Consider the following 67,214-nt stretch of genomic DNA (forward strand, 5'->3'; position numbering starts at 1 on the left):
ACAAATCATGTTGTTCTTGATCTGTTTAAATTTATTCAGGGACCTGGTTGTACGAAACAAATACTTTATTTGAGTTAAGTAGAAAGTAATCATAGACTGTAGGTTAAAAACGTCGTTCAGCCAATATCATTAAAAATGATTAAGTACGATCGACTGTGATATTGATTTATTAGTTTAGTAGCTGCAATAGGAAACTGATCAGTCAGTTATATAGAACAAAAGACCTCGTTTGAATCCAACTTACCACAAATTATCTCGTTACAGCGAAATTACGTTGTAATGAAATTGAAAAGACGACGTGGAAAAAGTACAAGGATAATTGTAATTACAACACAATGGTTGTGATTATCTTATTACTAGTGAAGACAATATGGATTGATACTATGTGTTGACCCATCATCAATGTTCATTTCAGTTTTATTGCCTAATTCTGTTATATCTAAACTTGTTGAATCCCCATGTTGTACACCTCATAGAATATTTAATTCAGCATTCAATGTTACTGCTAGATGATAATTTTAAATTTAACACTAAATGCGTGTACTGGTGTTCAGTAATTTCGTTTTATGAAACCAACTTACAGAAATCCAATTAAATTATTATAGTAACCACGGACTTCATCAAATAAACCGTCACCTCATCGACCTTGTATAAAATCGAAACCAGAACCATTAAATCTTGTGGCAAGCACTAAAACCTAATTATTCAAGTGTTTTCCCTCCCCATAGGATTTTATTTATCATTCTTATTCATTATCGTATTCGATTAACTTTGTGTAAACTATACAATTTCGGTTATTGATCTCAGTCACGAATGTGATCACTTACAATTTGAATAGTTCATTTTGAAAATTTCCAACTTTAGAACTGTGTAAAATATAGATTCTCTTCAAATTGTTTGTATCAGTAAACTTAAGTTCATTGACTCAAATAGATTGTTTCCAATCATTAAACATAGAACGATGTGTACTTTTAAGTGTCAAATAATTAAATTCAATGATCACATTTCAACTTGATTGATAGAACTTTATTATTACTAATAACTTGATAATTTAACATTAGTTGTAACATGAAATAATCTAGAATTTCGAACGAGACTATAATTTATGGACGAACCAATCAGACATTAAATAACAGGTCTTGGATTTTGGCGCGAAATTCTCTCATCCATTTGGCTAAATAGAGTTTTGTTATTATAGCTGATGTCAGTTCGTGATGAAAACCCTAAATCTAATTCCTAACTCTAACCATCAACTGTAAATCATAATTTGAATTCCTCGAACTGGTTTATAACTCTCATTTGGTTCTAGTTATCAGGGAAACACTCTCAAGGTTACTTTAGAGTCACTCATAGGTCGTCCATAAATTATAATCTCATCGAAATTTTTTCGCAATCATGAAATATCTTAGTAACATTTTAATGTTTATTTGTATTTGCAATCTGAGCTTCGATCATCAACTCGTGAATTCAACTTGTTTTTTTGTTTTGTATTTCATGAAACGTGTCATTCGATTATTTTCAATCATACTAACTGATTCATTTATTTATTATGAATAATATCACATTTCCTTATGAGTCACTATTCATGAGTAGTTCATCATAATGGATGTATAACCAGTTGATACTGGATTCGTTTGTTTATTTTTATTAATAAAGTCACATACAAAAATAATTAAAAACCACTAATTAAAATTGTTGTATCTTAGCGACGAATAAGTTACGGCTAACTTCTGAGAACTATTAATGGATTAATATTATACATATATTCTTATTGTATAACTGTCCAGCAACTAGATTATGTATAGTTATATTCCTTCTCATTATAAGCTTCATTTTGACCCATAGATTATTATAATACGATTTACTGTTCTTAAGTTATGTTCAGTTTATTGATTACGGTCTCACACGTTCACAGCCACTTTTTGGCTTGATCTTGTATAAATGTTATTTCCTATTTTATGGTATGATGCAATCTGTTTTACTGGTATTTAAACCAAATATGTTTGTAATAAATAATTCTCATAGTAGAAGCTGTTATTGGTGTTCTGAACTCAAATGGCAGGATTAGGCCAACAAAGGACTAATAAAGATGCAAGGCTGCTCATACCGGTCGAAAGTCACTAGTTTAGTACAGTACAAGAGTGAATAAGTCGTATTTCAATTGACGAATATATCACGTGATAATTAGCCAGGCTTAAAGTCACAACAAAAAATTTTCAAACACACTTATACAAGAATATTTTCAATTCTCGAAAGTATTCACAACAATATAAGTCAATAATTAATTTTATTTAAATATTTATAAAATTAAAATAGTACATTGTTTAATAGTTGGATTCATGAGTCAGTTAAAGCTAGACTACCATGGAAAAACTTGGAAGCACTGGATCGCCTTTACATCCTAGTATGGGGCTCCTCAACAGTGAGCATCCATGAATTCCAACCTAGGATCTATCGGTTTCGCACTCGAACGCTTAATCTGTAAACCATTAAGTTGACATCTAATGGTGTTAATGTCTAACTTCAACCGAGTATTGTACAATATTTAATGGTATATTCAATAATGGTTATACTCTCTTGAAAATTCAACAGTCAAAAGTACATACAAACTATTGATTATCGATGTACCTGTTTATATATGCAATCAATTATAATCATATAAAACTTTATGAAACTCTCCAGTTATTAGTTTTCAATTCAAGGTAATTTTTGCATAATACTGTTATGTTATTTTACTAAAAGAATTAAAATTTATTCTGTTCTATATGGATTTTATTTAAAAAATGGACAAAACTAACAAATCAAATAAGAGACTAGGAAATTAATGAAAGTTGATTGTTATAGGATTTATCAAAGAAGTCACAATTAGTGGGGCTAATCCGTATCGGGTAGATATAGGTATCTACCTCAGTACAATGGAAGATGGTCGCACAATTACGTGAATTGGTTGGATTTAGACATTAACACCGTTGGATGCCGGCTTGGTGGTCTAGAGATTAAGTGTTCGGGCGCGAGATCGATAAGTCCTGGGTTCGAATACCGCTGGCGTGATCGTGAGTGAGCACTGCTAAGGAGTCCCGCAATAAGACGCAACAGCCGTCCAGTGCTTCCAGGTTTTCAATAGTGGTCTAACATCAATCGATATATGATCTCAATCAAAAATATAACAATCTCCACAACCCCATATTAATAAAGTTCTAATTGTCTGGATTATACAGTCGAAGATTAATATACGAAATTCTTTATCGTTATATATCGTTATGAAGTTTACATTAAAATTAGATATCTGGTACTGTAATGTTTGATTAGTGAAAGTTTTGGATGTAGACCGAGAATAAGTTTTATATTGAGGAAATTAATAGAGAAACTGTAATATTTAAAAATCTGAATGAAAAAAAGTACAACAGTAAACATGAACTTACAACTAAGTAAATATAGAACATGTACATACATTTACGAATGAAATCAATCGATATTTGTTCACAGTAATACAGGTTTGAAATCAGGGGAATCTGGTAAATAAAACTCGGAGTAATATTTAAAATAGGTAATCAAATTAACTAGTAGTAAACAATAAACGTTGATTTCAAGTTTTTTTTTTTCAGTTATATCCTGATGAGAATAATGAATGGTAACTGTTGGGATCTATTTATGGTCTAATACTATACATATATGTTTACTGTATAATTGTTAAATAACTAAACTATTCATATTCGTGTTCCTCTTATCATAAGCTTTATCATAGCCTATAGACTATTGTTATACGATTTACCGTTCTTGAGTTATACCCAGTTTATCGATTACTATCTACCACATTCACGGCCACTTTTGGCTAAATCTTGTACAAATGTTATTTTATATTTTATGGCACGATGTGGTCTGTTTGATTTGTATATAAACCCAGTATATTTGAAATAAATGATTCATATCGCAGAGGCTGAGATTGGTGTTCTGTACATAACAGGCAGGACTAGGCGGAAAGCAAGACCGATAAGGACTCTAAACTGCTCGTACTTATTTTATGCGTCATTGGTCCGGCCGACAATTCATTGTTCTCTAATTAGCGGTATCATTACGTTATACATTGATAGGGCAAAAGACCACAAGTTATAATATCTTCATACTTCCTTCTTCATTTAATCTCCTCAATCGGTGTTTTATGAATCGATATATTGACTTACCTAAAGTAAATCTATAGATAAAAGTCAGATAAATTGAACAACTTGAGAATTGAATATCATCTGGTTTAATTAAATACAAATATTAACACATTTACAATAAGACATTACTATAAAAACATGAAATCTCACTCTAACCATTATTTACTACATTACGAAAAACTGGAACGTTTAGAAAGAAAATGAACGTTTGTTTTGGAATTCAATATAAAATCATGAAAATTTTAAACGCGATGGCGTTTGAAGCGAATGGTACTGGGTTCAAGTCCCAGAGTGAACATCAACTCAAATGCAGATACATCCAGTTGACGAGTCGCAAACAGGACGAAACGCGCGTCCTGGATTCCACGGCTAGCCACTATCCATCATTGCTTACAAAAAGCTTGTGAATTAAGGCAATATCGAGGCATACTCACAGTATGCACATATGCCGATAACAGACTGATCAATTGCAGTCTTAAACCTCAATGGGAAGATACAAGCCAAATAATACCAAATGAATCAAAAATACATATTCCTACATTTTTTTAAATCTTTAAATGAGTGTAAACATTAGTTAGTCATGTACATTTAAGTTACAAAACATACTGGCCTATTTATGACGATCATTAATCTCTAATAGACTAAGCATACTCTCACATTTATCAGAAACTTGTTTTATTTATTCGGTATATTATAGTATATAACTTAACCATAAAAATTTTTAACCGTAGTGATTGATACACCGGTACTTACTAAGACAAAATATCATAAATAATTCAGTACCAAACTACCATAAATTTGTACTAATATATTAAGTAGTTAGAGACAATTATCAGGAAATCATACTTAACCTTGGTTTTGCAATTGATGACACTTGTTAACAAGGTGTGCCTTCAAACTTGTGAGAAATGATGCCATTTGTGATATTTTTAACCCTAGTAACTCAACTACACTGAGACGTTAACATGGAACTTTTTGAACTTCAACCGGCCGCCTGTAGAAATTAGATATATACACTTATCGATCACTGATGAACGACTATTCCATCATCAGAAGAATCCAATTAGCACTGAAAGAGTAAACAACCGTGACAGTAACTATTTCTTAGTGATCAATTGATTTTATTTGTATGAATATATTCCGACAGCATATTAACTTAATTTTGTACCTTACTACTTGTAAATGTAATAAGTAGTTTAAGCCATATAAACACATTTTCCATGAAATTAATTAACAGCTTAATATAAAATAAATGACTCATTTCATGAATGTTATGATTATTGTAATTTAATAGATACATGAAAAATGTGCATGTAAAATGAGTTACTCAATCAGTGAGTCATTTATATTCGGACTTATAGGAATACTCAAAAAGTCATATTGATATTTTATAAAAATTTAAATGATCCCAGTAATCTTCATTTCAATATGAAAAGTGACAGGTCAGAGTTATTTACGTAAGAAAATAGTTTATATTTTATGATAAGTGAACTATTTCTGACCATTGTACTCAATTTCCCATGTATCTCGTAAATAATAAGGTAGGTAAACAATAAATAATGGGTAGTTGGTAGAGATCTATAGAAAACTCTGTATTTATGATTCAGTCCAGTTGACACTCTTCAAGAAGGACCTTGAGGAGGCCGATATTGTTAGCAAGAATCGGATCTACGTTGTCCGATATCACATCATGGCTTTAATTTGGGTCGATTATGACTTTCTCTTATGCCAAGATATTCACATTGGTTAGTCAATGACCGATAGTTAATGTCGTGTCTGTCTTCATAGTATACTAAGTCAGGTTGCTTAGACTAATTTTCACATTCCAACTTAATGGATAGAATCTGATGAACATCAAGGACTAGATAGATATTGCATTCTTTACTACTTAGAGATTAATCAGTGGAATATCTAAACTGTGAGTATTAGATCATTTGCCTTCATCATATGATGAAAATATTCAGTAATAGACCAGCAATTGGTTGTCAGACGTCTATTCCTTGTTTGCAAGAAACACAAAATAATTAAAAATATACAAGCAAAAATGGGTGTACTGAGCCACCAAAGTAGTTCCTTCATTCCACACTAACTACTCAATTGAAATGCAGTCTCCCATTATACTAAATCAGTTTACATATACGTTGCAAACAACACATAGTTTTAAAAATAAAACGGAGGATTATTGAAGTAATTTACAAGCAAACTCTACAAAAATGGAGAATAAAGGAAAAACACATTTCCAATAGTGGAGTGGCCATTAATTGATCGACATAATGTTGATATGTTCAAATATTTCAAAATGACCATCAATCAGACAAGTTAAATCTTCTAAGCTTTCTTAGTTCATCATTATCGTAAGAATTGAAATAAATTATAAAAGATATTGTGAATTTCCTTTATATTCCATATCCTTATCGTATACTTACTTCACCCCGTCTTGTGTAATAATTTATACTATATATTGATACTATGCAACCAGTTGCATTACTAATAACGTGTGAGCATATAATGCAATGGATATTTATTTTAGAATATTATTGTGCACTTATTTAAACTAATAATATTCAACAGGGTCTGTTGTGAGATTGTAACTCACTGATGACAATGGTGGATGTGTCGTTTAATCTCGTGGATTAGTTGAAGTCACACATTAACACCGTCGGATGCCAACTCTAGAGGTTAAGCGTTCGAGCACGAGACCGATAGGTCCTGAGTTTGAATCTCGTGAGGTGGGGTCGTAAATGCGCACTGTTGAGGATTCCCATACTAGGATGAAACGGCCATCCAGTACTTTCAGGTTTTACATGGTGGTCTAGCTTCAAATGACTCATGATCTCAACTATTGAAATTACTATAATATCCACAAAAACCTTTTTGATAATAATATTCAGTCTAATTATGATTGTGATTGCATCTTCTCAATATTTGCAACAGACGTTTATGACTTTAATGTATTTGTTGGACATTTGCTTTATTGTAACTGTTTACCTATTTTGGTTTTCTTTTCATACCGGCATTGTATTCCAACATAATTTCAACACAGCTATTACCAATCATATATCTTACCGTACTTTGTTACAGTAAACTCTATATATCAATTTAGGGAATAAATTTCCTCTGGTTGTACACGCTCTCAATAAATACTAGATGAGGTTTGTAATCCATTTCCTATATAATTTCGTAATAATAGTACCGTCTTGTACATAATCTTGCATTTTGGTTTGTAGAATTAGATGCTTTAATCGATCGGACGGCCAAAGCTTGATGAGGAATCAACAGACACCACCTTGATCTTACATTACCATAATGAACTTTGTCTCTAATACTGAATTGTTTTATATCTCATTTCACGAAATCCAATAAATATTTTTTTCTTACCTTTTATCCAAGTTACTATAGGTTATTGTGGAGATTATTAAATTTGACGCTTTACACTATCGACTGACTTTATTTAGACGATCACTGAAAATCAGGAATGACTGAACAGCTATTTTGTCTTAGTATTGGACTTCTCAACAATGCTTATTCACAAACTGATCTAATATCGAAACCATTACTCTGAATTCTGACTACATTCGTTTACCCTTCAGATAACTCAGTTAATATAGTGAAAATTCCCATTTTGCCATTTGGTAAATCCAACTGTTTACATTTCTAACTTTATTCAATTCATGATGTTAAGCGAACACAAATTAATGCTAATGGCAATATTTGTCTTACTTCAAATATCTTATCTCATTTCTGTATATTTCAACCTTCTAGTTAATCTCCTTCTTTAATAGTTGGAATGACTTAATCTGTGGAATTATTTTCCTTTCATCTTCATTGTACCTCTTGTCTGAATTCATTCCTTATTCTTTTATGATTCAGAATATTCACTTATCTATTCTATAAGGAATCAACCTTTTGAATGATTGTTACAATTCTTTAATATATCATTCAATTAGTTCCCTTTATGAATTTAAATAAAGCCAGAACGAACATTGATGCAGAATAATATAAATTCATTATATTTTGTGATTTATCATCAGCTTCTTACAACCAAATATGCATATGTGGATGCGCACTGCTGAGGAGTCCCATACTAGGACGAAACGGTCGTCCAGTGCTTCCAGGTTTTCCATGGTGGTCTAGCTTCAACTGGCTCATGATTTCAACCTGTGAAATTTCTAAAACTCTCCACAAAACCCATTCTGACAAAAGAATGTATTTGAGCACAAAATTACAGAGCATCTCAATAAAATTCATCATATCAAACTTGACTGTTCCTGTTGCAAACATCGATCCATTGTCTCACATTTCATTGTTCATGCGTTTTCATACCGATTGCGTTCCGTTTCCGTTCTTTCCTCATCGACCTTCTACTGAAATGCATTCTACCGTTATATACTACTTGTATAGATATAAGTAACCCACACCACAACAACACCAAATAATCTCTAACCTGTTCTTGCATATATATAGTTATCATTGATAACCTTTGTCATCCCAATTCCTTACATTCACTTATGTCAATTATTCCACACTATTTCTTATCTCAATGTAAAATTCTAATACATATTTGGTTGTAAGCAGCTGATGAGAAACCATGAAATATGATGAATTCATATTATTCTTTAATATCTATCTGGTTCTTATTTCATATTCTATAAATACACTAAAAAGTATTTACATTCATTATTTTTTTGATAAATGGAATCATTGTATTAGGTTGTAAGGAGTCACAAAGTACTAAATGTAACAAATTAATTCATATCAAAGAGAGCAAAAAATGAAGATTAGTGCAGAATAATATGAGTTCATTTCATTTTGTTAAGTCCTCATCAGGTGCATAACCCCTTAATGCCCTGGTACGGCCGAGAGTAGGGAGAGTCAGCTATCTCTCTCTCTTGAGATGCTCTCACATGGTCACGTGCATACAACCACTCCAGGGAAGTTCTACTCACTGCCTTCTCGCGGCACTACTGCTGTTTACGAAATTGAGAGGACGAGAAGCGAATATCTGGCGCTCCAACTGGGTTGGTAGACACGAAGAGTCCTCCTAGGAGAGTTTAAAAAAACCCACATTCCAAACTAATGGTGCACACGGGCTCCAGTATTCTGAAGGAACAAATGGCGTATGAACCAATCGTTAGTTACCGGTTACCATGGGACTGTATCCCCTGATGTTGCTCCACTGCCTTATGGTCGAAGGCTCCGGGTTTGGCCTCCTAAGAAAACCACCTGCCTCGGCTCGGGAATCCGGGCAGTATCTCAGCCCTCACATAAATCGAATGCTTTTTGTGGCGTATATCTATTTGGTGCCTCCTTGTACCAATGTTTATGTGTTTAAATAAATAAATAAATAACATTTTAAATATCAAGGTTATTAGAGACATTAGCATACTGATAAATATGAAGGTGATTAGAGATATGTGTATCATGATGTATCGAATATTTCAGTTGAGTTAATAAGATCATGAAGATTTTTTTGTTTTGGATAAATAAATAAAGTTTGAGAGGGAGAGTTCCAGAACATTGGACTAGTGTCAACAAACATTAGATGATTATGTAATAAATTAAGTGAAAACAGATTGATGGTGAAAAGAAACATTTAAGTTGAAATCAGTCAATTATAAGTTGAAGAAAAATGACAGTGATGTAATCAAAACTTTAGAAAGAGTTGGATGATGCAATAGAAAGGATTTAATGCTACTGTGGCAAAGAAAAATTTACTACTGCTTCTTTTTGGACACATAGATCTGGCTTTAGACGTTTGATCGCCATAGCTTCAGAAAATTTCAGAAGATTGGAGTTCCATTGTTCATTAATCACCTTGAAAGACTTCAATTTATCTAACTGATATCCTATACCAAGGAGGTGTCTCGAGATGGCACTGCTGAACGTTTTTAGTCCAGTTGACCTTAGACTTTTCGGAATTTGTTCTTTGAATCGGACGTAGGTTCTTCTTTCTGTTCTATCAATGTAACTGCTTTGGCAGATACATGTAAATTTGTTTACACAGTTGGTGGTAACATGAAAGGGATACCTATAGACCTTTGAGTGTGTTCAAGAACATGTTGTTTTGAATAGGACAATCAGCTTAGCTACAGGATAAGTTCTTCCCAATACAGTTTTTAGTCTCATATCGATTGACCCTCTGACATCATCACCTCTGAATAAAAATAGGCTTTTTGTTTGTTGTAGTTTCTTTGGCTTTTTTTCATGTTTTGCATATTCCTCAATAAATTTTAATGAGTACACATCGTTCTTTAAACAGCTTTTCATATTCATTAGTTCCTCTTCTTGTGCATCAACAGTACGTATTCTTTCTGTTCTATGAAATAGTGTTTTAAAAAGTGGCTTTTTGTAACTGATTGAACAAAAACTATTAAAATTGAGATAAATCCTATTCCATAAGCATCCGAGACCAAACCTGGGATCAAACCCAAGACTTTTATAACTTAAAGTTGTTTTGAATGTTAAGCGCTCATCGATTTTCAATTGTTATCTAAGTAAGGACAGTTCATTTCGTAAACTATGAACTATGAGTGCACTACAAAATAAACACGTATTACATATACATATAAAACTAACCAAATGCTAATGTGCTAGTTAATGTAAGTTATTGAAATTGGTATTATGTAATTGGTTATAACAATAATAATTGTAATGTTAACGATATGAAATATTATCAAATTAATAACAGATATAATAAAAACATACTGTTAGTTTTGTTACATGAAAGTGAATAAAATAAACTGTAAATAATAGGCACTGACATGGTACATGATCTATCAGTCATTCAACATTAATTGTAAACCAAAGTAAATATTACCTTGTCAAAAGTAATTGTTTTAAATTATCAGCTTATGAAATGATATCTGAATCCCTGATTGTAGAGATTCACAAAGACAAAATCGCTAAGCAAGTGAAAGATGTTAAAGACATGAACTAGTATTTAAATACAAAAATATTTTTGATTGAGATCATGAACCGATGAATACTAGACTACCATTGAAAACCTGGAAGTACTGGACGGCCGTTTCGTCTTAGTGAGGGACTCTTCAGCAGTGTGCATCCACGATCTTACTTGAGGGATTCAAACCCATGGCATTCGGTCTCGTAAGCGAACGTTTAACCTCTAGATCACTGAGTTGGCATTCAACAGTGTTAATGTCTAACCTCAACCAATTTCCATAACCCTATACTGACAAAAATATTTAACAAAACTGGTTTGACTTATGAGATGATATACATGTGATCAAATATGTGAACGTAATAATGAGAAGACGATCAATGATATTTTATTTCTACTCATAATATTATAAATATTCAGCTTTCTGTAGTTAATATCTATAGCTTTCATGATATCAAGATATTTAGTTGGCGAGGTTCCGTTGAGATTGGTCTAATGATTTGATTACGTATGTTACTGAATAATCACTGTTTGAACAATAAATGAACCACTTTCGTCGATACACACTGTTGAGGAGTCCTGTACTAGGACAAAACAGTCATCCCGTGCTTCCAGGTTTTCCATGATGATCTAGCTTTAATTGACTCATGAACTCCACTATTAAAATTACTAAAATCTCCACAAAGACCTTTCTGATAATAAACTCATTTTCATTCATTTTTTAACTTTCAGTATAATCAAAAGTCTTTGTATCATAGTTAAGTATACCAATTTTTTAATGTGAAATACTTAGTTAAACAAAAACGAAAAATAAACATGAAAAAGAGAACCTTTGTAATATCTTAGCAAACATTACGGACATATATATATAATTACCACTGAGTGATTCAAATCTAACATCATGTATAAAATTGTACAAAGTTAAATGAGCTCTTTCCTGATTTTCGTTTTATTCAATTAAAATATAATTACTTACTTACTTACTTTCGCCTGATACTCCTAATGGAACATAGGCCGCAGACCAGCATTCTCCAACCCACTCTGTCCTCCGCCTTCTTTTCTAGTTCCTTCCAATTCTTGTTCATTTCTCTCATGTCTATTTCCATTTCTCGGCGTAATGTGTTCTTTGGTCTTCCTCTTCTCCTTTGGCCTTGAGGATTCCATGTGAGGGCTTGTCTTGTGACGCAGTTGGGTGCCTTCCTCAATGTGTGTCTTATCCACTTCCAGCGCTTCTTCCTGACTTCTTCCTCCGCTGGGATCTGGTTTGTTCTCTCCCATAGTAGGTTGTTGCTAATAATGTCTGGCCAACGGATCCGAAGTATTTTGCGTAGACAACTGTTAATAAACACCTGTATTTTCTGGATGATGGCTTTCGTAGTTCTCCAGGTTTCTGTCCCATACAGTACAATTGTCTTGACATTTGTATTGAAAATCCTGACCTTTGTGTTGGTTGACAGTTGCTTTGAGTTCCAGATGTTCTTCAGTTGTAGATATGCTGCTCTTGCTTTACCGATCCGCTCCTTCACATCTGCATCAGATCCACCCTGTTCATCAATGATACTGCCCAGATATGTAAAGGTTTTTACATCTTCCAAATCTTCTCCGTCAATTGTGATTGGGTTGGTGCATGCTGTGTTGTATCGGAGAATCTTGCTTTTCCCTTTGTGTATATTGAAACCTACTGTTGCTGAGGCTGCTGCCACACTGTTCGTCTTCTCCTGTATTTGTTGTTGCGTTTGGGATAGAAGGACCAGATCGTCTGCGAAGTCTGGATCGTTCAGTTGCATCTTAGATGTCCATTGTATCCCGTGCTTCCCTTCAGATGTTGACGTCTTCATGATCCAGTCGATCACCAGGAGAAAGAGAAAGGGTGAGAGTAAGCAACCTTGCCTAACACCGGTCTTCACTTCGAACGACTTTGTCAACTGTCCTCCATGCACGATTTTGCAGTGTAATCCATCATATGAATTCTGTATGATATTGACTATCTTCTGAGGCACGCCGTAGTGTCGAAGAAGTTTCCATAGTGTTGTTCTGTCCACGCTATCAAATGCCTTTTCGTAGTCAATGAAGTTGATGTAGAGTGATGAATTCCATTCAATTGATTGTTCCACAATGATCCGTAGAGTTGCGAGTTGGTCTATACACAATCTGTCCTTACGAAATCCTACCTGTTGATCTCGAAGTTGGGCGTCTACGCAGTCCTTCATCCTGTTTAACAATACCCTGTTGAAGACTTTTCCCGGTATTGAGAGAAGAGTGATGCCCCTGTAGTTATCACACTTGCTGAGATCGCCTTTCTTCGGTATTTTGATCAGAAGTCCTTCCCAGTCTGTTGGTACTTTTTCTCATCCCAAGTCTTATTGAAGAGAATGTGGAGTATCCTTGCAGTTGCCGCTACGTCTGCTTTTAGTGCCTCTGCTGGAATGTTGTCCGGTCCTGCTGCTTTGCCACTCTTGATTTGTCTGATGGTCATGCTTATCTCTTCAATTGTTGGTGGGCCAACATTGATTGGGAGGTCCATGGGTGCTGCTTCGATGTTGGGTGGGTTCAGTGGAGCTGGTCGATTCAAGAGTTCTTTGAAGTGTTCTACCCACCTGTTTCGTTGTTCTTCAATATTGGTGATTACCTCGCCTTCCTTGCTTTTCACTGGTCGTTCTGGTTTGCGGCGATTTCCAGAGAGTTTCTTTGTCGTGTCATACAGTTGTTTCCTTCTCTTGCAGCCTTTTCCGCCGCCGTTGCTAGATCTTCCACATATTTACGTTTGTCGGTTCTGATGCTCCTCTTCACTTGTTTGTTTACTTCTGTGTATTCAGCTTGTGCCTTGGCTTTTTCTGCTCTTGTTCGTCTGGTATTGATTGCTGCTTTTTTGTTCTCCCTTTCTTGAATCTTATCCAGTGTATCAACAGTGATCCATTCCTTTTGATGGTGCTTCTTGTGGCCCAGAACCTCATGACATGTTGACGTGATTGCCTCTTTGATCCCCTTCCAGTTGCTCTCCATAGTAGTTCCTTCTCCATTGAGTAGATCATGAAAGGCCTGGAACTTATTGCTGAGGACTATCTTGAATTTGTTGAGTTTGTTAGTATCCTGAAGAAAGGCCGTATTGAACTTTTGTGATATTGCCCGCCCCGTTGTCCAGTGCTTCTTGAGTTTCAATTTCATCTTGGCGACCAGCAAGTGATAGTCTGATGCTATATCAGCTCCTCTCTTGGTTCTCACGTCCTCTATGGTCCTCCTGAACTTTTTGTTGATGTAGAGATGGTCGGCTTGGTTTTGCGTGGTGTGATCTGGTGAAGTCCATGTGGTTTTGTGTATGCGTCTATGTGGGAATATGGTGCCACCTATGACCAGTTTATTGAAGGCACATAGCTTTGCAAATCTCTCACCATTTTCGTTCCTTTCTCCCAGTCCGTGTCGTCCCATGATGTCTTCATATCCAGTGTTGTCCGTTCCAACCTTGGCATTGAAATCTCCCATCAGAATGGTCAGGACCTTTGTTGGGCACTTCTCGATGATTGACTGCAACCTATCGTAGAATTGATCTTTAGCGTCTTCATTGTAGTCGTTGGTAGGCGCATAGCATTGGATGATGTTCATTGAAATGCCCTCTTTCTTTGTTTTGAAAGGAGGCTTTGATGGTCCTTGGTCCATGGGATTCCCATCCTGTAAGTGCATTTTGTGCTTGTTTGGACAGCATCAATGCAACTCCTTGTGTATGTGGGGCATTTTCTTCTTCATGGCCGGAGTATAACAGAAGTTCTCCTGAATTTAGTCGTTGTTATCCAACTTGCGTGCAATGTGTTTCACTGATGCCAAGCACCTCTAGATTGTATTTCCTCATTTCTGCAGCAATTTGGAAGGCTCTCCCGGTGTCCCATATTGTACGAACATTCCATGTACCTAAATAAATGGTTGGTCTGGTTGTCAGAAGGGGCATCGGCCTCGTAAATTCCGAAGGAATTCGGCTTTCATCATGAGGCGTCATAGTTCTTCTAAATGAAGACCTTCTGACTCCCAAGGCAGAGTTTAGAAGGTTTAAACAATTTTTTCTGGGTAGCGTTTTTTTAGCGAGTTAGTTTTCTACGAGATGGGGTCGCTAACCCCATGCCCAACCCTCCTCCTTTATCTGGGCTTGGGACCGGCAGTAGCCCCTGGAGGGACTCCAGGCGGAGTTATTGTCTAAAATTGGAACAAATATCTTGAGTAACTCACTTTCCGTTTAACTATAAAATACGAATGAATCAACAGCAAACTTTGATCAGTATGAGGTTAAGAAGATTATAAAGTTTTTAATTGAGATCATGAACCGATTGATGTTAGACCACCAGTGAAAACCTAAAGGTACTGGACAGTAGGTGCGTATCCACAACCCCGCACCTGGGAATCGAATTTAGGACGTATCGATTTCGCGTGCGAACACTTATTCTCTAGACCACTAAGTTGGCATTCAACGGTGTTAATGTCTAACCTCAACCAACTCACGAAATCACGCAACCGCCTAACATTTTACTGAGGTATATACCTGTCTGTTCTTGACATGGATTAGCTCCACTGTTCACGGCTTCTCACTAGAACTTCGAGAATTCCCTCACGAAGCTAGTCACTAGTGAGCACATGATAAGCATTATTATTGAATTGACCTTATGATTTTAAAGATACCATTCAAATAATCAACTGAAATCTTGTGCAAATCAAAAATATTTTATAACATGAGTAATGAGGGACATGTAAGCGTATTTTGGTCGTATAAAGTTAATCAGTTATTCAAAGTACGATATTAGTTTCTCCATCCTAATATTGTAGAAATGTCTCTGCTAAACTTTATTTATCTAAATGTAAATATATTCACACGAAACAGTACCGTCCTTGGTGTTTTTCTTGTATTCATAAATAGTTATGTAGAACCTTATCCTCGTTTACAAACTCTTCATTGACAGAATCACCTAAGAGTTAGTGGAACAGAATTACAAGACAATGGTGTGAAGAAGCTATATGTGGAAATATTAATTTGTCACTTGGACAATTACCTCTTATAATTCAGACCTGTAAATTATTTCCATCCTTATATTCTTCTCTTAGCCCTTGATTATTGCACAACCTCACTTAATATTTAGATTCCTGAATCACTTTATGCTGTAATCTTTTCTATCCTTCTATAGACATATATATATAGACACACAACTATAAATAAGGATGTACAGCTTAAGTCAGTGATGTCGTCGAAAAGAAAATCTTCTTTGCTGAATTCTCTTGATGCTTGTTCAAATCTGTTTTAACATTCCTACTTCACCAGTTTGATTTGTATTTGATGAATAACTGATATACTGATTTCTTCAAGAATGTATTATATGTATCAAGTAAATTGAAATAAAGACTCATTGATTTGTATATTACGTGCGATTTACATAAAAAGAAGTAAAGATATAATATGTTTCACCATGTCAATTTTACTCAACGAACAATAAAACGTTATCTAATAATTCTAAACACTCTGAAAAATAAACAGTTGTTCTTACTCAAATGTCTATGTGATCTAATTTGTTGTGGATTTCACACAGGAATCCGAGAGTCATGTTCTTGATTCAGATTGACTCAACTCTATATCACAATCGCATGTCATTTTCAACTGATTATTTATTTGTATCGATAGTAACATGAAGATTAAATGTATAGCCTGTTTGGATTTAACCCTTATCATAAATCGTAATAAATATCAGAAAATTTGAAAACTGTAAAAAGATAGATAGATAGATAGATAGATAGATAGATAGATAGATAGATAGATAGATAGATAGATAGATAGATAGATAGATAGATAGATAGATAGATAGATAGATAGATAGATAGATAGATAGATAGATAGATAGATAGATAGATAGATAGATAGATAGATAGATAGATAGATAGATAGATAGATAGATAGATAGATAGATAGATAGATAGATAGATAGATAGATAGATAGATAGATAGATAGATAGATAGATAGATAGATAGATAGATAGATAGATAGATAGATAGATAGATAGATAGATAGATAGATAGATAGATAGATAGATAGATAGATAGATAGATAGATAGATAGATAGATAGATAGATAGATAGATAGATAGATAGATAGATAGATAGATAGATAGATAGATAGATAGATAGATAGATAGATAGATAGATAGATAGATAGATAGATAGATAGATAGATAGATAGATAGATAGATAGATAGATACTGTACATCATGTTTTCAAACCATCATTATTCAACTATCATTTAATCTCATGACTTGATTTACCAATCAGAATATGGCGTTAATTAACAGTGACCTTGAAAGTTTTATTATTTAATTATTGATAACAATAACTGATAATATATACGAAAAGGAAACCATTTTTATTTGTCAATTCAAGTGAGTTTTTGTTTGTTTCTTTACAAAACTTAGTCAGATTTCAATTTAATTATTTTATATTTCAATATGAATTCAATTTATAATTAATGAAAATCAGCATTTGTAATTTATGGTTCAGCTTAAATACACATTCGATATCTCTATGATGTGTAAAAGTTGATCCAAATAGAAATACCTCGTTAATATCTCATCACTTTAATTTCTGGAGGCAAACCTATAAAAATAGTCATCTTTAATTCACTTGTTAATTACTTTATTTTAAGTATTACATAATCATGTATCAACAAACGAATTGATTGTTCAATGTAATTGAGTGCTTTTTTGTTTGGATAAGGAGATTTGTGGAGACTGTTGAATTTCCATCGTTTACACCATGGATTGACCTTATTCAAGTAACCATTGAAAACTAGGATGCACTAAACAGCTGTTCCGTTTTAGTGTAGGACCCCTAAGAATTGAGCATCCGTGATCTGATTGAGGGTTAAACCCAAGACCTTCTGTCTCGTTGTAAGTACTTAATCTTCCTAGTGAAGAACCATGACCATTTGAGCTCAAACATGCCAAGTATGAGGCATTTACCTACCACACAATATTCTGGATTGATTGAAGTTAGATGTAAAAACCATTGGGTGGAATTTTAGTGGCCACAAGGAATTCCCATAGTATGACGAAAAAGTTGTCCAGTGTTCGTTAGTTTTCATTTGTTTCCTAATTGAGATTAGCTCGTGATATCAAACGTTCTATAGTTACAATGAAAATTTCTTGCAACACTGTCTTAAAATATGCTCGTACTAAACTATTATGTCTTACGTATTTGGATTATTTATCCTCTGTTAAAATACGAGGGATAATCTTATAGTTACCTAGATCCATAATTTGACAAAAAATGTATATTCCTCATATTCCCAGTCTTATGGTCGTTTGATACATGAAAATCTGTTTGTAGGCATAAATCTGTAGATGAACCATTGTAAACGATCTGATACGATTTACATATATTTACTTATTATTTCTTGTTGCTAAATTTAACTAGGAAACATTTTAGTTACTTACGATCACTTAATCATTATTTATTAAATCTAAATGTCATTGAAGTTATGAAACGTTGCTTATAAGAACGTCATAGACTTTTCAAATCAGAACTAGTACAATCATAAGGAGTCTGCAGTTCATAGTGAATTATTCGATGGCTGGAAACGCTAGAGTTTCTATTATAAGTGTCTTCAAAGTATCATTCACGTGTCGTGGAAGAATCGAGTGGTTAATATCAAGGTTGGACACAGCATATTAAGGAAAGAGAGCGTACCAGCTGATAATATTATAAATGTACATCGACTGAAGTAGCTTGAATATACGCAACGTATGATTAACCAATTTCAACCTCGAGGAATGATGTTTAGTGGTGTAGGAGTTCAAATAAAAAAAAGGAATAACTAAACCAAGGTGTAGCGTCGATCCATGAAGTCACTGACTATTGGAGTAGACCGTTTTGATAAGTGCAGACTACCTGTTTGTGGTCCGCGTAAATAGAAACCGTAAACAAAGGTTGGAGACTTTTGACGGCATCACTAAGGTTTGTTTACAATGACATTCACTTATTATCTCCCTCCAGATCTCGAATTTTTATTTTCATATCTTGAACAATTTTTTTCAATATTTGGTCCTTCTCATTATAATTTTCACTGAAATTATTTCGACTTCTTTACTGTTCATTTCAAAATGATATGACAACCTGGGCTTATATTTATACCAAACTCAGTGTTAGTGATAACTAACTAACTAATCTACTATTAGCTAACCTTCACTACTATTCAGGTTAGTACTAAAATAATTGACGCAGAAATTAGTTACCAATCTAATGAACACACACATTAGGTTAATCCATTTCGAAGTAAGTAACTGCATAACAACCAAAATATTTTGTGTATGAGAATGGCAATTGATAGGAGTACCTGTTTTTAACAGATGCATCATTACTAAATTAGCTGCAACTGTCACTGTAAATTCATTGTTGAACCAGACTAGACTTACTGTAAGATATCAGTCCACTGTGAATTGTATATTCCCAGTGAATAAACTTATAGGATATCAGAAGGGGTTTTGTGGAGATTGTAGTAATTTCAGTAGTTGAGATCATGAGTTAGTTGAACCTAGACCACCATGAGAAACCTGGAAGCACTGAACAGCGATTTCGCCCTATCGCGAGACTCCTCAGCAGTGTATATCCATGACTCCGCCTCGCGGGATTCGAACCCAGGACCTATCAGTCTCGCGCGTGAGCGCTTAACCACTGGATGCACACTATTGAGGAGTCCCACGATAGGACGAAATTGCCGTCCAGTGCCTCCACGTTTTGAATGATGGTCTAGCCTCAATTGACTCATGATCGCGACCATAGGATATCATTTAAAATGATGAGTCAATTGATAAGAATGGGATAAAATGTTTAGAACGTTTCCACAGAGAACTAAACATTGATTGTTTATTTCGAAAAATTCTTATCTGTTAAACAATTTCCAATAGATGTCGATCTTAAATGGTGATTTTCATCACTGACTGATCTTAATTAAAGAACTATTGTAAACCAAAATGCACTGGACAGTTATGTTATCCTATTAATTAACTTTAAAAGATGAGTTTTCCGAAGTTCCAATAGCGAAAAAACTAATTTGTGGAGTTAAAGAAATTTGGATTGAACTCGTTACTCAAAAATATCACAGAATGAATTTGAGGAAGTAAACTATTAGATTCAGATTCAATGTCTCGAACGTTATGATACCTAAAAAACGATGTTATATTCCAACTGTATAAGGTGGTAGTTTAGCACTTCTGACTGATAATCTTAAACTAAATTCAAGCAGTTATCTAAGATTATTTTGACCTTCATTGATTCTGTACTTGTGGTGTGTGCTACTTATATTGACATAAGTAGTATATGATGTTAGTCGTGAACAGAAGGTCTGACAGCAGAGAGACAAGAGGATCGAACAGTAAAGAATGGAAACAGGATGCAATTTGTATGAAAATGCAAGAACAATGAAGTCTGAATCATTTTGAGACAATTGATGGACATTTTGCAAATTAAGCATTTATTTTATGATTGTTAGATTTTATTAACAAGTCCTGTAAGCTTGTGTTAAACACATCCGACTGTCCTCAGCCGTGTTCTGTTCACTACACACTCACTGTCTAGCTGTAATAAGCATTATTTCCTATCATACCAGCTCTTTAAAGATCAATTTTATTTAAACTGTAGCGCAATCTGTGCATATACTAATGAACCATTAGTTTAAGCTTTAACAAGCACTTTATGTTTTGTCAAAAATGGCAAATGAGTGAGATTGAAATGTTGGTCTTTACTGATTATGATAGCGTGTTTAATTGATAAGTATGTCATGTGTTTTAGTTATTATTATCGTAATTGCGTTCAATTGATTGAGGAGTACTAGAAAAATCAATTCTGTAAACTGTTAAATAATAACTAGTGTCAACTATGAAAATATAATTTAATGCTTTTTTGTGTAACACAAAAATTCGAATATCGTTTTTAGCAAAGATAGATGGTAGCTGGCAGTTGGATCCAGGACGAACGTTCCGCCCGATTCAGGAGCCGTCATCTGGGTGTACCTGCATCCTAGAGTTAGTATTCATTCCAGAGCTCGAACCCAGTACCATTCGCTTCAAACGTGATCGCGCTACCCACTTAGCTACTGAGTTGTAATAGCCATTTGCTTGCGCAATCGGGTGAAGTTTAAATTCATTTGGTATTGTTAGCTTGAATCTTCCCATTGATGTTTAGGACTATGACTGATCAGTCTCTCCAGCTGACGAGCCCCAAGAGGGCCGAGACGCGCGTCCTGGATTCCACTGCTAACCACCATCCATCTTTGCTTATAATGCTTGTGACTTAAAGCAATATCGAGGCAATACACACAGGATGCATATATACCAATAAGAAACTGATCAATTGAAATTCTAAACATCAATGGGAAGATTAAAACATACAATACCAAATGAATTTGAATATCATTTTGTTAGTTGACCACCTGGTTGCTTTGCTACTATCCGTTGTGTCTAATTAAATGAGGATAATAAGGATAATCATGGATTCATTTTAGGTAGACAACCTGTTCGCAGCCCATAACAGTATCTGGAAAACGTTTACGAGAGTTAAGGGTGAAAATACTTCATCAAATCATCATTTGTTATAAACTTTCCAGAACGCTTAGGAAAACGATGAACGATATGTTAAATTTCACAGGTTGAAATCATGAGTCGATTGAAGCTAGACCACCATGGAAAACCTGGAAGCACTGGACGGCCGTTTCGTTCTAGTATGGGACTCCTCAGCAGTGCGCATCCACGATCCCGCACCACGCGGGGCTCGAACCCAGGATCGTGGATGCGCACTGCTGAGGAGTCCCATACTAGAACGAAACGGCCGTCCAGTGCTTCCAGGTTTTCCATGGTGGTCTAGCTTCAATCGACTCATGATTTCAACCTGTGAAATTTCTAAAACTCTCCACAAAACCCATTCTGATATATGTTAAATCTTGATCAAAAAATTACCGATTTTATTACTGATTTTTTTAGTATTTCCAGAAAGTTCTAAAATATTGAGGCCGCACGTAAACCTATAAATACTCTTGCCTTCTATCCCTAAAATGATATTGGAAACAAAGCATATTCTTTATATTTCCCACCCTTTAAATTCTGTATAAGACTGTAGTTTGGAAGATTTCCGCGGAACGGAGAAGTAGTTAAACCAGTGTCAAGTGTTTAAGTAAAGGATGTGGCACTATATTTGAGAACCATGTGACAGTCAACATTCGTTTCGTCCTAATATAAAACTCCAAATGATTAAGCTCGGGCTCACTGATAATTCTAAGAGCTCGAATATTAATTCTTGATGGAGAGTTGTTATTCTCCACTCCTATTCAATGTCCCCTTTATTTTCCCGTACTATATACTAATTTTGGAATGAAAAATCACAGGGAACCTTCGATGCTAACATCTAAATGAATATATGGTTTGAACAGTCGATATTCCTAAAGTATATTCACGAAAATCTTGACAGTCTACTTGTTAAGATAAATAATTTTTGACTGTCACCAAGTTTGAATATAATTATTATTTGAACACACAAACATTGGTACAATAAAAATGAGGTTATGAAGAGATCAAGAGAGGAAGGTGAAGATAATAATCAAAAAGATGAGTGGAAATTATTACGAAGAAAGTAAAAGAAAGTTGCAGCAAAAGCGCCACTGGCTTCTATTCTGAGCCATATCTGATAGAATCTCAAGCCACTGTTTTGCACCACCTCTAGGATCCTAACCATGGAACCATGAAGGACCACCAGCTTTCTTTCATACCGTGACAACATGTCATACACTGACCACCTCTCCGCTTCTTTCAACCAGTCCCGGCGTCAGCATATAATGCACGACGTGGAATTCGCTGGGACGACGTTCTTAGAACATGTCCAAGCCACCAAAGTCGATATCTCAAGATAGTGACACTAATTGAATTATCGTCTCTGTGCCCGAACACAAGATATCGAACCTCTGCATTACTAACATGATGTTGCCTTTTAATGTCAACAATCCTACAGACACAACGATGATCAAACACAGAGAGTCGTCTAACATCCTCAAGTCGGAGAGGTCGATTTTCACAAGCATAGAGCAAAACCGCTCCCACCGACGCGTTGTAGATCCGACCTTTTACTGCCAGTCTAACATCACGAAGGCGCCAAAGATGGCTCAGATTGGCATAAGCCGCTCTAGCTTTCACGATATGTGGATTGATCTCACCATTCATGGCGCCACCAGCACTTATGCAGCTACCCAGATACACGAACTTCTCGACTACTTCTGTCTGCTCACTGCAAGGAGTGAGTGCATGTTTGTGGTCCTGCCGGTCTCGTAAAAGCACTTTGTACTTGTAAGGTGCAAAGCACATTCCATACCTACGGACACTGAGTGCTAACTGGTTAAGGGCGGATTTCATGAGTTGGGTATCATCGCACAGTAAGACAATATCATCCGCATACTCAAGGTCGAGAAGTTTTTCTCCAGGCAAAAGATTCACAGTGCATTACTTACATCCATCAGAGCTGTTTCCAGAATGTCATCGATGGAAAAGCTGAAGAGAAATGGTGAGATTGTGTAACCCTGTCTAACCTCACTTCTCGAATGGAATAATGGGGAAAAGTGGTTGTATGCCCTCACTCTGCCTGAGGTGTTTGTATATAAGGCTTTTAGAGTGTCAATAAACTTCTCAGACACACCCTTCTTCAATATACAATCCCAGAGAACAGTCCAAGTTTGAGATCCAGGATGAGGATGCCAGGTAACACATTAATGATGACTGTGCCGATAATTAGCGCAAGCCGTAAACAGGATGTGGACTACTAGCAGTTTCAGTTGACAGTTACCGTCATCTGACCTGTGCATTCCAGTCTTTGGTTAGTACTACAATATCTGTCGAACGCACTTTCTGGAGGAGAACAGTTAGCTGGTGGTAAATCTCATCCTTGACCGCATCTGGGCTGCAGTGTGTTGGAGTATAGACGGAGATAATGGAAAGACATCGTTTCTCACACCTATTTCTTGTTATTTTGATGAAACTTTCTAATCTAAAAGCACATAACTAACTGTTAATGGGAATCCGATCGATCAGTGCTGCCTCAGCTCTAGCGCTTAGAGCGACACCAACGCCAGAAAAACCAGACGAAAATGCCACAGGGTCCCCAGATAAATGAACAGAAACAAGCTTTTCAAAGCGACAGATGGAAAGAGTATTCGCAATACTTCATTTAAGTCTTGAATACGGGTCTCGGATGGACAGCAACCATCGGTATTAAGACTTTCTAATGACAACCAACCCTATATGTTGTCCGATCTGCATTTGTGTGTGAACGTTGAAGGAGGCCAGTTTGAATAGAATACGCGGTTTCAGAAAGGCTGATTTATAATCCGTATTCGGTGGTAGCATTCAACTTTCGATCGTTCAGTGACTTCAGGTCGTTTAGATTGGACAGGGTTTCTACCATAAGCGAGCTACTGTAGGAGTTGAAGAATAAGTGAATATAAAAAGTGGGGACAAAATAGAATAAACAATTGACGAAATGTAAAATAAAAGCGAGTAATAACAAGTAGTTTTGAGTACGATTTGAGAGAATCGGAATTAAAACATGAATAGATTTTTAATTGTACTCATTATCCAGTTTGTATAGGAACCAGGAAACTACCCGGGGGCTCAAGCCGAGCCTTCGACCTAGAAATCTAATCCGCAATGCAGTGAACTGACGTTAGGAGATTCAGTCCCATGATAGCTGGTGACCAACAATTGGTTCATACGCCATTTGTTCCCTTTGGATTCCAGGGTTCATATTCGTTTTTTGGAATCAAGATATTCCAACTCCCATAAATGGATCCTCCGTACCCACCAACTTAGTTGAAACTCCGGGTATTGGATTTTCGTTCTTTCAGTCTCGTAAGTCACACTCCTACTATGGGAGGGCAGTGAGTAAGACTCCACTGGCTGTGGCTGTGTACACCTGGCCACATTAGAGCGGTTCGAAAGAGAGAGGGGACTCTCCCCACCCTCTATCGTATACACTATTGCAGAGGAATAAGTACGTTTCTTGACTTCAAATCCTTTAAGTTAATTTTTAAGACTAGTGTCTGTTTAAATCTTTTCACAAAGTATACCTACAGCGGCGCTAAAGACATTTATTTCAGATAATTTTATATTTTAAATTAATGAGTGAAGTTAGAAATGTGGGTGATTAATGTACATATTACTGGCTCACTGGCATCATGCTCACAGCACAAATTACAAAGATTTTAGTTACATTCTCACAGGAAGTCTTGAGACTGAACTACTGAATGTTGTTGATTTTTGTGCAACGATGTACCAACTTTAGAATCATTAACTTTGATCACACGGATGTTTTAATTTTCTTTTACGTATGTATCATGAATTTCTTTCACTTAATACGATTTAAACGTATAATTTTTAGACATTAAACTGTAAATTTATGACCACTACTCTATTATTACAGTTTGATCAGACAAATAGTATCATTTAATCTTATAACATTACATAGATTGATAAATCTAGATCATAGATGTTTTCGCATAAACAACAACTTACAAATTTATCAGAAGGGGTTTTCGTGGATATTATAGTAATTTCAATAGTTGAGATCATGAGCCAATTAAAGCTAGAACACCATGGAAAACCTGGAAGCACTGGATGGCCGTTTCATCCTAGTATGGGACTCATCAGCAGTGCGCATTCACGATGCCGCCCCGCGAGCTTCGAATTCAACTATAAAATTACCGAAATCTCCACAAAATTCTTTCTGATAATAATCATCGTATGCTCACTAGTTCTAGTGAGAAGCACTGACCAGTGGAGTTCAACCGGGTCTGTTGTGAAATTGTAACTCACTGAAGACATGGTGGATGTGTCGTTTAATTTCGTGGATTAGCTGAAGTTACACATTAACACCATTGGATGCCGGCTCAGTGGTTTGGAGATTAAACGTTCGTGCGCGAGACCGATAGGTCCTGAGTTCGAATCTTGTGAGGCGAGGTCGTGGATGCGCATTGTTGAGGAGTCCCATGCTAGAACGAAACGGCCGTCCAGTGCCTCCACGTTTTCCATGGTGGTCTAGCTTCAATTGACCCATGATTTCAACTACAGGAGTATTTACTGTATGGTTCTCAGATTTTACTAAGATGTTCTGTAATTTTGTATTCAAATGCATTTGATTATCTCCACTTGTGTTCTGATTCACTACAAAATCAGTAATCTAATTATTTAAAATAATGTCTATTAAAAAGAATTAATTTTGTACACTTGTTGTATTGTAATACTCAAATCAATAGGTTACTTATTATAGAAAGAACTAATGATCAGCTGACTGATTATTCTTTGTGAATCATTTAACCAATGTACAATGTCCATAATGTAAACATAATTAGTAATTATTTCAAGTATAGATAATTATGGTGTGACTATTGTCAAAGGTTAGTTATTAGCTAATCAGATTAATTCCTGGATAAGTTTCAATTTACAGAAATACTAAAAATATCTATTCATTATGATAAATACTTGGCTATTAAACTAGTGAATAGCAAAAGGTGACATATCTCTCTTAGAGAACTGGTATAGTAATTAGTTCTAACCATTTTGCTATAATGATGTGACTGCTAAGTCCTGTATAATGATTAACTAAACTTTCTTATAACCTAATTGACCAACCGTCAAGTTTTTTATCAATTTTTACATGTTCTCTATAAGATTCTACTATCTCAAAGATATTCATGTCCTTGTAAATGCCCTTACTTTCTGTATACTATATAACCTTCAACTATGGAATGATTCGAATTACAGTATCCTTTCATTCTTCTTACACCAGTGGATTCTGACTCAGTGGTTTTAATTACTAAGTATCCCCCATGAGACTTGGAGGTCTTATGTTCAGTTCCTGATGAGAATTTCTACACTAGGATCAAACAACTGTTTAGTGATTCCTGTTATTCAGATGTACCTCAATTAAATCTAGTCTGTGACAAATACAACCTACAAAGGGAATAAATTTCCATGGAAACTTTTCAACTATGCTGAGATATCAGAATAGGATTGTGGAGATTAAGTTTTTTATTAAGATCAAGAAACGACTGATGTTAGACCACCATTAAAAGCCTGGAGGCACTGAACAGCCGTTTCCTCCTATTGTGGGACTCCTCAGGAGTGCGCACCAGGCATCAGAACCCAGGACCTTCAGTATCACACGCGAACACTTTACCTCTACACCACTGATCCGGCATCCATTGGTGTTAATGTCTAACGTCCACCAATCCACGAGATTGCGCGACCATCTTCCATTGTACTGAGGTAGATACCTGTCTCTACCCGACACGGATTAGCTCTAATGTTCACGGCTTCTCACTAGAACTCCGAGAATTCCCTCACTGGATGGCCACGGAAGGGATCGTGGATGCGCACTACTGAGGAGTCCCAGTGTAGGACAAAATGGCCGTCCAATGCTTCCAGGTTTTTAATGGTGGTCTAACAACAATCGGTTCGTGATCTCAATCAGTATACTGGGATAAGTTATTATATGTGAAAATTATATTTGAAATAATCTCGGCAGTTGAATTTTAAAATAATTCCAACGTTTCGTCCGGTTAACTTGTCTGGACTTCCTCAGGGCAATAATCGTAATTAAAATCATCAAAGGAATATATAGCGTTTTAACAATCAAATCTATACTGTGCTAATCCAACCATATTTGAATGTTGATTTTTAGTAAATGGGATAACATGAGTCAGTTAAATGAGAATCATGTGAAAAGTTCACGGCGTGAAAATAAATGACTGAACGAATTGTCTGTGTGTGTGTGTATGTATGTGTAAGATTGAATTATTAATGTTTGATATTCGGTGATATGTTTTTATCTGAAGGAATAAATAAAATAAAAGTGCAAGTTGAAGGTTGAAAATTGTTTCCGAATCATGTGCATATAAAATGAGAATCATAAGTACATAACTGTGTATTGCTAAAACTTACATTAATTACAGTCAAAAACTCACTGAAATCAGTCAAAAATAACGATGTATGTGAAATAAACAGGTTGAATAAAGAAAGGGTCCAATTACTTGTCAACGAATATTTGCCAAGTAGTCGCTAGTTGAATACCATCCCTTCGGTTCAGGCTGTCCTTGTTCGCCCATACATACAGCGCTTCTGCTGTCAATCTTTCTTCATGAGTGTTAAAGCCTTTCTGAAGTATCTTGGTCCCTTCAAAATTAATCTTGTGTCCTGCTTCTAACGCACGTAACGCGATCGCAGACTTATTCTCAAGTTTCTTTAAGTCAACCGAGGATTTGGGAACATTTTCCAAACACTGTTTGTGTTCCTTCAACCTTACATTCAATTGTCTGGATGTTTCTCCCACATAAGCTGCATTACAGTCATGACAGTCGATCTCATAGACAATATTTCGTTTTTCTTCATTTGGGAACCTATCTTTAACTTCAACTAATGCTAATCTTATGGTGTCACATGCCCGAAAATACACTCTTACATCATGCTTGTTTAGAATCCGCTTGATTTCTTCCGATGTTTCACTACGGTATAGGATGACCACTGTGGACTTCCAATCTTTCAGTATACATTCTAGTTTAATTTTTCTTTCATTTCTAACAATCTTCTTTAAAAACTCTTTTGGGTAGTTGTTATCCCTAATTGTAGACAATACTCCATTCCATTCAACTTGTTGGTCTTTCTTATCTGTAACTAGCCTAATACTTCTGTTCATTAAGTTTTTTACAACATTGACTTTCGTACACTGCGCATGAGCCGAACCATAATCTAAGTATCTCTCAGAATGTGTTGATTTCCTGAATACATGTATTTTCAACTTCTTATGATTGTCTTCGTTCAACCAAACAATCGCGAAACGCTAGTTTGTGGTCAACGGATTCAACTTCCTTCGTTAGCTTAATGCTTTCCGAAATGTTGTTTACATTTTCAAACAATTCTTCTAAGCCATCCCGTTTAATGATAATAAAAATGTCATCTACATACCATAACCAGACCATTGGTGGGCATACACATCTTGTGATTGCACTTGTTTCTAGGGAATGCATAAATAAATTCGCTACAATAGGAGAAACTGGTGAACCCATTGCTATACCTTCTTTCTGTCTGTAAAGGTCTCCTCGAAATGTAAATAAGGTGGATCTTAAGCATAATACCAAACATTTAATAACTTCAGATGGATCTAATAGGCGTCGCAAATTCATATCTGAGTCAGATTCTAAACAATCATAAATAATATCCAACGCTCTATTAACAGGTAAATTAGTGAATAAGGAAGATACATCAAAACTTGCCAATATTTCATCCTCTTCTACATAGATGGTATCGATAATATTCTTGAATTCCATAGAGTTTTTAATTTCATGACTAATCAGTTTGTCATACGGTTTAAGTATCTTAGCTAAGTATTTCTCTAGATTGTACGTCTGTGAATTTGTAAAATCAACCACTGGTCTTAGTGGAGTATTATTCTTGTGAATCTTTGGAAGTCTATAGAATCTACAAGGGTTACAACTCTTTGGTTATAACATAAACCATAATGTCGATTTTAGTTTAACCTATAACGTCTGCAAGATTTTACTGGTTTCAGCTTTAAGTTTAGTAAGCGTCGTTCTACTTTTCGTTTCTTTAATTAGTTCATACGAACCCTCTTGTAGATGTTCCCTGGCTTTTTCCTCGTAGTCCGATTTGTTCATAATAACTGTCGTGTTCCCTTTATCTGCTCTCATAATGATAATTGTCTTATCATTTCTCAGATGTTTTAATGCATATAATTCATTTTCAGTTATATTAGAATTATGTGGTTTCTGATATAATAACGTAGCCATTATTATATTGGGATATGCTCAACCTCAGACTGATATTAATTAGAATTAGGAAGTAGTCGAATAGTTGTTTAGACCTAGTTTAGGAATCTTCACTAACCGGCACCTATAAACCTACATGTGGAATTGAATACGGGGCATTTATATTTGATGGTAATCACATTATTTATAGACTACTGAGTTGAGATTCAGTGTTTAAATTTCCATCACTTGGGATTTCGTTAAATACTATGATATTCATCAATAATAATCGATGGTACCTTGTTTACTTCTAACTTCACTTAACCCCAGCTGCTACAGTTTCTTAATGGCATTTTGGAAATCCATTTCCAAGCTACTGGTTTGCAGAGATTAGGGTAGCATGAAGACATTTTTCGTTCATAATCGACATTAAGCAGATAGTTATAAAAAAATAAAGGGATCTTAGCTTGAGACAACCATATGACTGGATGATTATGGAGTAATATCACGAATAAATTAATTTGAGGGTTTACTTTACGAAATGACAATTAAATATTTTAAAGAACATATTATCCCCAAGATCTTGAGGTAATGTGTGTGTGTATGTGCACTAGTGAATAGTGGTTCGGAACTTTGGACAAATTAGACATCCAGTGTTACATGATTTTCAATGGTTTAAGTCAAAACTGTTTTCAGATTTCAACAGTTGAGATTATGTGCCAATTGAAGCTAGACCACCATGGAAAACCTGGGAGCACTGAACGACCGTTTCGTCCTATTGTGGGACTCCTCAACAGTGCGCACCCACGACCCTGCCCCGCGGGATTCGAATTCAGGACCTACCAGTCTCGCGCCAGACGCTTAACCAACTAGACCGCTGAGCCGGCATCCAATGGTGTTAATGTCTAACTTCAACTAATCCACGAAATTAAACGACACATCCAACCATTGTCATCAGTGAGTTACTACCTCACAACTGACCCGGTTGAACTCCACTGTTCACTGCTTCTCACTAGAACTCGAGGATATATCTCTTGAAGCCAGTCACTAGTGAGCATATGTTGATTAGTATCAGATTGTTTATTGTCCTACCTTGAGTTACTTCAATATACAATGATTTTATAGCTCTTCGTATAAATGTTTCTTTTTGGTTTTCAATATTCTATTATACAGACTATGTCCAGAATTGTTCTCCTTCTAGCGCATACACGTAAACAATTAAATCATAATGATATAAAATGTAAACAAGAAAATCAATATAATTTGTCAGATAATTTTCAACAATCATCCAATCCTTTATGGTTAGAAGATAAACTTTTGGATTCATCCAATTTTAATGATAATTTTCAAGCTGTAAATGATCTAAGTGAACTGAAATCTCATATCAATCATTCAATACTGGATGTTTCCAATATCGACAGAAAACAAATAAGGTATTCATGAAATTTGTTTCATGTATGTATTTGTTTAATTTTGTTCAATAATTACAAGAACTAAACAGTAACACATCAGATTATCAATGAAACTCAGGAGAACAACCTATAAAATTCATGAGATATTGAAGTCTGATTACACAAATATAGCATAGACTATTAGTCTCAGTTTTATGCATGAATTCTATGAGAACGATTGGAGGTCAGGATCACCATATACTTCCTGTGTTGACGAGAATATAAACGTGTCGCGTCTCTTTTGCCTTCCGATTGCCTATTTTCTGTCTAGTTGATTGATGATAAACAAAATTCTAAGAAACCATATAGGTACTTAACTCTAGTAAAGGACTTAAAGAGACAATAGAACATGGTACGACAAAACCGTTGAAGACTTAGATTCGTAAGGACTACCACGGATATTTCATGTGATAGAGAAAGAAGCATGATAAGTGTGTTGCCCCAAGCAGAGAGCATTTTGATGGCAAAAAGGACTGATGTTCCGTAGAATTTGTAAAATGAAGTCTTTATGACCTTCGATTACATACTCATTGGGGATAGAGATATGTGAATTTTGCAAGGTTGTCAATTATTTGTCTTGTTAAGAATCACTTTGTATTGGAGAAGACACTTGCTTACAAGTAATATGAATATATGTCTGAGAAATTTGATTAAAAGGATTGTTGGAATCCTTTTTAAATAAATAAACTTTTAAACAACGAAATATGCCGGAGGTTTTGAATAATCGATAACAGTAGTCAAGAAGCCCTAAGCTTTCTGATAGTTAGCACTCCTCATCAAGACTTATCAACAATCTTGACGGAATTGACACATCTCATTCGATTTGAACTCACATCATTCACTGCAATTGACAGACTCCTTACAAATGAACTGGTTGTACCATATTCCAACGTACTCTGGAAATTATTCACTGTTGGGGATTAACTATGAGACTAGTTACTACTTAACGGCAGATTAATGTATATAGATTATCAGACTACGTAAACTATAGCTGCAAATCATTCTTAATAATATGAAGATTTTTCAGCGTCAAAGTAATCCATATATCAGACAAACAGTTGGACTTCCCTTTATCAGGGTTAATTAGCTTCATATCCCAAAGATGATTACATTTTTTCAGATTTTCTGAAACTGAAATCGACATTTCCTAATTACAGAAGACTATTTACAAATGATTCATACGATATATTATTAAAGTTTCGATTACTTCAAGTGTCTACATATTTCGAAATAGTTTGGTTAGTAAACAGTATGATACCATTGCTTCTTGTTCAATTGAAGTATGAATTAAATAAGCTAATTTTCATCAGCTTTGCACACATCTACAAGTCTATAACTTTTTGGGATGATTAATAGATGATTAACGTAGTAGATTATTAGTAAGTCATAATATGGCTGCTTTATGACAGAATATGCGGATTGTGAGGATCCAGGATATTTAGTTCATCATATATGTGGTACATCAGCTGAATGTGCATTCATTTCAGTGTTGAAGTTCATATGATGTCTCATTACTAGCTTAAGTGTATCTATTAACATTATATATTTTTGTCTGACATTGAATACAAATAAACATAAAGGATAATAGAACTTGTATTACTCTGATAATTGTCCAATAACTTTTTTTTATGATTGAACAGATCTGAACATTAAAACCATTAAGTTCAGTACACTAATTCATTAACTTCCCATTTTTAATTCTATGGCAATATGTTATTATTTGATCTATTCTATTTTCATAGATATTTTCTGTTTCAGTTTGAAAGTTATTCACATCAAGAAATGATATTATCTAGGAAACTATTGAAAACGAAACATTTCTGAATATTCACTTTATACCTGTTTAAAATCACTAATTAGCAGTACATATCCAAGATGCCATCAGGGATAAGACATAAAATCTTTAGGTCTCAGAGTTTTAATGTGAATTTTGACCAGTAAAGTTCAACCATAGAAGACGTGAGATAAATAACACTGATGTAAATTAATAAAGGTAACTCAATGGCTTGAATTGATTGAGGTTGCAAATGGTAACTACTGGGTGGTAACTCGGGAGTCCAAAAGTTACAAGCGCAGAGCAAAGCCTATAAGTCTCGGATATCTCATACTAAGATGAAACAGCTATCTTATATTTCCTGTTTCTCAATAGGTTATCGGACTTCTGTGTTGCATCTTTCGGTTTGCGCAAAACAGAACAAACTGGTTACGTTGGCTTATGAGTGAGATTGATACCATATGGTTTCAAAACTTACTATAATTTCTGAAGTATTTATCATAACTGATAGGAAGATTTGTGTTCTTTATTTCAGAGGGGGAATTTCAGGGTGTGAAATCAATTTTTCAGATACCTTTTGATGAAATTACTTCTGTAATCATACAAAATATTACAAGAAAACCACTTACACTGACTTATCAATAAGCAATGACCAACGTCATATGTGCCTAGTTACCTAAATCCTAATTGAATTCTAGCAATCAAGTTAGAATGTGGTCACTAATTTAAGTGACTTGATCTCTCACGTAATATGTACTGATATGAGGTAGTTAGAGGCAGTCAGCAAGGAACCCTGTATGTCTCGGACTGTTAAACTAGACGATATAGGTCTAAATCAACTTAGGTACATCATTTTCCTCAAGATTTTAGATATATATCACTGATGAATCCCAATGAACACGAAATCTATGTATAAGATTTCCTGTCAAACATTTCTGAACACTTAACAGCATACCACTTATATATCTGTTGAAAAATGATGTAATAAGAGAACTTTCCTCCTTATTCGTCTTACGAATAATAAATTTTACTTTTAGTGTATTGTCAATAGTTTTTTTAAAAATATACAATTAGCGGTCATTTCAAAATGTTATATTTACATTTTAGAATCTCAGAGACTTTCTACCCAGTTAATGTAAATGGACTTCTTATTTGGAATTTGCATATTAACAATAAATCAAATGAAATTATTATATGTAAGTAATATATCATCAAATATTTAGTATAACCTTATAGCTTAGTACTAGTAGTAGTGTGGTCTATGCTACTTATGTCGACAGATATAAGTAGTATATAACATTAATCAGAAATGAAAGGCTTGGCAACAAGGTTGGGAAGATCGAATCTAAATGGACGGGAACAGTGAGTAATTGTTATGGCAATGTAGGAACAACGAAGTTTGAGAGAATGAATGCAAGAATTTCAAATGAAGTACTGGTTTTCACATTTTACTAAAGAACTCTGTAATTTTGTACTAGACTATTTTGGTTGTCCCTATCTGTGTTCTCGTTCATTACAATCGTAGTAATGAAACATGCATTTTGGTTTTTAAAAAAATCTTAGTTTCATTATAACTTTTATTATTGTTAATAAGAGAACGTCTCTTGTTTAAAATAACTCTTGTTTTACCTTGTTTTCACAGGTCCTGAAACATGTCAGATATGGTTGAATAATCAGAAGATTAAAAATATCAAAGTTAGTCTGTTTCATTAAACTTTAAAATAGAATAGAATAAAATAACATGGGAAAGAAGAGTACATTTTGATATTAGATATATGCAGACAAACAAAATTACATTCCCTCCAAGTCTAGATTTATATTTCTAGAAATTTATGGTGAGACTATAATTTATGGACGACTTTTGAACAACGCTAGGCTAACCTTTAGAGTGTCCACATATATACTAGGGCTAACTGAGGGTTATAAAGCAGTTTGAAGAATAAGGATTATGATTTACAGTTGATGGTTTAGGTTAGGAACTATATTTAGGGTTTTCATCACGAACTGACATCAGCTATAATGCCAAAACTCTATTTAGCCAAATGGGTGAATGAATGTCGCGCCAAAATGTAAGACGTGTTAACGTAAATCTAATTGGTTCGTCCATGAATTATAGTCTCGGCGAATTTATTTCAAAACATATCAGATACCTTAATGAAAAACATTTTCCTTTGTTGTAAGTATTCAGTTTATTCAAAAAACTTCAAATAAATAACTTGTCATTAAAGAATCCGATGAACTACAGACATGAATTAAGTGATGAATAGTCCTAGAAGTAGAAGACTAAACCTAAATTCTAATGAGAACATAGGGTTAGAGTATAACTGATTTGGTAGATAGTATGTTTGATAAGCCTTCAATTTCCTCTGATAGTCAATTCATTTAATCAATAAATTCTATGCTGAATAAGTGACTTTCAATAACCTATTACTTCCTTTCTACGAATAGGTATAAATCACTCGAATTAATACTAAGTAATATGTACTAATCAAAGTAGTCATATTAGCAAACCAGAGGTATTGGGCTCCACATAATTTTCTAATATTTTCTCTAAAAAAAGTATGACTACACACAGTATATTCAAATGATGTAATTTGGTTAAGATGTGATACAATGTAATTATTACAAATACTCTTAAATAATTGGGATTAACTTCGACTAGTAATGATATAAGTCGGAGGGTTATCAAGAATAAACGTAACGTAAACGGTTAAACTGATTTACTCCATAAGACTCCTGAATATTATCTATCCAATACGTTCAGATATCATGGTTAGAGCTATCAATTCAGGATACAATGATTTCTATTCCGTAACTCCAGACCATTGTAATGTATGAAGTCAACCAAATCATAAAGTTTATACTGATAATTTTGTTCAAAAGTACAAGAAAAGTTCTATAATTGAACCATTCCGATCAAAGAATGAAATTCCATCAATTTGAATAAAACAGTAACTGACACCTGAATTCGAAATATATATGAACCATTAATTTCTAACTGAACAACTTAACAATGCTCTATTGACCATGAAACTTAGATGTCTTTGGTTTGATCACAGGGTGAGTTGGTAAATATCTAGTAGTAACGTGTCATAACAACGAAAACAATAGTAATTCATCAATCTCTGTTTTTCAAATACTCTTTATCTAATATCAATCGATAAAGTGACTTAACTCCAAAGTAATTGGAAAATCTCCAAAATATCATATTAGCAATGAATTCCCACTCGTTTATAAGACCATAACATGTGGATATCATGAAGTTTAATACATTCTTCTTAATTATTAGTTTGTTTTCTATATTTACATGTAATCACGTTAGTCCAATACTTAATATAGATTCAAATTGATTATCCTTCTGTGAAATAATCTGTTAACTATAATCGAACACATTATATATATGGTATTTACCCTTCATTTCATTCCCTTTTTCCCTACTGTTTCACTTCCCTCATTTAATTCAAATAGGTATATTTAGATTGTCATAGACAATCACAACATGGGACATTATTACTTCAATTTGAAATGAACCTTTCAAATGATTCAACTAATAATCAGCATTCATTTCAACAAATTATAAAAAGTTTTAATTATCAATTTATTATTTCTGCATTTTATTCATCTGAATGTTCTGTGACACTAGAAGATAAAGAACTTATTTTAGATCTATTACAATTGAAACATATGAAATCATTTATGAATATGTCAATGACCAATTGGACAGTTCATTATATTTATCACATTTAAATTATTACCATATTCGAAAACCAGTATGTATAATTTAGGTTTATTAATAGTATAACTAATGAATTAATAAATAAAAATAATTCTTAACATGTTTCTATTGAGGAACATTTTGTTGTTTAATCTTTTACTACTTATAAGTAGGTAACATTTTAAGAGTATCAGAAGGGGTTTTGTGGAGATTGTAGTCATTTCAAAAGTTGAGATAAAAAGTCAATTGAAGCTAGACCACCATGGAAAACCTGAAAGCAGTGGACGGCCATTTCGCCCTATAACGGAACTCCTCAGCAGTGTGCATCGACGATCCCGCCTCACGAGGTTTGAACTCAGGGCCTTCAGTTTCGCGTACGAACGTTTAACCTCCAAACCACTGAGCCGGCATTCGATGGTGTTAATGTCTACCTTCGACTAATCCACAAAATTGGGTGACACATCCACCATTATCATCAGTGAGTTACTATCTTACAACTGACACGGTTGAACTTCAGTGGTCACTACTTCTCACTAGAACTCCAGGACAAATATTGTATTCAGGTCTTTGAAAATACGGTATGATTTCAGTATTAATTAATTACTAGATGCTAATCTTTACCACCGAGTTACATCATCTAAAAAAATGTTAAAAACCAATGATCAGCCGGTATTTTGGCTCATTTTGAAGATTTCTAACTATACATATCCTCAACTGTAAAGAAGATCAAATTTGGAAGTATTTAAGCTTCTCAGTCTTAACTAAATGTTTGGAATACATCATAACATTAAACTTGTCTATATTTAACTAATTCAACCAATTAGTGGTGGAGAAAAACTATCATCTATTATCATTTGTAAGAATATGTGGTAATTTTAATAAATTACGGATATTTTGTACATGATTGACCTCTCTATTCTTATTTCAATACATTACATTAATGTGAGTCATTTCCTGTCATTTCCTTCCATACAACGAAGAATTGAAATTTATTGAATAGATGCAAATGAGATATGTCATTTAAAGTTGTACAGTTATTTGAAGAAGAAAAAACAATAGAAGTAATAATATAAACAAATAAATAAATAATCACACTAATTAAATTCATTTTGTATTGTTCGTTGAAGAGAACGGTATTGTGTACGAGTCCCGGAGTGAACATCAGCTCTAGGATGCCATTACATCCAGCTGATGAGTCCCAAATAAGACGAGATGCTCATCCTGGGTTCCAACGTTAGTCACCATTCATCTCTGCTTATAATGGCTGTGACCTAGGGCAATATTGAAGCAATCAGCACAGGATGTACATATACCAATAAGAGACAGATCAATTGCAGTTCTAAACATCAATGGACAGTTCCAAACGAACAATACAAAATGAATTTAATTAGTGTGGTTATTTAGTTATTTGTTTATATTATTACTTCTATTGTTTTTTCTTCTTCAAATAACTGTACAACTTTCAATGACATATCCCATTTGCATCTATCCAATAAATTTCAACTCCTCAGTGTATAAAATCTATCATAAGTTACCTGGACAACATCAGTAAAAAAAAGTTTAACTCAGAAAAAATACTAATGTTTATTTTATACCATTTGGGCGTACAAAAGTAGAATTGTTTACACACCTGAGGAATATAAAACTTTTGGTATTGATAGTAATAGTAATAATAATAATAATAGTGTTTTGCATTTTTACATAATTACCAATCCATCTGGCTGTTACTGATCATGGATTCAATAGAGATGGTGATGATGATAATGATTCTGCATTTTCATATACGCCACATTTTGTTACCATGATTAAAGAACAATAATAATAATAATAATAATAATAATAATAAAAAGAAACCAAACGTTACCCTGTAGTTAATATCGGCTATTTAATTACTTTAAGCTAATTACAGACAGAAATAAGAATAAAAAATAAATTGACTTCACAATATGTTATTTCATTTGATATGTTTAATTACGAACAAACATGTAGCGGGCACGAATGTGTGTATGTAGGACTGTAAACAAGAAATTACATGCAAGATAATATTGTCTTCTTATGGAAACACCTGTTTCAAAACATCAACTTTATTGTTATCATTACTAGTAGTAGTAGTAGTAGTAATAATAATAGGAGGAGGAGGAGGAGGAGGAGGGGAGGGGAGGAGCGTAGTAGTATTAGTCGTAATATGTGTAACAGTTTGTAACAAGGTTACCCTGACTATAACCGACTATCATCATTACCTTTTATGTTAATCATAGTAGGAAATCGTCGAGAAAAAAGAAAGTTTTATTTTAGTAAATAATAATAAGAATATATATATATATATATAACACTTTTGTTTATTATAGATCAGTGTCTGAAGATTATTAAAACTATAGCAACCCTAACAAAATCCATAATAATAATTCAGCATTGCGAACGAATTATTTAGTTCCCTAATTAATATGAGGAAAAAAAACAAGTTGATTTTAATAGTCCAAAAAAAAACAACGAAAGTAATGGCTACAAAATGAAGTCATTAAAGAAACTGAACAAATCTTTTTGTATTGGTAAATAGTTTGTAAAACTATTTATATCAATGGAAATCATGGAAATAAAATTTAAATGTTAAGCAATTATTTGTATACATGTATACGTCTATATGAATGCATACATAGATACGTGCATAAATACGTATTAGTAATGTAAAGGAAATGAATAGAATGAAGAATAGTGAATAAATAAAAAGTGTAGGTTATATTCATGAGAGATCTTTGTTCTCAATGAAGGTACCAATGGAGGTCAGGTAGCATTAGTCTATGTGTTTTGTCTTTGTATATAAGTCTTAAGTAGTTTGGATTCATGAATTTACCTGAGATCAAACTTAAGACTTCTGAATTAGTATACAATCGTTTGAAATTTAAATTTTAGTCGATTATCGATATTACATAACTATCGAGCAAATAGTTCATTCTTGTCATGGTTGAGCTCCACAAATCGTGGATTTTCACTAGAACTGTGAAAATTTAACTCAAAGTTAGTCACTAATCAGAATACAAATAATGCTTGACTGGGAATAGTTTTTACGATTAGTTTAAGTTAATGATCATCATTGCTGTCCAATATACCATGGTTCTCGGTTGTTCTTTGGTTAATCCTTCTTATTTAACATAAGAAATTATTGAACAAATTTTTTTTATGCAACCTGTATTATTGTATAGTTTATATTAGTAGACAGTGACTACCAGTCAAGTTCAAAATGCATTTTTTTGTGTTTTTTAGGGACAGATTTTGAAACACCGGTTCATTATTGTTATTGTTACGTTCCACTAAGATTCAAAATTTACACGCTAATTGTTTTTAATCCTGGAACGTTATTTACTGAACTGCTGAATGACACTAACCTTTCATCTATCGTTGTATATTATTCAGATGTAGTTCTATTCTTGTGGCGACTGTTGACTGACTTCAGATATTCATTAGGTTAGATTGTAATTACGATCTTTGAAATCTCATGAATACTGAATACATATCATAGTAGTTTTGAATACTACTAACAACTAATTAAGTAGAGAAAAATGTCATTTAATCTTTCAAGAGGTCACTCAAAGACTGAATAAAATGTTGAGCATATTCTATTTCCTGAAAAAAGAAAAACAGATCTCTCGAACTGTTGACCTCATCTTGTTCACATGCACACATAATCAAATAATTAAAAATCATGGTTTATTTTCAATGGCTTTGGATAATCTCACATGAATCAAAGTATATTGCTCATATAAAATGTTCTTCTTAGTAGTTAAATTTAAAATATAATTATTAAAAATCAGCCATCATCACAGATTAGAGTATTAGTTCGCTTCTAGTCTGAAGGTATTTTCGGTACTGGAATGAGCTTGGTCAGCAGTGTGTGTGTGTGTGTGTGTGTGAAGAAAAAGAGCAAAAGTGAACAGATGAGTTAGTAAGCACATCAAACGCACTTCTTTTTACCAATAGAACTAGTCAATAACAATCAGTAGTAGCATGGGACTAGGACGATTCAATTGTCACAACTAGAAGTGTTAGCATGAAATTTCAGATCTGTAACAGTTAAGCAATATGATATTTGTTACTAACTACTGAATCAAACAATAGAACTCATACAGTTAATATCAATAGACTATTATTCTTATCTAATAGCAATTTGAATAATAACAATGTAAATTTCAGTATTGCATCATCGAACTCAGAATATTAATGATTAAAACAAATTATGGTGTCAAATATGAGATCATTGAGAAATAATCATGTTCATAAATGTGCTCTATAAGGTTATTATCGTTATTATTCAACGTATTGTATGTGTATGTGTGCATGTTATGTGTGTAAGTATGTCATCTTCATGTGTGAACATGTGAGTCACATATAATTACTAAATGACAATAATTAAAAATAATGTCATATCGATTTCGTCCATTCACTCATCCATCTATTCACTTATTCTAACACGTTTTCACACCTTTTCTTTGAACCCTAGTGACTAGATGAGGATAGATTCAATCGTAATTAATATCTCAAATTAAAGCTCATAAATTAATCTCTTTTCGTCATACTAGTACTAGCTTTTATAATCCATTATAAAATTGTCCTGTTAATTAACTTACTATATTTATTAATGAAAACTATGAAATTAAGAGGATTGTCTATTATCTACTTGACAGTCAACAAAAAACCTACATTTAATATAATCTGAATTTGTATGTAATATTCATCCCATAATCACGTTAGCTGGGTATTATTGTGTGTCTGAGAGAGAGACTGATAGAAGATTACCGAACTTTGAAGAGGTATCTGAGACCAAACGTACACCATTCATCAAAATACCTGATAGGAGCCCACACTACTGGTGAACAGAAAACTACAGGCGTATAAATGTATGTTCACTTGGTATGAAAATATATTAAACAAACTTGTCGCTATATATTCATTCAGTGAAGATCCTTAAATCTTCAGTAGTATATCAGTGCAAGTTGACATATTTCTTAAGAGAACAATAAAAGTATTACGAACTTAAAAAAATCGTTTAGATGATTAAGTGGGAATTTCGTAGAAACATAAGTAGATTTTCCCCAACAGATTACTATTAATTAAAGTATTGCTAAGAACTGAATAGCTTAGAATCGGATCTGATCAAGTCACATTTGAAGATCATAACCTGTGAAGTTAAAAAAGTCAGGAGTAGGTAGGTAAGTTATCAACGTTGACGATATTCACATGATGTCATAGAGTGGCTTAAATTTTAAAGCTTAAATTATTAGATCTCAAGGTACAGGTTTGATAGTGTCGTAAACAAATATTATCTACTATCATTAGGTGATGATGTGAGGCTGAAAGCATCTTTCTAGAATTCATGTTCTGTTTTTATTTATTTCATTAGGAAAATGGACTAAATCCAAGATGAAGACGAAGGTATAAGTTTAAACCAAATGCTATTACAAACACAAACCAACTTGACCGGCAGTTAGATTATAATTGACTGATAGAGATTATATTATATCGAAAAATCATTTGACATTGAAAACGTTTGCCATTAAATTGAAATCCAAAGATGAACTAGGTACAATACCCTATGCGTAATCAGAAAATTTCTTTTGTTTGGTTAACGAGGTATTTCGAATAAGGACCATGCAAATAAGTCAAGACTTCCTCGTTTCTAACATTTGTTTGATGAACATCAATTCATGTTTAAAACTATTTCCAACGGATAATGAAAGAAATATATTTTTGTTGATTTGACAAGTATTCTACGGATCAGTACATGAATTGAACATAGATTAAAGTTTACTTCATGAACTGACATCAACAGTACTCCCTGGATCGCTGTTATATATATTAACTTAAAGCAAATACATATCACTATGGATTCTACATGGTACTGAATTTCAGTAACTTCGTATCACACATTTAGTACAATATAATTTAATTTTTGGGTCGGAATCTAATGATCTTTATCATCTGTACCAACTAAGGGTAGAGCCATTACCATTTATGTAGTCGTATGTTTTTTTGATAATTTGATGTCTTTATTTATTGATTATAATATTGTAACCAATGCCATACATGTACATTCGTTATTGCTGATTTAATTCATTCGAATAAGTCATCGACATAATGTGTTACTAATGATTAAACACTAAATATCTCAGTCATATACCTCAATATTAATGACTTAGAATATAACCCTGAATAATAGAGACTCAAATCCTACTGTAGATTGTAGGTGCACCTCGTTGATGAATACTAACTAGTCTATAAATTGAGTTCTGATCAATAATACTGTTGCAAATTTTAAGTAAATAGTGATATAATACATAAGATGAGGTGTAATACTTAGGAAATGTATATTATTAGATGAAACAGTCACTGTGTATTTCATTAACCCATAAAGTCGGAATAATGGATACGTAATTGCATATGATAATCAAAAAATCCAAGTGAACAATATATTCTATAATAATAAAAATGTAGACTGATAAAAAAAACTTTTTAGTAAAAATCGAACAACAAATATTTCTTCCTCTCCTTCTCAAATTGTTCTGTAGAGATTTAACAGTGATATTGACCGTGTTAGTTCTAATGAACATTGTTAGTTAAAGGAATCATGAACACGTCATATGGCATCTCAAGTGAGACACTTCTCCTCCATAGCCTTTTCATTTGAAATTTATCTATTACTGCTTTTGTTACTCTCAAATCTTATTGTTTTCTTGGTTTAAATGTTTTATGAGGTACCTTACTTGAGAAATGCTGACAATAGCACCGTCTTACTAAGATGTGTCATGAATATCTTTAAATACAACAGTAAGGTATGATAAAACTGTCTTCGGATAAAACATTCTATCTTTTTAAGAAGAAATATGTAAATGGTTAAAGATATTGTTAAGAAATATAGGTGACATTTCGAACTTTTAAGAATTTTTAACTGAATTATGTAAATGAATTAGATTCTTGTTTTATAAGCTTCAGAATTCAATACATATTTATTTACAGAGATTGTAATAATTTTACGGTATAATTCATCAACTGAACCACCTTTGAAAACCTGGAAGCATTAGACGTCTGTTTTTATCCTAGCGTAAGACTCCTCAACACTGTGCATCTACAATCCCGCTTGCAGGACTCGGAACCAGGACCTTTAGTCTCGCGCCCGAACACTTAATCTCTAGACCACTGAGTCAACATCCAAAATATTTATTTATAATTAAACTTGTTAAAAACAATTACTTCGCTTAGCTGGTATATATGCATCACTGATGTACTGATGCTGTGACCTACAAGTTATTTGATGAAAGTCTAATTAATCTTTTTTTATCAGAAGGGCTTTGTGGAGATTTTAGAAACTTCACAGATTGTGGTCTAGTTGGTTAAGCACCTGGCGCGAGACTGATAGGTCCTGGGTTCTAATCTCGCGGAGTGCAGGATCGTGGATGTGGACTGCTGAGGAGTCCCATACTATGACGAAACGGCCGTCTAGTGCTTCCAGGTCTTCCATGGTGGTCTAGCTCCAATTGACTCATGATTTCAGTCTGTAAGGTTTGTTTTTTATCAAACTAGTGTATGATAACAATTTCATATTCAAACAATCGATTCAGTATGTTCACTTCTATATCAATTACATTCATTAACATGACAATTTTTTAATCTCAATATTTAACCCTCTCTCTTTTGAAGAATATTTAAAATAACCCAATAAAAATATCTAAAGTAAATACATATAAGAACATTTTCTCTCTTTTACCATCTCTCTCTCTCTCTCTCTTTTCACTTTTATGTTATTTACATTCTGTTATCCAATCGCAAATAAGATGTAGGAAAAATCAACTGAATGCATGAATTTCTTATATTTTTCAATAGAAAGTTCACTTATAGAAGAAGAAGAAGAGGAAGAAGCAGAAGAAGAAGAGAATTCCAATTTAATAATATTCTGTAATTAACCAATCGAAATGATAATTGTTCACTGATTCCTGTTAATTTACAGATTAACTTCATTGTGACATTTTTTCACACTTCAGTATGATTAGCTACATACATACACATATACACATACGTACGCACAAATCTTCTCCACCATCCATACATACATGCTATTTATACGATATGATTAATAATTAATAGAAAGACGTTAAGACCTACGCCCCCCCTGCTTCAACCCACTCATTTATATAATTAAATGTTTGAATTTTATTGGTTATTTTCGATTGCCATATGTATCTATGCGACTAAGAGGGAAAAAGATATTTCACTATTATTAATAATGATTATAATATTAAGGAGAGAGAAGTGTAAAGATCCATAGATTAGTTATCTAGATGAAAGTAGTCCATCATTGATAGACATTTTAAATAATTATATATAGTAGGATCATTATTTAAGTATTATTATCATTATTGTTTATTATTGTGTGTTACTAATAAAGATGGATTCATTTTCCATAGCTAATTTAGTTGATACACATTCAGAAGGAACAAATGATCAAGACAACTTTAATGATGGATCAGAACAAACAATGAAGAATACATCTTTGATAAATACATTTTTAAGTTTAACATCATTATCATCTAAGAGTAAAATTTATAATGAATCAATGAATGTAATTAGTTCACATTGTATTAATAACAATGATAATCATAATAATATGTCACATTTGGAATCTAAATTAATCAGTTCATCAAAGGATATTCCATTTATGAATAATGAACAAATATTATTGGGGAATATGTTAGAGTCTAAATATGAATGTAAGTTGCAATTAATGTAGATTATAACATTTCTCTTGTGTAATATTGGAAAATAAAAGTATTTATCATTAATATGATTAGTCTATATTGACTGTGTTGACTAACACGATGATTACATAGTTAAGATCTAAACAATAATAGATTAAAGGAGCTTATTTTATAACTCTTTCGTCTGATCCAATTTAACCTAGCAACTAATTTGTCTTGTATATTTTTAGTATATACAAAAATGAAATCTAATAATTTGATTTTATTTGGGAGTTCAAATGAAGAGAATACACAGGTAGACAGGTTATCATTAAGTTACTGCATATACCAGGTCTGTGTAAACAACTAATTCAGCAATATTAATCATTACTAACATTGACAAGTTACAGTACACGATTTGATATTCACTTATCAATCTTCCAATGTGATGAAATGTTCAGCATGACTGATAATTTGGTTAGTGTTCACTGTTATTCCATGAACTTCACAATTGTACCAACTTATATTCAGTAGTGTTTAGCGGTGATATTGGTTAAATTATTCATTAACCTGTAAGCATTGAATGTCTTATTTCTTTAAAAAATCAGAGTGAACTTCATTGGATAATCATTGTTTAATAAGAAATAAAAGATATTTAAACATATTTGTTCTTGGTTGACAACTGAGGAGTAGAATAAATAGTTTATTCAAATTTAGAGGTTTGACAGTTATTGGATTCAATGAATATTTGGTGGAGAAGAACAAAGATTTCAATAGAATAGTGTAAATTCCATTTCACTTCACTTCACTGAGTTCTCCTCAAATACCTACAATATATACTGTTTAAACATTAAAATTACTAACTGGATTGAAAACAATTACATAAGTGAATTTGATAAGAATTCGTTGTGATCACATGTAAATACAGTAATGCAAAGATATACAATTAAGTGACTAAGTAGAAATATTACGAAGATATCTGTATATATCGTATGTAAAAACACATTCTACGAGATTAGTAACAAAAAAAATTAAAACCGAAAGGCTAAAAGTAGTTGGTTGCTGTTATATCCCGATGAGAATATTGAATGGTAACTTTTGGGATCCATTTATCGACCAATACTATATGTATATTTTTATCGTATAATTGTTAAGTAACTAAACTATTCATATTCGTGTTCCTCATATTATGAGCTTTATTTTGACCCATAGACTATTATTATATGATTTGCCGTTCTTGAGTTATACCCACTTTATTAATTACCATCTCCCACATTCAGAACAACTTTTGGCTAAATCTTGTACGAATGTTGTTTCCTACTTTATGATACGATGTGGTCTGTTTGGTTGGCATATAAACCCAGTATGTTACATCGCAGAGGCTGAGATTGGTGTACTGGACTTAACAGACAAGGCTAGGCGGGAAGCAGGACCGAGAAGGTCTCTACACTGCTCGTACTTATTTTATGCGTCATTGGTCTGGTCGATAATTCACTGTTCTCCAATTGGCGGTATCATTACGTTATACATTGATAGGGCAAAAAACCATAAGTTATAACACTTGCATAATAATCCAAAGTTAATGGTACTTAAGAATGACATGAGTGGACGTTAATTAAACTAGTTGTAATATTAACTGAAACTAGGTATTTTTTAATAAAAAGAGGTTAATTAGTTCATACGACCAAATCGATAAGTGAACATTTTGAATCTCAGTATATTAGATTGTCTAATTTTTTCATCAACATTCTGTTTTCGAGCTAAAAAAACTGGGATGATATTTTACATACTTCTAAATCCAGAAGGGGTTTTGTGGAAATTGTAGTAATGTCAACAGTTGAGATAATGAGTCAAATGAAGCTATACCACGATGAAGAACCTGGAAGCATTGGACGACCAATTCGTCCTATTGTGGGTCTCCTCAGCAGGGCGCATCCACGACCCTGCCATGCGGGATTGACTCATTATCTCAACTACTAAAATTACTTCTAAATTATTTGATGATATAATAATGATCCAAATTTTCCTCTTATAATGAAGTTGAATAGCTTAAGAAAATCATTCATTTAACCTGACATTGATTATTCCTAGACACTAGACATTTTCATTCATTATCATAGTTTAAAATTATTAATTTGGTAATGAGTGCTTATGATGTAACACATAGGAATCTATAAGAAAAAATGTATATCCAAAAAGGAATTCATTTTTAAGAATTGGATGCTTCAAATATTCAAACTCAATGTCATTAAGGAGTAATTCCTATTCTTGGTTGAATTCATAAAGATCATACAAAGTGGTTGACTAGTAAATTTATCTTGAGATTAGTTACCCACAAATACTGGGTCATTATTACATACTAATACAAATAGTCTCACAAACAAACGGGTGGCTGTTAGGACTCAATAGCTAAGTGGAGAACGCGATGACGTTTGAAGCGAATGGTACTGGGTTCGAGTCCCAGAGTGAACATCAACTCTGTAGGTATATCCAGCTGACGAGTCCCAAATAGGACGAAACGCGCATCCTGGATTCCACTGCTAGTCAATATCCATCTTTGCTTAAAAAGCTTATCAGTAGATATTTCTAAACTATGATAATTGAATAAATGTCCAGAATTCAGTCAATTTTTTTCAAACTATGACAGAGTTTGTATAAAACCATTTGAACGTAATAATTAAATACATATTCTTAATTATCATTAGCTTGTATTGACTGTTTAATCTTTCGTTACTACCAATAGAGTAGAACATTCTTTCATATAAGATGGGATCTTATTACATTTACATTTCTGCTATATTATAATGATATTCGCTAATAAAACTTTCAACTAAGCTAATTTCTATGATTCATTTTAATATATTTTGTATTTATTGGCTGAATTAGTTTGGATAATAAAGAGTTGAAGAGATTTCAATGAAATATGATGAATAATTCATGTTATTTTGATCAAGTCTTTATTCTTATTCTATTCAATCTTATATTAGTTAGTATATTATACTCTTTTTTTATATTTTAGTTCTACCACAGAATATCAATGAATTAAAAGGTTCAAAACAGTCCATTTCCAAGTTAACTAGTAACAATAATGATGTTGATAACAGTTTTAATACATCTACAGTACAACAACTATTATCATCATCAACAGCAGCATCACATTTTATCTCTTTCAAATCAATTCCTGATATTCTACTACAAAATTTAAATGTAAATAATTTATATAAACAACAAGATAAATCTATTATAGTAAACAATACAAATCATTGTACATTGAATAATTGTAACAATGAACACTTAGATACTAATTATATGAATGAGAATATATGTAATACAGATTTAAATATGAATGAAAAAAATATCTCCAATAATAATAATAATGATTATGTAACTGAATTAATGAAAAAATTAGAAGCCTATGGATTATTATATTCAATTTACAAGAGTAATAAAGACATGTCATTGAACATAAATTGTTCATCATGTAGTGATCCTATAACAACGGTTACTCCTACAGAGTGTAGAATCGATGCATTACCTAATCATAATAATAATACTGATGAGAAACGTGCAAATTCTCTTCACAGTAATAATAGCAGTATTATTAATAATGATAACAGTCAAATAGTAAATGACAATCAAGTCTATTTTAGTATAAACTCGATCAAAGACTATTTACCTTTTGTACCAATGACGGAAGCGGGATCAACAGTAGCGACAACACAGACAACGATAGTAGGAGGAGTTAAAAATAAGGCGTTAACACCTAGAATTTCGTCATTACATTCACCACCACCACCGACAACAACAACAACAAGAACGTCAACATCAGCAACTGGAATTACTCGACGGAAACGTACCAGAGCAGCTTTTTCACATGGACAAGTTTATGAATTAGAAAAACGATTTAATTATCAACGTTATTTATCGGCTACAGAAAGAGCTGAATTAGCTAGATCATTGAGATTATCTGAAACTCAAGTAAGCCGTCTTTCCGTATATGTATGTCAATGTATAGTATATTAGTGAACGGTAGTAAGATAATCTTCACAGAAGTATCAGTGTGATGTCAACATAGTTCATAACCTTAAATTTTGCAACTTTAATAAGAAGTACTATATAAATTTTTTGTTTACAATTACAAAAAGCTGATTTTATGTATCTTGGTCTGTATAATGTATAGAATCTTTCAGCATTCTTTCGATTCTGCCTTCTCTGAACTTAACTATGAAATGTCTAATGTTTTGTTTAAAAAATAGAGTTTATGGGATTTCTCCACAAGTGACTACCAACTTGTTCAGTCGATATAAAGATCCATAGGAATTGTACTGTCATCATCCAGTTAACAACTAAATCGGTTAACACCTTGAAATTAAGTGTAGTTGATTATAAAATGGATAAATATATTGATTACATTAATTATTCTAACATAGCAGTGTTAAGTTCTTTCATAATCTTAGACCAAATTTATTGTTAGTTGTCATCAGTATAGGGGTTGTGGAGATTATTAAGTTTTTGATTGAGATCATGAACCGATTGATGTTAGACCACCGTTGGACACCTGGAAGCACTGAACGGCCGTTTCTTCCTATTTTGGGACTCTACAGCAGTGTGCACCCACGACCCTGCTCACGGGATTCGAACCCAGGGCCTTCAGTCTCGCGCGCAAACGCTTAACCTACTGAAGTTGTTTAACAGTACTTAAATGTCACTGTTTACTGTTAACAAAGAAAGTCATAAGAAAATTTGTAGGTGAATAGTATATAGTCAATGGAAGTTCAAGCAATTAGAATTGATTAATGGAAATTATTTTTTAGAACAGGAACTGTAAAGTAATTTTTGTTTTTAACATTAAAAGTGATCCATTTTTAAGATATTAATAATAATCATGCACTCACTAGTGACTAGCTTCAAGATGGATTGTTTAGAGTTCTAGCGAACAGCTGTGACCAGTGGAGTTCAATCTGTGTCGAGTGTGAGACAGTTATTCAACTCATGTCAATAGTTCAATAAAGGACTGTAAAGTTAAAATGTTAAAATAATTATTTTATGATAGTGAATGGTTTTATAATATTGTTATTGATATGCATAGGTACGTATTACTATAGTTGATTAATTATGGAAGTTCTTAGTTTCCATGTGAACTGTTGTACATTCGTATCATTGACTAGTACTGATGATCAATGAATTGATTATTGTTCCATTTGGTGATTAGAATCCTTGAAATAGGTTCTTAGATTCTGATTTAGTTGTTGAAATCAATCATAATCACTTTCAGATCTTAAGATTCTAGGCTCGATTTTAGTTCGAGTAGTAAATGATCAATACTTATGAGTTCTGGACTATGATAAATCAGTTATTCAGCCCCTGCATGATTTCAACAAATATGCATTTATAGCAGGAACAATTTGTCAAACTTTAGTATTTCGTTGATGGAAAATTTACACTACAATTCATCATCACTATCATAGCAGGTATACGGTTGTCTGTTAACTCTTATCTATTTGTTCTTAAATGTCCTTATATATTCACCTATATCATTTAACTAGGAAATAATATCATGAAAGAAATTAATTGATTGTAAATTAAATAAATTAGATCATATTACTAATAAACTTGTTAGAATACAGTTAAAAGTCAAAATATTAGGGTTTCATCTCTTATTATTGATACAGATTTCAATCCTATTCGATTATCTTCAGTTTTCAATAAGCCAATAAAAGCGGTAACCTTTTAGATATGTTATGAAGCTGAATGACAAATATATAAATTGGTATTACATGAGTTACGTAATAATTTTAATTATTTTTAGGCTTGCTACTCCTCAACCGAGGATCTGTGACCAACTTTGTCCTGAGATATCAGCTCCGGTGTTTGTCAATTCTTATTCATCCTTTTCGTTTCTCCTTACAACTCTCGGAATCATTTGTTCTTTGATCTTCTTTTTTTTTCTTTCGACCTTGAAAATCCCAACTTAGGGCCTGGTTTGCAATGCACTTTAAAGTTTTCCGTAAGGTGTGTCTTTTCTTAATCTCTTCCCTAGCTGGAAGCTGGTTTATTCACCCCGAGAGTAGATTAAGGATAGTCTTTGATCAATAGATCTGGTGTATAATTCGTAGATAGATGTTTATCAATACCTGTACTATTTTGAAGATGGTTAAAGTAGTTCCTCAAGTTTCAGCTTGATGTGATAGAGCTGTTAAATTACATCGTAATCTCTTTTCGAATAATTTAATATTGTGTTATCTCGAAATTTTAGTGTTTCGATTAACGTTAGATATTTTCATACAGAATATAATTGATTCTATTCTTTATGAAATCAACCATAACCTTCAAGTTAAATAGTAAATCCATCATTGAATTGATTTGTTGAGATTCACTAGTATACGTATTCTCTTTTAAGACATTTATTTAATTCTCCCTTGGTTGAATAGGAATACCAGTAAATTATTTAAAATCATTCTCAGACCAATATACATTAACACAGTCATTGTTCATTTAACAGAACTTAGCATCCGTTATCATTTACCATGATCATCAGTAATACAATATTAATAATCGATTTTATGATTGGTTTTGATAATTCCGTTGTGTTCGATTGATTTACTTCAAAGAATACTGAGCTATTTCTATTAGAATTCAATTTGTAAAGAAAGATTCATAAATTAATTCATAACATTTTAACTATAACTAATGACTTATACTACTGTTATAATCTTATTCACTGTCAAGTATGGAGCTCATATGTCAGCAAATACACTATTACGGTTGAATTGTTATTTTCAGACTACTAGCTTTAATGTAGTCTGCCATTCTATACTAAGCAAAGTTTTATATGCTCCAAGTTGCTTAGTGGTGATGGTGTAAATATCATACTCATCTGAACTTAGTAATATGATAAAACATTGGCGTCTGAAGTATAAAGTAATGGGTTCAAATCCGGTTGGGAAAGTGGTAGTTACATCCAGTTAATGTGTCTGAAATAGGATGGAATATGTGTGTTGAGATCCATTGTTAGCCATAATCTACCAAAATAGTTCTCGAAGCTGTGTTATTATGTTTGAATATGTATCTGAAAGCCTCCAACGCTTTTGGTGATGACTGTTGTACTCTAATGAAGTCTGACCTTCACTAGTACTATTCATTCAACTAGCATGAACAAAATGAACTAATTTTAAATCATAACTCTAATATAAAATTCGCTGACCAATATTTGAATAGCTAAATCACCTAGCTCTTGTTTCATTTTTCATAAATGCACTAACATTAATAGACACTTTATATAAGAATGTAGTCAAATCGGGTGGATAATTTTGATTACTGTAAGAATGCTATTAATCCGTAAGCCAATATCGATGAAATATTGTGGTAAAATAAAGGGATTAGTATCTCTATGTCAAATATAAATAATAACTTTAAGGCATCAATATAAGAAAACAATTTGCAAGACGAACAGATTTGAGCTTAGTTTAAAATCGCTAGTTTACAGACACATCCATGACTATTTGAGGAGTTAAATCCAAAACTTCAAACTCCTTAGCTAGTGAGTCACATGGAGCTAACGTTTAGTTTCGGACCACTAAATTATAATATGGTTCTCAAACTTCTAACTGAATCAAGACTACAACTTGAAATTAAAAAGGAAGTGAAAAGAATCTAAATTTTGCCTTCGATTTGTGAAATAGTATGATTTTCTTGTAGCATTGTAATCGACTGTTAAGTATTTTAGAAATCTGTGTTATAACTTTTTAACTGGTAACTAAATAACATTTAATTCATTTCAGCGATAATAATACCAATAACGTCTTGACAACTACATACTATTTTAAATTCATTAGGTGTTGTTTACTTGAATCTTCCCCTTTATGTTTAAGACTGCAATGGGAAGATTCAAGTAGACCATACCAAGTGGATTTATACTTCACCTCATTGCACAAGCAAGTGGCTATCAGGACTCGGTAGCTAAGTGGACAACGTGATGGTATTTGAAGCGAGCGGTGCTGGGTTCGAGTACCGGAGTGAACATCAACTCTGAGATGCACGTACATCCAGCAGACGAGTCCCAAATAGGATGAAAGGTGCATCCTGAATTCAACTGCTAGCCACTATCCACTTTTGCTTACATGCTATTTTCATTATAAACAGCTACATATTGAGAATCAGTTATAAATGATTACATAAATGTCTACATATTCTCTTAACTGGAATTCACTTATGTTAATTACTTATCATTATTTTGATTCGATTCTTAACTGGTCAATTCTTTCGTGATATATCTTCCTAATTGATATTATCTTCCTTTTCATCTTTTTGCAACAACAAAAAAACAGGTGAAAATTTGGTTTCAAAATAGACGATATAAAACTAAAAAACGGTTGATCAGTCGAATATTAAATCCATCAAATCATAGTTCAGATGATTCCATTCAAAATGAAACTCATTTAGATGAATTCAATGCTCTAAATTCAACACCTCTTGAACATTCAAAATATTCCATGTTTAAAATGAATTCACCTATGCAATATTATTCAGATCATCAACATCAAAGGCAGAAAACACAACAAGAGGGACAAGGTCATATTAATAATAAGATGAAGAATATATTTCATTTTATTGAAATACCACATTTAATTTCAAAAATGCCTCCATCAGAATTACTAGGTAACTTGGTTTCAGTAACCTCAAATAGAAATATAAATCATCAGTATCATCATCAACAACATCACCGTAATCATCGCCATGATCATCGTAGTAAGTTAAATAGTCAATCTGCTCAAATAAATGAAAATTTCAAACAATTGAAATCATCACAGTATGTGAATAATTTTTTAAATCTTGGAAATGAAATCGAATTTCCAAATTTAAAACATTTAACATCATCAAGTTTAGAAGAAGATAATGGTGAAACAAAAGGAACACGTTCTATTGATCTTCATCACAATTATTATCATGATGACATTTCGCATAATTCAAATCTATTTCATTATATGAATAATACAAAACTGTTACATCATCATCATCTTAGTCTTCAGTCTTCAGTAGCTGAATGAAACGGAACATAATATTTGAAACTATAAGTAATAATTATGAATATTATTTACTGAATTTATTAGTATCGCAATTATCATAGTGAATTTATGTCATATGTACTACTTATTATTAAACATAGTAGTAAAGCTTGCCAAATAACGCTTCATTGCTAATTATTTTATGTATATATGAATGTACAAAAATATAAATATCTATATTTTCTAATACAAAATAATTTTTATCATTTGAATTGGTGAAAGTTACATATTACTAGAAACTTGTTACTTATTTACTTACGCCTGCTACTCCTCGTGGAGGAGCATAGGCCGCCCACCAGCACTCTCTATCCAACCCTGTACTGAGCAATCCTTTCCAGTTCTTTCGAGTTGTTATTCACCCTTTCATTGGAGCTGAAAAGTACAGATGTAACTACATTTTGAAGGTTAAACTATGAAGAAAAAACGAATTTATAAGATTACATATCACTTTAAGGTCTTAAAATCTTCTGCAAAACCTTAGTATAATTGGTAATCAATTTTCCAATTGTTTATTTAAGAAAATTTGAATACAGTCCGTCAAATTCCAAAATTCTCTTGAAAGTTTCCAGGAAATCACTGACTCATTAAATTAATTTCAGGATTTTGTTTTGTTAACGAATAGCTTTTTAAGGAATCATAGTAGGCTTCTAACAACCTATTAAACTCACAATATGGAAAACAAAACAACTGAATGGATACATCTTGAACTAAATCTGTTTATGACTTGTCAAGGATCTAAGTACATTGTCCTTACATCGAATATTGTTATTTGCAGACCTTAAGCATAATGAAAGGTATGTTAATCATTTGATTGATTTATTAATGTTAACTCAAGAGCCGTGGAAAAAATGTCAACTAATCAAACTATTCAAAAGAACTTATCGTTAATTGAAATCTGGAACTCATTTAATAGGGTAGATGTCTCAACTATAAACAACTAGATGACAATTCAGAAAATCACAAACTTTTTTAAACTACAGTATGAATTTGAATAGTTGATGGAAAACCTGAACTTTTAATTCCATACTTGACTGAAGTTTCTTGATTACGTTGAGATTTTAATTTAAATTGTTGTAACTTACGGTTTATCTACGATGTGAATTACTTAAATATGATACCATTAAGTAATTCATAGTCATACTGTTCAAATCATACACTTTATGAACAAATGGTCAAGTTAACTGTTTTAATACACATATGTACTTAATAAGAGTTTGATATTCAAGACTTGATTTTGGTCAGTCTTTATTCATGGCTTGTTTCGATAAGTACATTTCATGACGAGGTTTATGACATAGATGGATAATAGCTAGTAGTGCAACTTGCTTTTCACCACATTTGTGACACTCCAGTTGGATATATCTGTAACTCAGAGTTAAGGTTCATATTGGAACGTGATTCGAGTGAGTGGATAATTATTTGATCTTTGAGGCAGAAGTTACTGGGTTCAAGTCTCAGCGTGAAAGTAAACATTGTAACGCGTAAATCATATGAAACACGAGTCTTGAATTCTACTGTTAATCATAATCCATCGTCAGTATCAATATTTTTGAAGTCCAGTGGTATGTGGAGATTATGATTTGGAAAGGAATAGAACAGAATAAATAATTTTTCTTATTGACACGTTTAGTGAGGAACATTATGACGGCTAGTGACTCAGTTATGCTCGATGCATAAAACATTAATTGATATCTTCATTACACAATACTTTTACCATCAGTTGTATGCTGCCAATTTAGAAAAAGGATATGGTTCGAAATCCGGTCATTTTCGTTTTCGACCTGTCATGTGGAACCAACTATATAAACAAAACAACCTTGCGAGCTCAATTGTATTTCATTGAGTATTAAAGGGCCAATTAAATTAATATCTAATCATATATTCAGTCATTCAGTTGTCTCTCTATATAGAAATCAAGCCTTCTAGGATTTATCAATAAAGTTGCTTGAACGAAATTTTTAGACTTTCTCATCCATTTGGATGGAATGTAGCATCATAACAAAGTAATTGTACGTAAAGGAGGGGATTATTATCTTGAACCTGATTATCTATGTCACATGCCATCCGTAGAGAACGCGTTACAAACTTTACCGGGTTATTTCCACAAATTAGTGAAGGATTCTAACAGCTCTTCAGCAACATCAACATCGCCGAATGACTACTTAAGTTAATCTAATGTTTCAAATAACCGTATGCGTATGTGTAAGTAAGAGAGAGGGAAAGATAAAGAATCGTTGATCACTGAAACTTGTAGCTACGTAACATAACTTTTCTTTACCAAATAAGGTCACTATTTAGAATAAATTATATAATGACCTATTCACTGTTGACTAACTTCTTTTAGAACCCTATTTCATCTCATAAACATACATGACTATTCAGTAAAACATAGATTTTAAAGGCCCAATAACTTCGTTAGCGCTTGGTAATTTTCTTATAGTGTTGAAAGTTCTTTTCAATGTTCATCAGTAATGTTTTGTGAAATTTTGACAACCAGATCAGATACTCTTATAATTCATTGTGCAGTTATAGAGTTTTTAGCAAATTAAAGAACTTCATTGAAATAATGATCTGATCCAGGTTAGACAATTATCGAAAATCTGGAATCACTTGAAGTTCGATTCATACTAGTATGGAAATCCATAGCAGTACTCATCCACGACCTGTCACGTGGGAATTGAACTCAGGACTTTTGGTCTCGTACGCAAACAGTGTTACTGTCCAACTTTAATTAATCCACAATATTGTGAGGTCATCTTCCATTTTCTTCAGTGGGTAACTGCTTCATACTGGATACGGTTGAACCTTACTGATCAAGGTTTTTCAATAGAACTCTATGAATTTCCTCTTGAAGGTACTCATTAGTGAGTATATGACAATTATTATTGTACGGTTTTAAAGATTATTGAATTTCATGGAAATCATGAATAGATCTAAGTTAGGTCACCAACGAAAACCTAGAACTCAAGTAAGTCCATAATTTAAGTACAATTAAATAAGCCCCACATCTTCATATTGAAAATTGGAGAACAGTCGTCAGTTTATATTAATGTCTCTTTTAATCTAATTGGATTTTTTTTTAAATAATACTTTACGGTTTTCATCTCAGACTGACCTCATTTAGACAATCGTTGAGAAACAGGAGGTACTGCATAACTTGCTCATTCTAGTGCATAATTTTTCAGGGGTGGATATCCAATATCCCAGTGGAGACTGAATCTTGAATCTTCAGATCACAAGGCGAGTACCTAACCTCAAAACCACCGAGTCATTAATCAATAGTAAATTTAATTAAGTTCGTAACCATCTTTCAATGCTAACTAGTAACTAGCTTCAAGAGGTAATTTCTGAGTACCTAACGATTAGCCATAACCAATAGAGTTCACCTATATTAGGTGTGAGTTAGGCACTTATCAGTGGCATTGAAAAGTGATTAGAAATGTAAACTATAAAATGTCGACTCAATTTTCTAAAGATTAAGTTCCTGTTGTAAGACCTCAAGATCCTGATTTGGGATCCAGAAGAGATCGCGGATATCAACCTCTAAGAAGTCACATGCTTGGACGAAACATCTGTCCAGTGCTTCTAGGTTTTCAGCTATTGTCTAAGTTAAGTCGGTGAGGTAAACTATAAGAGAACTGTAGATCATTCACTGAAAAATGAATAGAAAATTTGGCTATATATCAAGCCCTAGACCGACATACCATCTTCACGAAATAATGTAGAATATTTAAGTAGTAATAATTGGTATAAATTCCTAGAAAGTTTTCCTCTTTCATCTATCTATCCATATAGATTTCTAGAGGGGGTGTCTCATATTTATCTTTATTTATATTCACTTGCACACATACACTTACCTTATTTTCATGTTGAAAATACTAAAAAAAATTAGGTTTTTTCGAGAAAAAAAAAGAGAAAACAAAACTTATCTTCAACCATAATTTTAAACTAATATAATTAGCATTTCCTATGCTAATTGCCATTTAAATTAATAACCAACGATAATCACAAAGTATTTAATACAACTTTTTTTTCAAATAACATTTTAACAATTTCCCTCCCCCCTCTCTTCCTCTTCCTCCTCCTCCTCCCCTTGCCCCTCCCCGCTTCTCTCGTTTCACATATTTCTTCCTTCCTTTCTAATATATCAATAAAATTTTAGAGAAATATATATATTTAAAAGTCAGTAATTGAAACGAATAATCACTATACTCTCTATTCACTTCAATTATACTAATTATTAGAATAGTAACTAAAAGAATCTAATAAATTTTCTCATAGTTTCAACTATTTCTTGATTAGTAATCTTCAGTACAAATTATATTATCACTATTACTAATAGTTTTCTTTTTCTCTTCTGACAGGTAATTAACTTTTCTTTTTTTCTTTTTTAAAAAAATTTATGTTAACCAACTGAAAATTCACATAAAAAACTATATATATATATATATATATATATATATATATATATATATATATATATATATATATTTAAAAGGGATTACAAATAGGGGGGGATCATAATATATCCATATGTATGTTGTCTTAATGACACAGGGGTGAGGCGGTGATGTAATTATGTAACTATATGTATGTATGCACAAGGTAGGTGTTTACCTGTTGTATATTCTATATGAACTACTTTTTAAATAAACACATAGATCACTTACAATCTCAATCTTCATTTCAGTACTGATGACTAATGAAATTGTAGGTATTATTTCAATGGAAATAACATTGATTTGTGATTTAATTAAAATAACTGTTGAATTTAATGAATAATTAAATTTCTTATAAATTGGTTATAATTTAGTATCTATTATTATGACGTAAGTGATAATTGAAGCTAGTTGCTAAGACATCCTAGATCTAACTTATTAGTGAAGTTATTAGCACTGATAATAAAAGTAAAACGAAGAAATAGAATACATATTTATGCCTTGACAACTCGGTGAATTACTACAACCTAATTGAATGATGATTATTTATGAAATCAGTATTCAAAAAAAAACGAAAATCAAAAGACAAAACAGTTAATTATCAGGAGTAGTTTATTTAAGATAAAAATAGCACAATTTTATGCATAACATTAAACCTTTAAAAATAAATTTGTAGGTAAGAAGTCAATTAAAACACTTGGACGTTATCTACTGGTAAATATTTAATGGCTGGCTCCTGTTCCTGATGAACTAAATCACGTTTCCTTTATCTCACAATCTACGTTTCGAAAACATTACATTTGTATATGTAGCATTACATTCATAACATTGATATCATTAGTTGTGTCATGTTTATTATTGTCTTTTAAATCATTTCACAAACTGATTATATCGGTAACTAGTGGAATACTCATTGTTTCGATGTTTTCATTTTATAGAGTTTTAAAAATAACCGGGCTAATTTCGTTATCTCATTAAAACAAAGTATCCTCTATGATCAAATGTGATTAAGAGTAAAATTATTGATCGATTCATTATGATAATCGTTCACTTTAACATTTAACTAATTTTTTTCAGTATGATATTCTAATATATTCCGATATCTACTGCTATGTATTCAGTCAATCTTAACATTTATTCAGCTTAAAATTCATTTTTGGGTTATCTATGAAATTTAATAGTTGAATTCATGAGTCGATTAAAGCTAGACCAACATGGAACACCTGGAAGCACTGAACAGCCGTTTCGTCCCATTGTGGGACACCTCAGCAGCGTGCACCTACGATCCCGATCGTGGGATTCGAACCAAGGGTCAAACGGCCGCGCGTTCAAACGCTTAACATCTAGACCATTTAGCTGGCATCCAACGGTATGATATTTTCCTTCTAACTATATATTTCTTACTTTTAGACTAGATTTTATCTTCTTAATAATTGGAGAAGAGGGCTAGGTAGAAGATATTGCGAGGATACTGTTGTAGAGTAATTTTGGCGTTCATTAATTACAACCACCCTTGTATTCACTACCATATTAATACTTTCCAAAATACAAGTTGTAAAAATCTTTAACTAACCAATCTAGTCATTAAAAAAATCGTCTAAATTTATGGATTCTGAATAATACTTAATTGAAACGTGTAAATGATATCAAATTGCTGAATTAAAATTCGTATGTTTGGGTTTTTAATTGTGATGTTGTTGTTTTTATTCCAATAACCCATTTATAACCATGATCAGTGTCATGTGTGTCAAGTCCTTCTTAGTGCAGATCGAATGCTATCGACCAAGTTGCAATGTGACCACTAGTTTAGGTAACTTGATATTTCGTGCACTATGTTGAGATAAGATGGTGGTTGGAGTTAGTCATCAGAAAACCCTTGACCCGCGTTTCGTGCTACATGGCACTCGTTAGCAAGATGTACCTGTACTCTTGAGAGAATTGATGCTCTTTGACAGATTCGATCCCATATCACTCATCTTCACAGTCAGAGACGTTACCACTGAACTATCCGGGCCGCAAATGACCTCCTGTAGGACTGAGATCTAGTTACAATTAATTGATCACTGGGTGTGTTCAATTTCATGTGTGTCAGGTCTCCAGGTTTATGATAGTAACCTATATTAAGCAAAACTTATTATTGGTTGCCTGTAGTTATTAAATTTAGATTGCAATCAAACACTTAACAAAGTAGATATTTCTAATATGATTAATCGAATTCAGTTAGTTGTTAGTAATGAACGAAACAACTAGTTGAATTTTCATATAAATATCCATATTTGACAAACAGAAATCAATTTGAAACTGTTTTGACTTTTTGGGATATTACACACTAATCATTAGATATGTCATTTAAATAAACAATATTTGAAGGACTAATGAGACCCGGTTCTTATTGGACAGCTATCTACTGAATGTTTAGGATTTCTGTGTATTCACCCAAATTACAACTAAAATAATATTTCACTGATGAAACTATGAACGAATTATGTTGGATTAGAAATTGACTGGAGTGTCATAGATTGATATTACTAGTTTTCATTGGTACCCCGTATTTACCAAAAAGATGAAAACCACATAAAAACAAAAATGATTAATATGGTATTATTGCATTCGAAAATCTATGAGATCCTAAAGCTTCAGTGAGAAGTTATAATCGATAGAGCTTAGCCATGATAGTGAAAGGGGTATTATGTGTTGGATTCATTGATTGATCGCCGAGTTATTGAATGAAGTTAGAAATGTGAATCAATTGATTTCAATAAAACAGTTTGAAGGTTAGGCATTTATTTTAAGACATGAAATAATTGAATTCATTTTCTATCTGGATTGTAAGTACAGATTGCTATGGAATTTCATACTTAGTGAGACAACTCTCGAACATCCCTTGAATTTTATTAATACTTCGACGGATGTATAGTTCTAGATAAAAATCTACATAAAAATTAATCATGTGCTCACCAATGACTAGCTTCAAGATGGATTTCCTATAAGTCTAATGAGAAGCCGTGACCAGTGCAGTTCAACCGTGTCTGTTGTGAGGCAGTTACTCACTAAACACAATCGTGGAAGACCACGCATTACTGTGGATTGCTTGACGCCCGACATTAAAACCGTTAGATACCGGCTCAGTGGTCTAGAGGTTAAGCATTCGCTTGCGACACCGAAGGTCATGGTTTCGAGTCCCTTTGGTGCAGGATTGTGGATGTACACTGTTGAAGAGTCCCATACTAGAACGAAATGGCTGTCCAATCCTTCCAGGTTTTCAATGTTCATCTAACATTGATCCATTCATGATAACAATCTAAACTCAACAATCTCCACAACCCCATACTGATAAAAATCAACAACAAATACAAACAATTCTCTCCATAAAAATGCCTCTCAGTTAAAACTAAATATTTTGTTTATATTTATCATTGAAATAATTTAAGTTGTAATCAGGATATATAAAATAAACAGAAATATAGTTATACTGTAACTTACTTACTTACTTACTTTTTACTTTCGCCGGTTACTCCTAATGGAGCATAGGCCATTATACTGTAACTACAAATATATAATTTATAAATGTACATATTATATATTAAAATCATTTGGGATTTTTAAATAATGCAAATGCAAATAATTCAATCAGAAACACGTTCATAACATGTAATTGGGTATGCTTAGGGGAATAATAATCATAATAATAGCGTTAATTATGAAAGATGTATGTTTTACGATCTTACTTTATACATATGTTGATTAGGATAATTTATTTCATGTAATTAAAAATCATAATTATAAAAAGAGCATGTTACATGTAAGTAATTATTATTATTATTACATAATCATAGTGAAATATATTTTAATGAATAAATGTCTAATGTAGTTGTATATGATGATACATTCTATGTTATAACCATATGCGATTTATAATAGTTTGTTCCTATGTTACATATATGAGTATATACATTTACACATACACACACACGCGCGCGTGCATTACCTTCTCTTACAAGGAAAGCATAGTTACACGTTGTGTATGAAAGTACAAATACTCTACAAACAGATGGGTATTCATTCATTCATTCAATCAATCAATCATTTTTCTTTTGGTTATTATTAATGAAAAATATAAACAAAAGTTGAAATTCATTGAAATATACTTAACACAAAAAAATGATACGGAAATTAATTAATCTTCTCTCTTGAAGACTTATGTATGTGTTTAGATTAGGAATACTACTACTACTACTACTACTAATAATAATAATAATAATAATAATAACTAATAATAATAATAATGGTAATAATAACTCAAGTGAATGATTGAAAAGACGTCCCCTGATAGTTCGACTAAAACCCGAATTCATACTCGTAAATATCATACTTAAACATTATAACGTCATTTTTAACAATTACGTGTTTATTAGTGACTTATCTTGAAGGGTAATATGTCACAAAACCTTGAACTCAAATTATATCAATAATTCACGTTTATGATTATGAAGATAATGGATGTTGTAATAGTAGTTAAATTAAACCAAATATCTCAGTCATAAATATCATTACTATTTTTATAGTAATGAATTGTTTATATGAAAATTGAATAATCAGCTGTAGCCATTGTAGTACTAAGTGGATCATGTGATGGTGTTTGAATTGAACGGTAATGGGTTCGAGTCCTGGAGTGGACATCAACTCTGGGATGTAGGTACGTCAGCTGATGAATTCCAAATAGGACGAAACGCGCATCCTGGATTTCGCTGCTAGCCAGTACCCATCATTCAATTATTTGATGAAGCAGTGATAATCTCTTGAACGCTGTAGATAAGTCATGTTGAACATATTAGGTAAAAATTCATAATGGTTACCTCCAAATACCTGACATATATATTCATATAAATTGTTAAGGGTGAACATACATTTGATTAACTATTCACTGGCAAAATGAAACGAACATATCAAATCATATTTTTGACTATTACCCTATCAAATAGCTCATACTTGTTAAAAAAACTTTTTCCAGTTGGAAGTATTTTAAAACAGTTTGTTATCCACCAAAAGCAATGGAAGATGATCATGTACTGATTGATTGAAGTTAAGGATTAACACTGTTGGATGTCGATTCGGTGGTCTAAAGATTAAGTGTTCACATTTGATAATAAATATCTTGATTCACTTGATATTGTTTTATTTGAATCTTCCCATTGATGTTTTTGGACTGAAATTGATCAGTCTCTTATTGGCATATGTGCATACTGTGCATATGCCTCGATATTGCCTTAATTCACAAGCATTATAAGCAAAGATGGATAGTGGCTAGCAGTGGAATCCAGGACGCGCGTTTCGTCCTGTTTGGGACTCGTCAGCTGGATGTACGTGCATCTCAGAGTTGATGTTCACTCCGGTACTCGAACCCAGCACCGCTCGCTTCAAATACCATCACGTTGTCCACTTAGCTACCGAGTCCTGATAGCCACTTGCTTGTGCAATGAGGTGAAGTATAAATCCACTTGGTATGGTCTACTTGAATCTTCCCATTGCAGTCTTAAACATAAAGGGGAAGATTCAAGTAAACAACACCTAATGAATTTAAAATAGTATGTAGTTGTCAAGACGTTATTGGTATTATTATCGCTGAAATGAATTAAATGTTATTTAGTTACCAGTTAAAAAGTTATAACACAGATTTCTAAAATACTTAACAGTCGATTACAATGCTACAAGAAAATCATACTATTTCACAAATCGAAGGCAAAATTTAGATTCTTTTCACTTCCTTTTTAATTTCAAGTTGTAGTCTTGATTCAGTTAGAAGTTTGAGAATCATATTATAATTTAGTGGTCCGAAACTAAACGTTAGCTCCATGTGACTCACTAGCTAAGGAGTTTGAAGTTTTGGATTTAACTCCTCAAATAGTCATGGATGTGTCTGTAAACTAGCGATTTTAAACTAAGCTCAAATCTGTTCGTCTTGCAAATTGTTTTCTTATATTGATGCCTTAAAGTTATTATTTATATTTGACATAGAGATACTAATCCCTTTATTTTACCACAATATTTCATCGATATTGGCTTACGGATTAATAGCATTCTTACAGTAATCAAAATTATCCACCCGATTTGACTACATTCTTATATAAAGTGTCTATTAATGTTAGTGCATTTATGAAAAATGAAACAAGAGCTAGGTGATTTAGCTATTCAAATATTGGTCAGCGAATTTTATATTAGAGTTATGATTTAAAATTAGTTCATTTTGTTCATGCTAGTTGAATGAATAGTACTAGTGAAGGTCAGACTTCATTAGAGTACAACAGTCATCACCAAAAGCGTTGGAGGCTTTCAGATACATATTCAAACATAATAACACAGCTTCGAGAACTATTTTGGTAGATTATGGCTAACAATGGATCTCAACACACATATTCCATCCTATTTCAGACACATTAACTGGATGTAACTACCACTTTCCCAACCGGATTTGAACCCATTACTTTATACTTCAGACGCCAATGTTTTATCATATTACTAAGTTCAGATGAGTATGATATTTACACCATCACCACTAAGCAACTTGGAGCATATAAAACTTTTATCTAGTAATTTCATATGAGAAGGTTAACACCTCGTATCTAAACTTCACCCCATTACACAAGCAAGTGGCTATCAGGACTCAGTAGCTAAGTGGATAACGCGATGGCGTTTGGAGCGAACGGTACTGAGTTCGAGTCCCAGAGTGAACATCAACTCTGGGATGCAGGTACATCCAGCTGACGAGTCCCAAACAGGACGAAACGCGTGTCCTGGATTCCACTGCTAGCCACTATCCATCTTTGCTTATAAATGTCTTGAGTTCAATTTCCGCTTGTGGGGTCGTGGATGAGCACTGTTGAGAAGTTCTATGCTAAAATGAATCGCCCCTTCCCATGCTCCTAGGTTTTCGATAGATATCTAATTTGGATCGGTTCGATTGGCACAACGTCACTGGAAAATATTTTGTAGTTCTCATCACAGATTGAATTTATATCATAAAGTAGTAAGTGTTTCATTTTATTGCTGGGTTTCTTAACAGTTTTGTTTTAAAACCAAGCCAAATGCCAAAGTAAAGACTTTCAGGTCTCATGATGAGCGAATAGAGAGAGAGAACGGTTCACGAGAACCTCATACACTCATGGTAGTCTTTAGTGAATTTGAATGCATTAATTATCAATTTATTAGTATAGGGATGAAAAATGTAACTTTTGAAAACAATTGTTCACTCAAATATGCCTTAATTCTGAATTTTCAAAATAGTCCTATAAGTTGTTGAAAAATGTGAAGTACTGTGGAAATTTTTTGCCTTAGCTTGTAGACAAGTACGATGAACAGTAATCAAATTAATACCTTGTAATTATGATGCAATTTAACAACTAGTCCACTCCATGTTTTAATTATGTATCCATCAGTCTTAGACTAAATACTTTTAATTTCTACAAAGAACAAATAGTGTAGAAAGTATATCAACTTTTGTTATATTTCTCTAAGGATTTTTCACTATGAGAAGCCACCGAAGGTTTGCTTCTGGGATTTTGTTGTTATAAGACGATATGAACAAAGAAATTTCTTTAGAATATCAATATACTTGGTCATAGTTTATGATCAGGAGGGTTAAATAGACTGTCAGATTACAATAATCAATCCAGGTCCTGTGGGTAACATTTTCTATATCCAATTATTCAGTTATAATGATTTTGTTGAACCATCAAGAACTTGAAAACATTGGAGAACTATTTCTATTCATTTTTATTGAGAAGCCATAATGTCAATGAAACCAAAGTGTTAATTAATCAACGATCAATGACAATGAATAAGGATCCCAATATCTAAGGGAATAGATCAAAATTTTAAACACAAAGTTTTGTGTAATTTTATCGCTGAAAATAATAATATCTGTATGTCATTACTTTGTAGATCACCAACGTAGATGATCTATGTCGAAATGATTGGAGGCCTACTTGAGTTGGACGTGAATGGTGTAACAAACTAGCTAACGTCGAAGTCACACCTCGTGGTCAGCACCTTACGTGGACTACCCCATTTACGTACCAAGGTACTATAGATGCATTGAAGACTGTACAACACATAGGACGTTATTACAGAAATATATTAGTTAAAGTAGATACAAGCGAAAGTAAGACCACTGCCGCATG

General features: G+C 33.0%; 2 protein-coding genes across 2 annotated transcripts; both read left to right on the forward strand.

Moving 5' to 3' along the window:
- The first annotated feature begins 17,305 nt into the window (after positions 1-17,305).
- MS3_00006902 (uncharacterized protein) lies at positions 17,306-37,891 on the forward strand. Its single transcript, XM_012940747.2, has 5 exons — positions 17,306-17,460; positions 31,044-31,303; positions 34,203-34,291; positions 34,738-34,790; positions 36,564-37,891. The coding sequence occupies exons 2-5, from the start codon at positions 31,047-31,049 to the stop codon at positions 36,840-36,842; spliced, it is 678 nt and encodes a 225-aa protein (XP_012796201.1). The 5' UTR covers positions 17,306-17,460; positions 31,044-31,046; the 3' UTR covers positions 36,843-37,891.
- A 7,353-nt stretch (positions 37,892-45,244) lies between these two features.
- NKX3-2 (NK3 homeobox 2) lies at positions 45,245-54,580 on the forward strand (the record flags this gene model as incomplete). The annotated part of the gene is made up of 3 exons (XM_051219223.1): positions 45,245-45,566; positions 48,553-49,511; positions 53,861-54,580. The coding sequence occupies 3 exons, from the start codon at positions 45,245-45,247 to the stop codon at positions 54,578-54,580; spliced, it is 2,001 nt and encodes a 666-aa protein (XP_051068323.1).
- Positions 54,581-67,214: the final 12,634 nt, after the last annotated feature.

This window comes from Schistosoma haematobium, chromosome 2, assembly GCF_000699445.3.
Source record: "Schistosoma haematobium chromosome 2, whole genome shotgun sequence".
Taxonomy (NCBI): domain Eukaryota; kingdom Metazoa; phylum Platyhelminthes; class Trematoda; order Strigeidida; family Schistosomatidae; genus Schistosoma; species Schistosoma haematobium.

Excerpts from the sequence above, each read along its gene's own strand:
- MS3_00006902 (XM_012940747.2), top strand. The coding sequence starts at position 31,047 with ATGTCCAGAATTGTTCTCCTTCTAGCGCATACACGTAAACAATTAAAT. Across the intron at positions 31,304-34,202 it reads ATCGACAGAAAACAAATAAG|AATCTCAGAGACTTTCTACC; the intron begins GTATTCATGAAA and ends TTTACATTTTAG. Across the intron at positions 34,292-34,737 it reads ATCAAATGAAATTATTATAT|GTCCTGAAACATGTCAGATA; the intron begins GTAAGTAATATA and ends TTGTTTTCACAG.